General features: G+C 37.3%; 3 protein-coding genes across 3 annotated transcripts; all 3 read right to left on the minus strand.

The window, feature by feature from the left end:
* Positions 1–10533: 10533 nt before the first annotated feature.
* LOC132621820 (ATP-dependent Clp protease proteolytic subunit 2, mitochondrial-like) lies at positions 10534–25190 on the minus strand. The gene is made up of 3 exons (XM_060336266.1): positions 24764–25190; positions 22360–22786; positions 10534–10928 (listed from the first exon to the last, which is right to left on the minus strand). The coding sequence occupies exons 1-2, from the start codon at positions 25050–25052 to the stop codon at positions 22368–22370; spliced, it is 708 nt and encodes a 235-aa protein (XP_060192249.1). The 5' UTR covers positions 25053–25190; the 3' UTR covers positions 10534–10928; positions 22360–22367.
* A 6719-nt stretch (positions 25191–31909) lies between these two features.
* Positions 31910–42540, minus strand: LOC132624104 (uncharacterized). The gene is made up of 4 exons (XM_060338930.1): positions 42050–42540; positions 39644–39734; positions 32738–33844; positions 31910–32650 (listed from the first exon to the last, which is right to left on the minus strand). Exons 1-3 carry the CDS (start codon positions 42538–42540, stop codon positions 32813–32815), a joined length of 1614 nt encoding a protein of 537 aa, XP_060194913.1. The 3' UTR covers positions 31910–32650; positions 32738–32812.
* A 2134-nt stretch (positions 42541–44674) lies between these two features.
* On the minus strand, positions 44675–48992 carry LOC132624106 (uncharacterized). Its single transcript, XM_060338931.1, has 3 exons — positions 47288–48992; positions 45589–47200; positions 44675–45404 (listed from the first exon to the last, which is right to left on the minus strand). The coding sequence occupies exons 1-3, from the start codon at positions 48990–48992 to the stop codon at positions 44675–44677; spliced, it is 4047 nt and encodes a 1348-aa protein (XP_060194914.1).
* Between the last annotated feature and the right edge of the window lie 23097 nt (positions 48993–72089).

Genomic DNA, 72089 nt, shown 5'->3' on the forward strand with positions numbered 1-72089 from the left:
CGGGTCAAAGTTCGAGGGTCTCAGGTCCTCAGTAAGGAGGTGATTCTTGTCACACCCCAACCTTAGTAAGGCGTGACTGGCACTCGGCACCATACGGGAACCGAGCGAACCATACTGTAACTCACGTTTTCTGTATCTCGAAAGGAAACATAAGACCAAGGTACTATAAGCCATAGGGGCACAAGCCCAAAAGATAACATTCTTACGTCTTCAAACTAATCTCGAGTGCATGTGCCGGTAAGGCTATCCATAATAATGATACAACATAGTATAAGTCGAGATGATTATAGGATATCTAACTGTGTAAATCTGTCTACGAGCCTCTACAGGAGTACATGACATAAAGTGGCCAGAACAGGGCCCCACCATACCCATGCCAATGCATATACAACCATGCTGACTCACAGGGCAACTCCGAAGCAAGAGGAGTGCCACGACTCTGCCTGCTGAGCTGGTATCCTTACTGAAAGATCCGTCAAGCTGTATCTCAAGACCTGCGGGCATGAAACGCAGCGTCCACAAGAAGGGACGTCAGTACAAGCAATGTACTGAGTATGCAAGGCGGAAAGTGCAACAAAATAGCCATATACTAAAGATGAGAAAAATAAGAATCAAACTAGCATTTCTGAACTACCGATGGAAATCTAGCATATGTATACATACCTCTTCCTCTTATTTCAATCTTTACTAGGTCTGTATACCCTCCCATAGTCCTGGTTACCTTATCATCAAATGCTATCTGAACATGTGTTGCGACGTGCAACCCGATCTATATATGATACATGTTTCTCTATACTCTCGCATGCTTAACTATATCTAGGTATAGTGTTGTGTCTCTATCTTACTAATCATCCTGTACTAACTGCCCAACTGATCAGTGGTAACTGCCCGACCGGCTGCAGTCCGGTGGTAATAACTGCCCGTCTGATTATCGCTCGACGGTTGAGCGCAACTGCCCGACTGATCAGCAGTAACTGCCCGACTGGCTGCAGTCCAGTGGTAAATATATATACATCTGCCCAATTGGTCGTAGACCAACGGTAATTATAATCAACATCATAACTAAACTTCTACAAGAAATCTCTATGTAGTTCTCGTGGTCATCACTTAACCCGTAGGGTCTACATAATCACATAAGACTTATAAGCACAGCTCAGGCCATTAGTACTTCTTCCCGCTTGACTAAACATTAACCAAGTCCTAAGATACAACACAAACCTCTCTTCGAACACTATATACCTCATTAGGGATCCTCTACTAGCACTCTACTCATGTCCTATAAAACATTCCTTAAGAACCTATTCCTATACTCGTTGATTATTATTATGGAACCGTCATCATGGACACGTCTCACCTTGAAGGAACAAAGTCATAAGAAGAGATCAACATCAATGAATAACAACAATAGTCATACAAGCTCAAGGATATCACAAGAACATCGGGAACTGTAAGCTTTAGTACTTTTAGAAACAAGGTTATTGAAGATGTCATATATAGGTTCGCAACAAAGGAATCATACCTTAAGAAAGAAAGGTTTAGCCTTAACATACCTGGTTGATCTCCTACGAATTAACGCTTATTTTCCCGAACTTGCAAATCTACACTCAAGAGAAATTATACTACCGTTAGACTTATTGTCATATGCCTATCTCAAGTCCTTAAACCAAACTCCTTTAGAATCTGCCAAAATTCGAGCAGCATCTCCCCTATTTATATGCCTAGCCCAATATCTCAATTCAGCAACCAACAATAACAACAACAACAATACCAACATCAACAATAATATTATCAATACCAAAATATTCCATAAACATCTCACACGATGTTTTATCCAATTTCTCGACCCATAAATTCATTATATGCTCATTTAGTAACTTTTCCTCCGTAGATAAGCTTAAATCAATACTAATAAGGAAAGATTCATACCTTTCAACCGCTAGAATTTCAATATCTTCGATTATCACCTTGAATCCAAGCCAAGTTTCGCCACAATTCGATATTATAATCGCAGCTCTGTGTTTTTCGAAGTTAAATTCGGGGATTTCACTTAATTTGCGTTAAAATCTAATGGACTGAAGTTGGGAGAATTTTCTATAAGATTTGGGAAATGTTTGGAGTGTTCTTGGCTGAAAAAGTAAGTTTAGGATCATCCTTAAATAGTGGTTCAAATTCCGGTCGGGGTCACTGTAGCAAGCCAGTACTGTAGCAGTGTTTCTGCTCTGCCAGCCTAACTTGCAACGTTCATAATTCTCTACTTCGATGTCGTATCGATGAGCGGTTTGTTGCGCTGGAAACTAAACACGACGAACTTTATTTTAGGATTTTACGTTGCTTCAAAACTCCTCATCTACTAAAAGATATTCTTTCTCCAAGTTGGGCCAAAATTGTCCCTCATATTTTTTTCCAAGTTCCAATAAATTTAATTTCCTTATTTCACTTGCCCTTCAATCCTTTCATAGTTTGCTATATGAACTTAAATCCTTATAACCATAAGTAAAACACATATAAGCTCACATACCTCCTGAAAGGTAGCTCGAATCTCAACATACGAAACTACGGGGTGTAACAATTCTAGTCAAAGGAGACCACCGATACCGCGATGCAGCCAGTGCGGTAGATTGCAGTTAGGTCAGTGTCGCCGAGGTTCGGATACTTGTTACCGCCGTGGTCAGGTTAGGCATACAATGCGTAATTGTCCATCGATGGGGGGCAGAGTTGGGGCCCATCCTACAGGATCAGCAGCCGGCTCTTCTTCGTCCATGCGCCCCGTGGGCAGACTTCCCAGGCTTCAGCAGGCTGTGGTAGGGGCAGAGGGGTGGCATCCAGTTCAGGTGGCCCCCAGCCCCGTATTTATGCTTTAGCTGGGCTACAGGATCTTGAGTCCTCCCCTGATGTGGTTACAAGTATACTATCTATATTCTCTCACGATGTTTATGCATTGATTGATCCGGGTTCTACGGGTGGAACCAGAGCCAATTAAACCTTTTGAGGTATCTACTCCGGTTGGTGCTCCAGTAATAGCTAGACAAGTATATAGAAATTGTGTGATTGAGGTATATGATCGCCAGACTACAGCTGATTTGATTGAACTATAAATGTTGGATTTTGATGTGATTATGGGTATGGATTTGTTGGCCTCTTGTTATGCTAATGTGGACTGTAGAACGAAAATAGTTCGATTCTAAATTCTGGGCGAACCAATACTTGAATGGAAGGGTAATACAGCATCCCCAAGAGGTAGGTTTATTTCTTACCTCAAAGCAAGAAAGATGATTGCAAAAGGCTATATTTACCATCTGATCCGAGTTCATGAAACCGAAGCAAAGCCGCCAACTTTTCAATCTATCCCGGTAGTAAATGAGTTTTCAGATGTATTTCCGGATGAACTTCCAAGTCTTCCACCGGAACGGGAAATTGATTTTACTATTGATGTGCTACCGGACACCGAGCCTATATCTATACCTCCTTACAGAATGGCTCCTGCAGAATTGAAAGAGCTAAAGGCACAATTGAAGGAATTGCTCGAGAAGGGATTTATTAGGCCTAGTTCATCGCCATGGGGAGCACTTGTCTTATTCGTAAGAAAGAAAGATGGTTCTCTACGAATGTGCATTGACTATAGGTAGTTGAACAAGGTGACGATAAAGAATAAATATCCACTTCTGAGAATTGATGATTTGTTTGATCAACTACAAGGTGCTAAGTGGTTTTCCAAGATTTATCTGAGGTCGGGGCATCATCAAGTGAGAGTTAGCGGCGGTTATTCATGCTTTGAAGATATGGAGACATTATTTTTATGGTGTTCATGTTGATATTTATATGGATCATAAGAGCCTCCAGTATATTTTCAAGCAAAATAATTTGAATCATCGGCAGAGGCGATGGTTGGAGTTATTGAAAGACTATGATATAAGTATACTATACCATCCGGGAAAAGCAAATGTGGTGGCTGATGCTCTTAGCCGCAAATCCATGGGCAGTTTATGTGACATTCAACCGGAGAAGAAAGAATTAGTTCGTGAGCTTCACCAGCTAGCTAACCTCGGAGTTTGTTTAATCGATTCAGGAAATGTGGGAGTTGATATTCACAACCCATCCGTTTCATTCCTGGACATGGAGGTGAAAAGGCGCCAATATGAAGATTCCCAGTTGAGTCACTATCGAGATACGCTTCCTCAGAAAGAGAATTCACCATTTGAGGTTTCTGTAAATGGAGTTCTCAGGTATTGAGGCAGGCTATGTGTCCCAGATATTGCAGGACTACGTCGTCGGATTATAGAAGAAGCTCATTACTCCCGTTATTCTATTCACCTAGGAGCAACCAAGATGTACCATGATCTTAAGTTAATGTATTGGTGGGACGGAATAAAGAAGGATATAGCAGAATTCGTAGCTCAGTGTTCAAATTGCCAACAAGTAAAAATCGAGCATCAAAAGACAGGAGGATTATTGCAAGCTATGGAAATTCCAACCTAGAAATGGAAAGTGATCAATATGGATTTCATTGTAGGTTTGCCTTGTTCCCGGTGCAAGTATGACTCCATATGGGTGATTGTTGACAGACCCACGAAATTAGCTCATTTTCTTCCAGTCAGAGCCATATATTCAGCAGAAGGTTATGCAAGGTCGTATCTTAAGGAGATAGTGCGACTTCATGGTGTTCCAGTATCTATTATCACAGATAGAGGAGCACAATTTACTTCTAAATTCTAGAAATCCTTTCAAGAAGGTTTGGGTGCTCAAGTGAGACTCAGCACAACATTTCACCCACAGACTGATGGACAAGCTGAGTGCACTATTCAAACTCTGGAAGATATTTTGCGGGCATGTGTATTAGATTTCGGAGGCAATCGGGATGATCATTTGCCACTTATTGAATTTGCCTATTACAACAGTTATCATTCCAGCATCCAGATGGCTCCGTATGAAGCTCTATATGGAAGGAAGTGTAGATCTCCAATTGGATGGTTTAAAGTCGGAGAGACACAACTAATAGGTCCAGAATTGGTTCAGCAAGCGATGGAAAGATCAAGCTTATCAGGGACCGATTATTGGCAGCTCAAAGTCACCAAAAGTCTTATGCGGACAATCACCGACAAGACCTGGAATTCCAAATCAATGATTGGGTGTTCTTAAAAGTATCACCGATGAATGGCGTAATGAGATTCGGCAAGAAGGGTAAGCTCAGTCCCAGTTATATTGGGCTATAAGATTATGCGCAAGGTGGGCCGAGTGGCTTATGAATTAGATTTACCTCCAGAACTTGAATCAGTCCATCCAGTTTTTCACGTGTCGATGCTCCGCAAGTGTGTTGGAGATCCTTCTAAAGTTGTGCCAGTAGATGATGTTCAAATTACCGAGAACTTGGCTTATAAAGAGGTACCTATTGCCATACTAGATAGGAAAGTGCGGAAACTTAGAAACAAAGAGGTAGCCTCGGTCAAGGTCTTGTGGAGAAACAATAATAGAGAAGAAATGACTTGGGAAGCGGAAGAAGATATGAAGTCCAAATATCCGCATTTGTTTCCACCCCCAGAAGAAGTTCAAGACGAGATGCTATTGACATAAGGTATGTAATGCTTTCTTATAATGCTTTTGGTCGTGTATGGCTATGTTTTCTTGCTGTTGTTATTATGGCCCTATGAGGCAATGTTATTTGGGATGTTGTGACAAGATGGTAGCGCCAAATTATAGGGGAAACTCTGGCAAAAGTTTTGTAGAATCCCTGAGAACTTAACATACAAGGACGAATGTTCTTAGGGGGGGGGGGGGGGGGGAGAATGTTACACCTCGAAATTTTGGGTTGTTGCGTGATAGACAGACTAACGCAAATTATGGGTTTTTATGGTGTCCCTACAAGTAAAAAGGGATACTTAATAATTCTAATTAAGATTCCAAAGACACTCGAGGAGAGAGAGGAGAGCTCGTTGTAGGAAGTTAAGGTAGAGAGTGTCTTACCCGTGTACGAGTGTACTGGCAGGTATTCTCGGTAATTTATAGGACTATAAGTTGAACGGATCAAATCGGCGAAATCTGAACTGCATCAGGAAAAGTCTGCAGGCACCAGTCACGGTGTCAACGGACTGTCGATGTGTACTGTCCCTGCGTTTCTGCGATCAGGTATTTGCAGGAGTGAGTCGACGGACAGTCGACAAGCGGTTCGTCGACCCGCTCGTCGAACCGCCTCTCTGGAATTTTCTAGTTTCAGCTATAAATAGACGAGCCATGCTCTTATTTTTCAGATTTCACTTTCCTCACAAGTCTTGAAGGCTCTAGAACATTCTCTACACTTCTCTAGTATAAATCCTAGGTAAATCAGATATCAAAAACCCAAAACTAGTAGAATCAAGTGCAAGGATGCCCTCTAGGGTTGTGGAAACCAAAAATCTCCTTAGTGTTGAAGTGGGGTTTTTCTCCAAGTAAAGTACCTTCATCCAATATCCATTCCTACATATTCAAAGGTGAGTTTTGCACTTATTTCATGTTATTGAGTGGTTGAAAGACTTGGATTATAGAAGGAAGAAGTATATGGAGTGCAAATATGGAAATAGTGATATTCTTGAATAATGACTTGACTTGAATTATAGTTCTTGACATGTTATGAGTACAATCTTGTGATGAATAATACAAATAATGCTGAAGGAGTATTATATAAGAATGAATAGGGTGTTGTATTATAGTTGTGGTTATGGATGATTTTGAAGGTGGATTTGAGAAGTAAACAATGTTTAACTTGAAGAATTTATTGATTATGTTATTATGGGTGTTCTTATTGATGTTTTGAAGTTGTCTTATTTTATGGAGGAAGTTGTCGAAACAAAGGAAATGTCACCAAATCTTCATTAGCCCTTAGTTGCTTTAGCTTAAGCTTAAGTATGTTTCCGGTTATCTAATCATGATACGACTTCTCTTGAATGTAGTGTTGTGAGCTTGGAAGGAGAACGTTCAGTCGTTAAGAAGACATAAAGGTATGTGAGGCTACTCCCCTTCTTTCAAAGGCATGACTCTCACATTGTGAATCCTTCCCTATATTCCCATGACCTTCTTACATCCCTAAAGATGAAAGTTAAAGATCCTTGAGAGCTTCTTACGAGCTATGTTCTATGATAGTGATGATGATAATGATGCCTTCATGAGCTTGAGAATCTTATGGTTACGATTCATTGATGTTATTCCTTGTTGTTGCCTCACCCCATGATACTAGTTCTTTCAAGGCGAGACATAGCGATGATGATGTTCCATAATGTAATCGGAGGTTCCCGACCTTACGTCACTCCGATAGATTGATAGCTTTTATTTGAGCTCCCATGCATGCTTTAGCTTATATATATGTAAGATTACACCGTGCCTAAATGGCCGGGCCGCACCACTACGGTGAGCGTAATGGGCGGCTTATGGATGATTACACCGTGTCTATATGGCACGGGCAGCACCACTAGTGGGCGGCATGAGACGATTACCCCGGACGCGGGAGACCCGTACGCGGGATAATGATGTTATTAATTCAGACAGATTATGTATGTATATGTTATATGTTTTAAAGGTAAAAGTGAGCATGCATGATTCTGCCTCAAGAGGCAAGCAGTTACAGTTATCTTTTCTTTTTATGCTTTCTATATTTTCCTTATTATGTTACCATATATGCCTTACATACTCAGTACATTGTTCGTACTGATGTCCTTTTTCTTGTGGACACTGTGTTCATGCCCACAAGTAGACAGGGAGACAGCGCAGACACTTAGGAGCTTACTCAGTGGGTTTACAGGAGCACTCCACTACTCCGAAGGTGCAACCTTTTGGTATATTCTTTTGTGTACCTATTTGGGGCATGGCGGGGTCCTGTCCCATCCTTATGACTTCAGTATTCCAGTTAGAGGCTCGTAAATACTTATGTGTGGGTTGTAGATGCTATGTGACCTTCTTCATTGCATATTATGTACATCATTTTTGTAGCCTCATGGGCCTATGTTATATACATGTTTTGGGAGATATTTGGAGGTTGTTTCATGGCTAGTCTTGTGTTGAGAATGATGTATGTCCAGGCTAAGTATGATAGATAGCATGATAAGCGGTGCTCGGTAGTCAGCTTCGGCTACCCGTCATGGCCCCCTAGTTGGGTCGTGACATATATAAACAACATGTTGGCATTTGTTTGACCTAGCACTTGAAATTATATTCTTCTCATTTTGTTGAAAAGAGGAGCCGCCACTGTTTTCTCAGAGCTTTCAAGATTAAGACTAAATAACTCCAAGGACCAGATCCTAAGACTGAAGATGTCTGAAGTCCTAGGTTGTTTTAGTCTTTGCCTTTTGGTCTAAATATTGTAAACCTACACTTCTTTTAAGAAGGGCTTTCGTAGGTGTTTGGTTTATTAAGCTTTTTGTGTAAACATCTAACTATAGTTAGTTATGGTGAGTTGAAGTTCAGCTAGAGGTAGTTGAACTAGTTGGTTCTTGGCTAGAGTTAGTCAAGAGAGTGCTTGCAATAGAGTTATTGTAAGGGAAGGGATTAGTGGGCTAATTCCTTGGTTGCAAAAAGGCTTGTAATCTGAAAACGTTGCTCAGTTATTGAAATTGAAAATCCTACTGGTGTAGGTCGTGGTTTTTAATCCCTTGAGCAAGGAATTTTCCTCGTAAACATTGTGTCTTGTTTACTTTCTGTTCTTTGCTTAACGGAACAGATAAGGTACCTGGTCCCTTATCTGTTTTGGTGGACTCTTAGTTTCTATCAGCTTTTAACCGAAATCATCCTTCTTGTTTCATCCCAACTTCCACTACATCCTTATAATATATTACTTAAACGAAAACAAGCTTTAAAGTTTCCTAAAGTTAACCAAAAACATCCCTCTGTTAATATCATCCGTATTAAATGGATTCTTTATTCTGCACCATAATTTGTTGCATTTTGTGCACATTTTTCCTGAACTATATTTTTCTTGATTCTACACTTAAATTTCTGCACACATTTTTCAATTCCTGAACTATATTTTTCTTGATTCTACACTTAAATTTCTGCACACATTTTTCAATTCCTGCACTATATTTTTCCTGATTCTGCACTTAAATTTCAGTTTTTACACATTTTTCAATTTCTGCATTATCTTTTTCTTGATTCTGAACTTAAATTTGATTTTGTGCACCACAGTATCTTGCGTTCGGCACATATTTTTTGCATTATGCAGACCAAAATCTACATATTTTTCAGTTTCGGCACATGATTTTCTACCCAAATACAGAAGAAGGCATCGAATTCAATTCAAAGATTCACATTCTGCAAAAAGAAAAATTGTAGGAAAAAGAAATGAGAAGTTTCGATTGATCAGTAATAGAAGATTTGAAACAGGAAAAGGATAGAGAAATGGTAAATTAGAGAAAAAACTATTTTTAATTGATTTCGTGAGAAAGACATAAGAAAATATCAAAGACGAAAAAAGATGCAACATTCTAGCATTAATAATGAAAGGCTCGCTGAAGTTGAAGGCTCTTCCTTCTGAAAAAAAAGAAAAAGAGCGCATGAGATGAATCCGTTAAATATGGATGACAATATTAACAGAGGGGTGTTTTTGGTTTACTATGAGAAACTTAAAGGATGTTTTCGGTTAAGTGATATATTATGAGGATGTATTGAAAATTGGGGTGAAATAAGAGGGATGATTTTGGTTAACAACTAGCAGGTATACGAGCTTGGATTTTTTGATGCATAAAATTAGGAACTCAAGAATGAGTTCCAAGTTACAGAAAGAGTAGGTGAGACGAGGAGAACAAAGATTAAAAAGAGGCAAATCAATTGTACTCCCTCCATTCCAGTTTATTTGGCATTCCTAAAAGAATGACCCATTTTTAAGTTTGGAAAATAATAAACTTTAAATTTCTCATTCCCCACTAATCAACATCTTCCCCTAGAGATCAAATGGAAACTTTTTGTTCACAACAATATTTTTGGAATCAGAAAGGAAGGCCTCAGAAATATTGTATTCTTCTCATTTGCAACCTCTGTTTTGACGATGCTAAGTAGCAAAGTGTAGATGAAACACATGAACATGGTTGTAACTTCAAACGCCCAATTTTCAAGTTCAAATCTAAAAGTCGACAATCCACGCTGCGAACTGAGTATCTCAAATCTTGTCCACAAATTGATTCCACCATAATACCCTGCTCCTGGCATTCCTTCAACATAATTTAGTAGCGAAACTTCTTTCGCTAAAAGTATACAAGGATATTCAAAGTTCAACGTACATGCATACAGCGTAACATTTGACTTATATATACAGTAGTAGCATCATTCTATTTGAGATGAGGGTAGACAACTTTTCCTATGAAACTTTGCTGACTAATTGAAGCTTAGTTTGAGCTCCATATTACCGCCCTCCGTTGATTAGCCCTTGCACTAGCACCCCTTGTAATTTAGGCTCTTTACCTAATAATCTAGTGATAACGGTGAGAGTCTTTCACTCAATAGGGGTGGGTTTCATTCACACTGTCCCCTTTTCCCGTTCTCATCAATTAATTTTAGAAAAAAAAAAATACATTCATAAGCAACAAGTTCTATTTTACAAACATAGCATATAAACTGCTGGGCAGTGAATCACGGCAGTAAAGCCTATAAATATGCCAAGCAGCTTTCCAGTGCACACAAATTCTTTTATCTAAAACAGCGTTAAATGACATATTGCCAAAACGGCCTAGTAGAAGAAAAAATTCTCAGGAGCAGCTGCAAATAACATCTTTGGCATTAAGCTCAAAATGAGAAACCTAAATCGGGAATTTTAGCGCAACAATTCTTCCTCGGTTCTACACGATAAAAATGAACAATGATTTACATTGCTGAAAATCATTCTTATTACTACTTCAAGGAAGTACTCATGTTAATCTCCATAAGCGAAATATATCCCTTGAAAGTTCTCAGATATCAACCCAGGTTCCAGATCCCTGCATCCAAATGAAACAGAATGTGAGTATCCTATTATTACAAATCGAATTCGAGTCTGACAGCTAGTGTACAAATCCTACTATTACAAATCAACCACAACGAAATCTAGTTCAATCTTTCCAAAGAAAAGTTTTCAATGTAAGATTTGAAAAGAATAACTCAAAATCAATCGACCACATAATTGTTATTTAATTGATCAAACAAAACCTCACAGAGTGCAACACAAGTCTTCAATAATTAAAGAAGACTTTTGTGGTCCCAAAGAATTTAAAAGACACAGGAAGCTGTTCAAGTCTATGAGATGACAAAAACAAAAACCTCGTAAGCTGGAGCCACCATTTGACATAAAGTGGACTTGATATATACTCAAGTTTCTTTATCCTAAAAGAACAAAAAGCGTAGGAAGCCACAATTCTCTAGAACTATTGACTATACTATGGCAAAAACATCAATTTTAACCTAAGATAGGTTTACAAAATCAACTCCGCCTGTGTGAGCTCGCTCACATTGCCGGTCCCAAGCCCGGATAAAGGAGGAGGGTTGCCGAGGGTCAATCGGAAACAGCCTCCCTACCCAGGTAGGGGTAAGGCTGCGTACTCTTACCCTCCCCAGACCCCACTATTGTGGGATTACACTGGGTAGTGACCAAGACCAAGACCAATAGGTTTACAAAATCACCGAGCAGACCCTCACGGCTGCTTCCTTGTCTTGTATATAGGGGATTCTTTGTTACCAACTGCAACTATTTAAGCAGGTTATAGGAAATTGGAGTTAGAAGATGCTTGTAATTTCATCAATTCCCAATGAAAGCTCCATTCTGCTCCATCTCATTGACAGCACATTTTCATAGACTCTTACAGGAAACTCAAAATTTTAAAGAATGTTTTACTATACTTTCTTTGATATGGCAAGAATGCACATATGACCGGATTAGAACCAAACAGGTTCCCTGAAGCTCGTTTTTCACACTTAAAGGATAACCTTAACTCAAAATTGAGCATCAACGACTCCATACTTGTGAATCCAAATATTCTGTCTCCTCTGAGATTCTGTTCTCAGAATATTCTACTTCAAAACCTAGTGCCACAAGGATGTCATACCTGAGATAAATTCCTAAGTCCATGATGAAAATCAAGAAGCTATATTGGGCTTTTGTTATTTAGGGTGTTAACAACAAGCTCTTGTAAACCCAAGCATTGGTATGTGGACTTGTCTTCAAATTCAAGAAGCCCAAGGATGATTTCAAGCCCAAGAAGCCAAGTTAAAATTATTTCCTTCTTAAATTAGGATTAGTTGTTTTCTTTTTTCTAGTAGGTTTTACTTTCCCCTTTCCTTGTAGAATAGGGATTTTACTTTCCTTGTTTTTAGTTGTTTCCTTTCTAGAGTAGAATAGGGAGTTGTAGTCATCAAAGAAGAAACCCTAGGCCTATATAAAGGGTTCTTATTCTTTGTTAAACACTATTCACGTTTTTAGCATAAACTTAAATTTTGCAATAGAGTTATTTTCTCTATTTCTTGTTCTTTATCCCTGTTTTTGGTTCCAAGCAAGGTGGTGACAGTCTTTATCTTGTTTTCAATAGCGTGTAGTATTTCTTTATCACGTAAGTTGATTTCAAGTGGTGACTTAGGAACTTTGTTGGTTCTTGATCATTCAAGAACGCGTTTCTTGATTAAAATTCGTTCTAGTTCATACCCATACCTTAATTTTCTTTCCATAGTTCTGCCCTCAATACTTACTTGATATAAAAGATTCAATAGTTATTTTTATAGTTCAAATCGTCATCTTTCACATAATTTTTGAATCACTTTAATCTGACGCCTATAACTTGAGATGCGTCCATTTCTTGAATTTTGCCCATCAATCGCTTCAAGAACAAGATCCTGGTCGATTGGTTCTTTGTTAACTCGAAGAATCACATCAATTTGGTATCAAAGCTCAGTTGAGGAGTACCATGGCTAATAATATGCAAGCAAGAAGAGGACGTTGGGTTCAAGAAGATGACGGAAGAGCAGCGGATCGTAACATGGAGATGGAAGAGATGAGAAGGACCATACAACAATTACAAACACAACTTCGACGTTACCAAAAGCAAGAACGGCGAAGGATTCTTAAGGATGATGACGAAGGGTCTGATATTAATCCCTTTCATGATGTTGATGAAGATGACTCTAGCAATAATTCTGATTTTACTAGGAGACGACAAGATGGTGATTTTGATCATCCACGAAGAAGGAGGAATCATATAAGGGAGAAAAGAGATTATGTGAAGGTTGATGTTTCTGATTTTGATGGAAAAGCCCAAGGGGATGCGTTTATGGATTGGTTACTCACTGTTGAACGAATCTTCGAGTTCAAGGACTATTCTGAGGAGAAAAAGGTTAAGATTGCTGCCATCAAGCTTAAAGGATATGCATCACTTTGGTGGGAGAATCTTAAACGAGAAAGAGAAAGAGAAGGTCGTGGAAAGATTTGAACGTGGGAGAAGATGAAAAGAGAACTACGTAGACGTTTTATGCCTGATACATACAAGCAAGAAAACTATCTGAAGTTTCATAATCTTCGTCAAGGAGACCTGATCGTGGAAAACTATACTCGGGAGTTTGAATATCTCATGATTAAGTGTGATACTCGAGAACATGAGGAGCAAACTATAGCAAGGTACATTGGTGGGTTGCAGCTTTTCATCGCAGATGCTATTTGACTGCAACCTTATTGGACATTCAATGATGTGCGGAAACTTGCTATCAATGTTGAACAGCAACAAAAGGAGCCGAAAAGATCTTACCCCAAGAAGAACTATTCTAACCAGGGGAGTAATAGTACTGGTGCTGGGAATTCCAAGGCAATTCATAAAGGTAATTCTGCTAATTCAACTAATGCTAGGATTGATGAGAAGAAACCTCAAAGGGATTCAACTAGGAGAAAGTGTTTTAAGTGCCACGGTTTTGGCCATTTACAAGCTGATTGTCCCGATCGAAAGCCTATAATGATGGTTGAGGAAGATGATGGGGCTGATCATGAAGACAACCAAGAATCTGATCAAGTTGATGAGGAACGTGAGGATGCCGAAATTGAAGCCGATGAAGGTGCTTGTTTAGTTATTCAGAGAAGCTTACATGCTGGACATAAAGATGAAGAGCCATGTCAAAGAGAAACACTTTTCCACACTAGGTGTACTTCATATGGCAAGGTATGTTCTGTGATTATTGATGGTGGAAGTTGCACTAATGCTGTTTCGGAAGAGATGGTGACTAAATTGGGTTTGAAGACCGAGAAACATCCCAAGCCTTGCAACATTAAGTGGTTACAAGATGTGGAGGTATGAAGGTCACAAAAAGATGTTTGGTCTCTTTTTCAATCGGTAAAATCTATAAAGACCAGATTTGGTGTGATGTAATGAGTATGGATGCTTGCCACTTATTACTTGGCAGACCATGGCAATATGATAGGCGTGCTTATCATGATGGACACCTTAACACCTATTCATTTATTGTTGATGGACGTAAGATGACTTTGAAGCTATTGCACCCAAGAGAGCTTAATAAGAAGACCAAACCCATAGGTGATGCCCTATTGACCAAATCACAAGTTGTTGGCCACATTAATAAAGAAGAGCCATTGTATATTGCAGTAGCTATAGAAGACTCACAAGAGGAGGAGAAAGAGTTAGATGCACAAGCCAAAAAGCTACTTACTAAGTTTGATGATGTGATCTCTGAGGATGTCCCATTAGAACTTCCACCTATGCGTGATATTCAACATCAAATTGACCTTGTACATGGGGCTTCTTTGCCGAACAAAGCTGCTTATAGGATGAATCTTACACAACAAGTTGAACTCCAAAGGCAAGTTGAAGAGTTACTAGAGAGGGGCTTAATAAGAGAGAGCCTTAGCCCTTGTGTTGTACTCGCTTTGCTTGTTCCTAAGAAAAATGGCACCTAGAGGATGTGTGTTGATAGCCGGGCAATCAACAAAATCACCATCAAGTATCGCTTTCCAATCCCTAAGTTAGACGATCTATTTGATCAATTGCATGGTGCTAAAATCTTTTCCAAAATTGATTTGAAGAGTGGATATCACCAGATTCGTATGAGAGAAGGTGATGAATGGAAGACTGCCTTCAAGACTACCCGAGGCTTGTACGAATGGTTGATAATGCCTTTTGGTTTGTCTAATGCTCCAAGCACATTCATGAGACTCATGACTCATGTGTTTAGGCCATACATGGGGAAGTTTGTTGTTGTTTACTTTGATGATATCTTAGTTTTCAGCAAGGAGGAAGTCGAACATGAGAAACATTTGGAGAAGGTTTTTGAAACCTTAAGGAGGGAGAAGTTATATGCACAACTCAAGAAGTGCATCTTTTATGCTGATAGCGTTTGCTTCCCCTTGGTTACATAGTAACTAGTGCTGGTATTCAAGCTGATCCAAGCAAGATAGAGGCAATCTTAAGTTAGCCAACTCTTAGGTCAATTTCAGACATAAGGAGCTTTCATGGAATGGTGTCCTTTTATAGACGATTTATTAAAGATTTCAGCACATTGGTTGCTCCTATAACTGAGTGTTTAAAAGGAGGCATATTCAAGTGGAATGAAGTTGCCCAAAAGAGTTTTGAATTGATCAAGAATAAGATGACACAAGCTCCTATCCTTCAGTTACCAAACTTTAATGATCTATTTGAAGTAGAATGTGATGCTTCAGGTGTTGGCATTGGAGGAGTCCTTAGTCAAAAAGGTAAACCCATTGCATACTTTAGTGAGAAGTTGGGTGGACCTCAGCTGAGGTATTCCACCTATGAGAAAGAGTTTTATGCTATTATTCGAGTTTTACAACATTGGAGTCATTACTTACTGCCCAGAGAGTTTGTTCTGTATTCTAATCACGAGGCACTAAAGTATCTTAATCATCAACAAAAACTCAACGCGAGGCATGCAAAATGGGTAGAGTTCCTTCAAAATTTTCAATTTGTGATCAAGCACAAGGCTGGAAAACTAAATCAAGTTGCTGATGCTCCTAGCAGAAGACCATATGTGTTTTCCATCATGCAAACTAATGTATTCGGATTCGACCATATTAAGGAACTTTATGAGGCTGATCCAGACTTTGGAGTCATTTGGACGAGATGCTTGGAAGGTCCACAAAGAATGTTCTTGATAAGAGATGGTTTTCTTTACTATGGCAAACAACTTTGCATACCACAAGGCTCTTTAAGAGAGTCCATTGTTAGAGAAGCACATGAGGGTGGATTAGCTGGTCACTTTGGCCATTCTAAGACATCAAAGATGATTAAAGAAAACTTCTATTGGCTCAAGTTGAATTGAGATGTTTTGAGGTTGATTGAACGTTGTGAAAGTTGTAAAAGGGCAAAGATGCATGGTAGCAATAAGGGGTTATACGAACCTTTGCCAATTCCTACAACACCTTAGGAACATATCAGCATGGATTTTGTGCTTGGATTACCAAGAACTCAAGAAAGTAAGGATTCTATCTTTGTCGTGGTAGATAGGTTCTCTAAGATGGCCCACTTTATCTCATGCAAAAAGACAAGTGATGCAACACATGTGGCTGTTTTGTTCTTTAACCATATTGTCAAGTTGCATGGTATTCCTAGAAGCATTGTTTCAGATCGTGACACTAAGTTTCTAAGTCACTTTTGGCGTACTTAATGGGCTAAGCTTGGTACAGAGTTGAAGTATAGTTCGTCTTATCACCCTCAGACGGATGGACAAATAGAGGTAGTCAATCGGAGTTTGGGTTCCCTATTAAGAAATCTGGTTAAGCAGAACATAAGAGAGTGGGAGTTGTTGCTGCCGCAGGCTGAAGCTTTCAACAAGTCCGTGAATCGAACAACCAGAAAGAGTCCTTTTGAAGTGGTATATGGTAAGGATCCTCTTGGTCCCTTAGAATTTTCTCCTCTCCTTCAAAATCCTTCTTTTAGTGGAGATGCTGATGAGAGAGTTACAGAGTTGAAGAAAATTCATGATAAAGTTTTACAAGAGATTGAGAGGCAAACAAAAACATACAAAAAACAAGCTGATAAGAAGAGAAAGAAACAACTCTTTAAAGTGGGAGACTTAGTGTGGGTATACTTGAGGAAGGAAAGGTTTCCTAAACAAAAGTATCCAAAGTTGCAAGCAAGAGCTGATGGTCCCTTTCGTGTTGTTCAAAAGTTGGATAATAATGCTTATAGAGTGGAGCTACCATGGGGTATCCCCGATATTTAATGTAGCTGATCTTGCACCATTTATTGAGCCTTTAGACTCGAGGACGAGTCTTTCTCAACCAGGGGAGAATGATGAAAATCAAGAAGCTATATTGGGCTTTTGTTATTTAGGGCGTCAACAACAAGCTCTTGTGAACCCAAGAATTGGTATGTGGACTTGTCTTCAAATTCAAGAAGCCCAAGAATGATTTCAAGCCCAAGAAGCCAAGTTAAAATTATTTTCTTCTTAAATTAGGATTAGTTTTCTTCCTTTTTCTAGTAGGTTTTACTTTCCCCTTTCATTGTAGAATAGGGATTTTACTTTCCTTGTTTTTAGCTATTTCCTTTATAGAGTAGAATAGGGAGTTGTAGTCATCAAAGAAGAAACCCTAGGCCGATATAAAGGGTTCTTATTCTTTGTTAAACACTATTCATGTTTTTAGCATAAACTTAAATTTTGCAATAGAGTTATTTTCTCTATTTCTTGTTCTTTATCCTTGTTTTTGGTTCCAAGCAAGTTGGTGACAGTTTTTATCTTGTTTTCAATAGCGTGTGGTCTTTCTTTATCACGTAAGTCGATTTCAAGTGGTGACTTAGGAACTTTGTTGATTCTTGATCATTCAAGAACGCGTTTCTTGATTAAAATTCGTTCTAGTTCATACCCAAACCTTAATTTTCTTTCCATCGTTCTGCCCTCAATACTTACTTGATTTAAACGATTCAATAGTTATTTTTATAGTTCAAATCGTCATCTTTCACATAGTTTTTTAATCACTTCAATCTGACGCCTATAACTTGAGATACGTCCGTTTCTTGAATTCTGCCCATCAATCGCTTCAAGAACAAGATCCTGGTCGATTGGTTCTTTGTTAACTCGAAGAATCACATCAGTCCATAAGTGGAGCAGTAGCTGTCTGAAAACCATAAAGATTGGACAAAATTAACCTTTGCTCCATGTAGCCATCAAACTCACACGAATAGGTTCAAGAGATGAGAGAATTAAGGATAGCCACCAGAAAGACTAAAATCCAAACCACGAGGATGTACCATAATTATTAACGAACACCTAAAGGGTGCCTCTTATTTCCATATATCATAACCCCATCTACCAGTCTGTGAATGTGCTAACAGAATAGAAACACACACAAAATTGACATCAAAGTGCTCAAATTTCATTAATTATCTACTGCCACTGGATTCTTTAACAGGCGACCGTCATCTCAATTTTTCTGTCAAATTACCAGTGCTAAAATTTAACCAATCCAAAGAGGACTAGGAATGGCAATATGTTCCATGAAAAAGGACTAATTTATTTGAATAAAAAAACAAAGAATAACATCTTCTATTGACAAATTAGAAATAAAACAAAAAGCGCTCTAAATGCCAGAAGCGGACACAGTTCCTGTGGCATCTGTTGATGCTATCCCAGCAAACTACTTTTCAGCTTTACAATGTCGGAATAGTAAGATATGACAATGGCTTTAATTACTCATCTCCTACTCCCCACGAAAAAGCAAAATGATTTTATCTTATTTGGAAGTTATACAAATCTTGGGACAGTAGATGCTTTTCAACCACTAGTCTCCTGTCAATATCCCTAGCAAAGTTTTCTAAAGCATTTTGAGAGCTGTGACAGCCCAGTGCATTTGAAACTGCCACTAGGACTGAAATGGTGAGGTATGTTACTCATTCTTTACTGGTAATGGTTAATAGCCTGTTTGGCCAAGCTTTTGGAAAGCTAAAAGCGCCTTTCAAAATAAAACACAAAAACAAAAGTGCTTATTTTAGAAAAAAGTGGTGTTTCGTCAAGCTTTTCGGAAAAATAAATGCTTTAGAGTAGTAGCAAAACCTGTTTTTTAGAAGCTGGAACAACAACAACAACAACATACCCAGTTGAATCCCACAGTGTGGGGTCTGGGGAGGGTTAAGTATATGCAGACCTTACCCCCACCTTGGAAGGTAGGGAGGCTATTTCCGAAAAACCCTCAGCTCAAAAGAAAACCAAAGAAAACAAAAGCAGTTTTAAGAACTTGGCCAAGCACAAATTCTGCTCTAATATTGACAAAAGTGCTTTTCAAAATTGATTAGCCAACCCAAACTGCTACTCTCCAAAACTACTTTTCGAAAAGCACTTCTGACAAAGAGCACATTTCAACATAAGTAGATCTTAGAAGCTTTTCAACCCTAAGTCTCCTGTCAATATCCCTAGCAAAGTTTTCTAAAGCATTAATTGGAAGTTGTGACAACCCAGTGCATTTGAAACTGCCACTAGCGCTGGAATGGTGAGGTATGCAACTCATTCTTTATTGGTAATGATTAATAGCCTTGGTCAAACTTTTGGAAAGCTAAAAATGCCTTTTAAAAAAAAGGGGGTGGTGTTTCGTCAAGCTTCAAGGAAAAACATAAGTGCTTTTGAATAGAGTAGCAGAAACTGTTTTTCAGTAGCTGAAAAATGTAGCTGTTCCCCAACAGCAGATTTAGGACCTTGGCCAAGCACAAATTCTGCTATAATATTAACAAATGTGCTTTCCAAATTGATTGGCGAAACACAAATTGTTACTCTCCAAAAGTACTTTTTCGAAAAGCACTTTTAACAAGGAGCACTCGTAAAAATAAGTAGATTTTGGAAGTTTGGCCAAAAAGGTTATAACAAGGAAAAAGAAGAGATATACTGATGTCTTCATATGATGAATACAAGGCATATAAATAAGTGTTAAATACAAAACACATTTGATAGTCGTCCAATGTGAAAAAATATCCAATTTAAGAATTAATACATCTACCCTCCTACTCTAATGAAGGTAAGGGTAAGGTCTGCGTACATCCTACTCTCCCAAGACCCCACTTGTGGGATTACACTAGGTATATGGTTGTTGTTGTTGATTGTTGTTAACACTAACAAAGCTGTGTCACAACAACAACTAACAAAGCTGTGTCACAGTCCCAAATAAATTGGGGCCTTCTAAACACTAGCACATCTTTTTCAAAAACACACTAGCACATCCCTAAAACTTAAAATGGGGACACCAACTTAATTTTGTTTTTCATATGCTTTTTTCCTTTTGATAAGCTAAGCTAAATTTCATTGATGGAGTACCAAGGAGGTACTGCACAAGAGGAAACAAACAAGCAGTTACAACATCGCTGTTCCAATTACATCCCCAAAAACGCCGAAAAATCAAAATATTAAGATAGATTTTCTATCATGCTACTACTACACCAAAAGCACGGATTCTGTAGGCATCCACCTTGTACAAAAGAGATATGATGCTTCTGATCTTAAAAGAATCTCTTATTCCTTTCTAAGCAAATAGTCCATATGAAGCAAAAAGGGATTGTTTTCCAGATCTGTTTCCAGTTTCTGATCACTTTCTAACACTCCAGCACTCCATTAAATCTCAATTTGTCGCAACCCCAAGTGCACCCAGCAAATGCTTAGGATAAAATCCCAAACCTGCTTTGTTTGTTCGCAACGTAAGAAAAGATGACTTGCAGAATCTTGTGTCTCTTCACAGAAAAAAGCATCCGCTGCAAAGGTAGAACCGTAGAAGCCTTTCCTTTGTGGCATATCTTTATAGTTACACAGGCATCCAAAACTAGAACTGTAATCCAACCAAAACAAGTCACCGTTAGAGATGCTCATGTTCTCCACAACATCTTCCAAGGACAAAACAAATTATAACTGAAAATTTTCAGTCATTTCCTGCTAACTAGATCTGAAAGTCCAACCAATTGATATCAAGGCCTGCAGGTTCCAAAGGATGCAATAATTGACTTAACTTCTTCTAATTCCCAATCTTCAAAATTTATGCTGAAATTGAACTGCCGTCAAGACCCCGTATGACATTCAGCCACTGTACATTGAAATGGGAAATTTATCCATAAGTCTTTCACCCTCAAGCCAAACATCTATCCAAAACCTCGTAATGCTCCCATTCCCAACCTCCAATTTTACATACTTTTGACATTCCGGCCATAACTTGCATATGTGTTTCCAAACCCCCTTTTTGTATGCATCATGATTGAACAGGGGCTCCAATATCATTCCTACCATATCTGGATGATTATTTCCTTGCAAGGCTAAACTCCATTCTCATTGAATCTCCACAGCCATTTAATGTACAATCACTTATTTTGAATTTTTAAGTTCCTCAAACCCGTACATTTACTGTCACTTGGCCCATAAACCCTTATGAAAATACAGTTGAATCCAGAGTTTAATTATTCCATATGAACAGTGACCGAATGCAAACCAGTAAGTTTCTCACTACATCTCTCATTTCTTTTGTCCCGATAAATGACTATATGCCCACTACTACCTTGAGCTTCCATCTCAGCCTATTCAACCCATTTAGAGCCCCCTATTTATCTCATGCCGTTGTTGCCTTTCATTTTGGTTTAAATTAAACAAACAAGGTCAGCACTCACTTTTTTAGCAGCAGCTTAACCATTTTTCTCGTCTTTGTCATTCAACTCTTATGCTCCAGCATATTGCATTTAGCTTCATTGGGAATATGTTAAAGCGTTCTTGCCTCTGCCAGACAATTCTTTTCCATAACAACGCTGAGCAAGGAAAAAGATTCTGATGTAAAGAAAAAGAATTCACTCAAGTAACTTGTTCAGAATTTTCTATAGGACATCCCCAAAGGGACATTGCTGAGAATTTTCAGAATTTTCTAAGACTTGTTCTCACAAGATTAGTCCAAATCTAACTGAAGGGCATAGGCAGAAAAGCACTAGCTCTCAGTTGCTGTTAGACTGAAACACAAACGTGGTTTTAGGCTTAAGGATGCACTTAAGTAAGAGAACATTTTGTGTCTATACATGTAATCATCATAAGTAGCATCTCTTGTCTTTTTGTTTTAAATATTAGATTGCTTTTATAAAAGTAGGAAAATTAAGAACTGAGACATCATTTCGTCCAACTTATTCATAAGTTCTTAACACCAGCAAGTAACCCAGAGAATTCCTAAGCATTACAAAGAAAAAGCTTTAACATTTTCTTACACATTAGTAATAAACATGGGATTAACCAGCAATGCAAAGAAAAATATGCATAAAAGTACATATCAGATGTTTTTTTCCTTTTCCACGGGTGATTTTCTACATCTTATATGTAAATAGTACCTAGAAAAACTATAAACCAATATTACAGTCTAGCTTTTTATTCCTTCTTTCTCTCTCTCTCTCTCTCTCTTAAAGTTTTGTGAAGAAGCTTTAGTCTTACCACATATTCTAAGTTGAACCTTTATCTTTGGCCTCATTAGCAATAGCATCAGTTACCAGAGCCATTGGTCTTTGATCGATAACGTCATCAATTATCCCAAATTCCTTGGCTTCTTCAGCTGTCATGAAATAATCCCTATCCATGTTCTTCTGAATTACATCTACTGGTTGTCCAGTATGCTTGGAGTATAGTTGGTTCAATACATCCCATACTCGAACAATCTGTTTCGTGTGAATTGTCATATCTTTAGCTTGCCCACTATATCCACCAGAAGGCTGATGAACCATGATTGTAGCATTAGGGAGAGACCGCCTCTCACCCTTGGCACCAGCAGCTAAGAGAAGGGATCCCATTGAAGCTGCTTGACCTAGACATATAGTATTGATTGGAGACCGGATGTACTGCATTGTATCATAGATAGCAAGACCTATATGCAAGAACAAGAGAATGTAACATCAGGGTTCCGATAATATAATGACACGGTTCTAAGTTTGCATTCAAACACAATCAACATCCTTCAAGAATGAGCTGCCAAATTTCATCATGACATACAAATACAACGGGTAACGAAAAGGATAAAAACTTAATCTTAACTTCCAGTTATAGATTCAACTGAGAGCACCACACACATTCATATGCGGACTGCCAAATCTATTTCTTCTTATGTAAAGGCATAGAGACAAACAGCTCAACCAAAATTAGAGTATTCGTCAAACTTCATTCATAGAAATAGAGAGCCTGTTACAAACCATCTTCGCCTTTGATAATCATATTAAAAATGTAAAATTGATGCAACTTTCTTTTTGAAAACTGAATTCTACTAAGAGCTAGTCCTTGGAATTCCAAATAGTCATTATATCTTGATCCAAGTGAATTCACTCTGGGCACAATGTGTTTCAGAGTGTTCAATCATGTCTGCACACAGAGGCGAAGCCAGCATTTGAAATTTAGGTTCTAAACTTGTCACCGGAACCATGTCTGTTGTAGTAATCGGGTTCCTAATTAAATATTTATACATGTGTAATGAATTCCCTAATACAAATAAAGGATCTAACCGAAAGCTATTGGTGCTTGTCCGAACCCGTAGGCAATACATTAGCTTTTCCCCTGTCTTCATGCTCTAAAATTAGAAGGCACATAACAAATCAATTTCATCTCGTATTCAAAGGACCATTTGAATTGCCGACTGAAATTTTGTAGTTACTTTAGTGCCAGCAGGCATGCCTTATTTCACTAAACAAGCAAATCAAAATTGCAAAAGAGTATGTCACTCCAAAATAACAGGAGCTAGTTTAGCAAAGTTTTCAAATATAATCAATTAAAAAAAGGAAATAGCAATTTTTGGTCTTTCAATTATTGATAAATTCTAATTTTAGTCCTTATGATATCTGACTAAGCACTTTCGATCCCATTGCTTGTAAATATTCATAAATTAGTCATAATTATTGGTCGTTGCATTACTTAATTACCCATTTGTTAGCTTATTGAGGACATGACCCTAGATAGGAAAGTGTGGAGTTCGGCGATTAGGGTAGAAGAATAGTAGCCCAGTGTTGTCAAAGGCGCGCTTAAGCCCTGAAGCGAGGCTCAAAACATGTTGAGCGCTTCGCCTCGCTTTATGTGCGCTTCAGTGTCATCATCAAGGCTCTAAGACATACTTTACCTTGCCAATGAGTCTCTCTTGAAGGGGCGACACTAGATAATTCATATTTCACTTTATCATAATGTTTTTACAATTCCTTTGTCCATATATTTTATATTCATGCTCATTATTATTAGTCTTGGACTAAATTTGTCCATATATTTGTTATTAATGCTCATTATTATTAGTCTTGGACTAAACATACATAGATTTGTATTTTTTGCACCATTGCGACTTTTTTCATTAAAGCCCACACTTTATTTGCGCTTAAAGCCCTTGCTGACCGTAGAGATTTTTTGCGCTTTTCGCTTTTGATAACACTGTAGTAGCCTAGTAGGTAGTCGATTGATGTCGCACTGTAGGTGGTAGAGGTGGGGGCTAGCCCCCTCTACACGTATCCTTAGTAGTAGTGGTATTTAGTAATCGTGTAGTTGTCTATTGTTCGAAGTGTATTACTATCTAGCGCTTTTGCTGTCATTTTCTTTGTGTCTGCGTCGAATTCCTTTTCCTTTATTTTCTTTTTCTTTTCTTTTCTTTTTTCTTTCCTTTCCTTTTGAGGAGGGTCTTTCGGAAACAACCTCTCTGCCCCCACAAAGGTAGAGGGGTAAGGTATGCATACACACCACACTCCTCAGAACCCACTTGTGAGATTACACTGTGTATGTTGTTGATTAATTGAAGGTTAAACGTGCTTAGTTAGATATAACAAGGACCAAAATCATAATTTATCAATAACTGAAGGACCAAAATCGAGTGAGTTACCTGCGGTAACGGCGCCACCGGGAGAGTTGAGGTACATATGAATAGGCTTTGAAGGGTTTTCAGACTCAAGGAAGAGAAGCTGGGCAACAACAACATGGGAAGTGTCATCATTAATGGGTCCATTGATGCAAATGATGCGCTCTTTGAGGAGCCTTGAGAATATGTCGTAAGCTCTCTCCCCACGGGAAGAGTGCTCTATCACCATAGGGATTAGACCGTAACATCTCCGACTATTTCGATTCAAACTGCCGATTCCACTCAACAGTTTGTGACCAATTAGGCTGCGCATCGCGAATTTAGATGATACCTTACTGGATTTTGGAGTGCCTGATTTACTCCATTTGTTAATTATTTAGGGTTTATATACGAGGAAAATTGGTACTGCTAATAATAATAAGTTTAAATTGGCACTCTCTCCCGTTCAAATAAGAGTCACTTAGCTTTTTTTACAGCCCCTCCGGAAATCGAATAGAAGAGTACTAATTGGAATTGGTTACACATTAGTGTAATTACAAGAACATATTTGTTTGTCATAACGTAATTATGATGTAATTACAAGCGTGTTGTTTGGTTGCACAAATGTAATTACACAATTAGTTTAATTTAAAAATAAAATTTAGTTATAAAAAAATCAAAATTAATATTTAAAAACATTTGCCTTTTAAATGATATTAAATTAGTTATTTAATACAGAAAAGGGCTTAAAATATCCTTGAACTATTGAAAATGGTGCAAAATACCCTACATCCACCTTTCAGCCTCTAAATACCCTTACCATCCACCTATTGGGTCTAAAATACCCTTATTGCTAACAGAACTTTTCATTAAATGCGTGGCAATTTTTTATTGGTTGGCTTATAAAATTAACTAAACTAACTACCTTTTACTAATGTTGACCGGATAACCCAAGTGCCCCCCCCCCAACCCCCAACCCGACCCGCCCCCTTTCCATTTAATAGAAAACGAAAACCCTTCAACCCATTTCATTAAAAGAACAACCGCCACCTTTTTCCTTGTGTTCTTATTAGGGTTTTTAGAATTATTCAATTTTCTTGTTAGTTTCTACAGACTTTTGGTGTTTTAAATTTCCATTCACTGTGAAGATTGCAAAAGGAAAGTCAAGAAAATTCTACAAGTTCCAGGTATTTATTTATAGCCCTTCTCAAATATATAGCCTCTTCTTTCATTTAATTTCTGGCCGTGAGCTTCATGACGTGGTGTAGTTAATTTGTGTGATGAAAAAAAAATTATTATCTTTTGAAATTTCTGTATTTGGTTAAAAGTTTTAAATTTTCATGTTAAATGTGAGTCTTGAAAATTTAATTTTGTTTCCTTTTTTAGGAGTGTATGCCATAGAAGCAGTTCAATCTTTACTCACAAGACTACACAAGTCCAGTCTCGAACAAGTTCTCTCTATTAAAATGTCAAGCACATCCTCGTCTGTTTCTTCTCCTCAATAAGTTCAGTCTCGAACTTGTAAGTGTGGATTGATTGCAAGATATTTTACTGCTACGACTCCTGAGAATGGTGGACGTCGATTCTATAAATGTCGTCTTCCTGCGTCAAACTCTTGCGGTAATTGGGATTGGATTGATGATAAACTGCAACCTCATGTGTCTACGATGATCCATAACCAAAAATTTGAATTGGATTTAATTCGGAAGGAAAGAAATCATTTAAAGAAGATCGTGGAGGGTATGGGTGGTATTGAAAGCCAAGAACCCAACAAAGTATCCAACGTCGATTCAGAGTTGAAGAATATGGATGCTACTGAAATTTCCGATTTGAAGAAAGTTTCTACGTTGGAGGATAAAGTGTCAATGTTGGAGTTGAAGAGTGGTCTCGAAAGTTCAAATTTGAAGAAATTGGAAACCTTGGAGTTGAAAGTTCACAAATTGATAAGCTTGCTTCTAATGTCTTAGGCTGTTATTGTTGGTTTTGTAATTGCCAAGATAATGTAGTGTAATTGTATGTTGTTGTAACTGCCAACAAAATGCAGAATTATAGTGTCTTTCTTTGTTTTTGTTTTGGGTTGGTTAGGTTAGTTTTTGTGAGTTGGTGTTGATGTCCACTAAATTTGTTGTGGACATCAATTGTTGTTGTGTTGGTATTTTGGTGACTAATGAAGAATTTCTGTATTTGCTCATAACTTGTCCTTAACTTAATTTCTTTCCACTTTTTTAAGTTGCTTAAGTAATTCATTTTCTCTAGTTTGGAAACGTTAACTACTAGACGTTGTAATGCCTGGGTGATGACTAAATTTGCATTCCCAAGTTGCATTCTACTTTCATCATGCAAGAATGTATCGGACAGTAGAGAATTGAACCCATTTTAGCTGCCCTTTTCCCATATAATTGCCACTGATCAGTAACTAGCAATTTTAGCTGCCATATGCACTATAATTTACACTGATCAGTAACTAACAATGACAGGAACAACTATAATTTCCACTGATCAGTAACTAACCATGGCAGTAACAACTATAATTTCCACTGATCAGTAACAAACTGAATAATGGCAATGCAAACTGAATACAGTAAACACATGACCAGTTTTGAAGAATGGCAAACTGAAAAAAAAAAAAAAAAAAAACACACACACACAGCAGGTATCAATAAGTAACAATGGCAAACGTATTCAACAACAAGGTTTAAACAACATTTCCATTCTAGAAGACAAACCAAATAACTAATAATGGCATTGTCATATATTTTGCAAAATGTTCAACAAGACTACTACATTGACATACATGGAAACCCACAAAAACTAAGCACCCAAAAACTTTTGAAGTGAATCAATACAGCCACTTCTAAGACTGATTCACAACAAAAAATAGCAAAATATGACGTTTAATTGTGCCATTACATACCATTGAAAAACTTAAAAACAAACAACTACTTGAACCAAGTCACTTATGCCCTAATGCTTGCCCCTCTTTGCCTTCAACTTCCCAATTTTCTTCTCCTTTGCTACGTCCAACTGATTTGATGTCACACATGGTTCACCTCTCCAACCCAACTTTCTTGGTGAGTATGGCAGATTAGTAGGCCTACTCACACCATTCTCATCTCCCCTGAAGCCAATTTTCCTTGAACCAGTTGGTGGCTGATGCATCTTTTTGCGTTGAAGCCTAGTTTTAGCTTCAGATATCACCTTATGCCTAAGAATTGGTTGCTCATCTCATCATCAATTTCGGCATCATCATCTTCATCAACAAGTGCTCTTAAAGGTGCGTTGTTTGAAGTTGAAGGTGCATCATTGTTTTTGGCAGACCTCTTTGAAGGCGCAGTAGCTTTGGCTTTGGATTTTCTCTTTGATTTTAAAGGTCTAACACCTTCAAAGATTGGTTGGTTGTTATGTTGACCGGAAGAGACATTAAAGCCAGAGTTGGGCATAAAACTGATTTTAGAATCTTGACTGGCTTGGGGTGCTGACAAGGGCACATCTTGGACTGTTTGTGCACCTCTTTGAAGCTACAAATATTGTCAAGTTAGACATTTAAATAGGATAGTGTAAACATTGAATAATTAAGGGAATTTTTTTTTTTACCAGAGGGCATCTTCTTTTGTTGTGGTTTGTTGCACCACAATGCCCGCATGTCATTTTCAGACCTTTTCTTGAATCTTCCACAGCCCCTCCCTCATCCTTGCCTCATTTTTTCCCCTTGCTCTCTTAATCTTTGGTCTGCCAACCATTTTACGTATTTGTGGTGGCTCCATAGCATGAGATGGATCAACTTTCCAGAATTTTTCACCTCTAACAGGTTGTATCTTATGCATATACACCAACATGTAAGCCTCTTTTTAATACCACCAATGCATCTCATTAAGTGGTTCTTGTTTGTCATGAAGTAAAGCTTTAATGGCATGAGGACATGGAATTCCTGTCAAGTCCCATGTCCTACATGTACACTTCTTCCTAAGTAGACCCACAACATGCTTATCAGAACCCTCAATCACCTCATACCCTAAGTCTCCATTACCTTGAACTGGACAGCCTTGTGCAATGATTCTGAAATCATTATACAAATCCATGGCATATGGGCTGAAATCTCCAGTGCAAGTTCTTGCCTCATCTTCAAGATCTTTCAATATAGTCATCACCTATTTATAACATTCAAAATAAATGAGACACATTGACCAAAAGCAGTAACTAACCAGTAACATGTCCAGCAACTATGCAGCAACAGTAGTAATTAAAAGGAAAGCAGTAACTAAGCAGTTTCAACTTGATATGTCGTAAATTGGTTTGTCTACTTACATTTAACTTACATGTTTAAAGCAGTTCTTCCCATAATATTGCTGTTATGTCCCGTGCTTTCGTATAATTGGAAATCGAGAAATAAACAAGACTTGTGTGTTATAAAGAAATATTTTTGATTTTGGTGAATATGACTATGTTGGTTGTGGAATCATTAATGTTAAGACATCGGGGAAGGCCGAGGGTAAATTTGGAATTTCGGAAATTAGTTTCGGGAATTACAAAACGGGACTTTTATGAATTGGGCCAAGAATTGGACAACATAAAATTGAGGCCCAAAGTGTGAAGTGGCCGGCCAAGTTGAGGTCCAAGCCCATTCTTTGCAAGTCATGTGCTATGCACATGACTTTAAGTGGATATATATCAAAGCATACTTTGGAAATTATCAAGAAATCATTCAAAACAAAAATAAAATAAAATTGGAGAACACTCCATTGGAGCTCTCGGCCGAACAAGGAAAAGGAAAAATAAATAAATTCCATAGCCTTTGTTATTAATCCAAAAATCTTACTTTCTACATAGTTGTGAAGTGCTCAAGACCCTCTTCAACGGGGTATAATTAGTTTGGCACAAGAACTACGTTTACGACAAGTCGGGTTTTCAAGAAAAGGTAAGAATTTTGCCCCTTTAATGTTAGAGGATTGATATGAATATGTTAAGGATTGAGAATAGACGAGAATCCCGTAACTTTGATGCTTATAGAAAACCGTGGGTGTGTGTGTGTTGGTGTTGTAGCCGTGAGTTTCATGAAGTGCAAAGGCATAGGAATTTTATCTTGTTTAGTTGGTTTGTGGCGTCGTTATAACATTTAGGACGTAAATGATTGATTAATGAATTAGATTGGCGTTGGAAAATGATTTCGGACATTATCAGAAAGTGTATGCCTTTTGTATATTTACGTATATCATTGTATATCTTTGATGCAAAGGACTTTAAATATGATTTATGGTTGATGTTAATGAATTCGGAATGAAACGACGCAAGTTAGAACGTTCGTTGTAAGTTTTGGTGTTTTGGGAGAATTATGGAAAGTAAGGGATTTTGGGCAATTTCGTGTATGGCTTGGAATGCATTTGGAATGTGATGGAATAATCTTGAATGAGTAAATGAATATAGTGATGTGGATATAGATTTGGAGTTTTGGAAGTTTAAATGAAAAGTTGCCAACTTAGGTAATAAGGTAGAACTTTGAAGCTAGAGTGGTTTGATTATGATTTGTGTTGTTTGTTGATGTGTGGGCTGTTGTTGTTGATGTATTTTGAGCCGAGCTAAGTCTCGGGGATGTTAGATTTATAGGGGAAATGCTGTCGAAATTTCGGTAGGCAAAAATGAAGTTAAAGGCATTTTTAAGCCTAAGAATCTCAATTGGTAACTTTGACCATTTGCATATTTCGGACGAAACGGGAGTTGACTTTTGGGAGAGCATACGACGTCTGTAAGGTATGTAAAGCTTCCCACTCCTTCGTTTGGCATATCTTAGTATGATAGGCGAATATGAGAACTTCCGGAGCATTTCTGCTCCTCGAAACCCGATCCACAGAAAAGTTACTATTCATTCAATTCAATTGAAGCCTAAGGGCTCTATTTTGGCTAGAATGCCACCACTCGTCTGAAACCTATCGAAATGTGGTCGGGTAACTTAGAAATGATTATGTATGACCTTTGGCCTATAAACGTTCGATAAATATGTTCGTCACCTCAATTTGACTCGGGGTGGGCCCGCTACCCCGAAACGCCCTATTTGTCTTATTGGGCTATCTTTGTAAATAAAGTTTGACATGCTACTTTCGATTTTGGAACTTCCTCCTACGGGATATGTTTTGAATATTACGATGCGCTAAGTTACGTTTTGAGCTATACGTACTATTTTGGAAACGTCTTGTGAAATGAAACCTTATATCGACTAAGTATTCGATTATTTTGTATTATGAGATGACTTATGGGATTACTCTGTTTTGAAAGACTATTTTGAAGAATGATTTGCATTTGTTTGCTCACGACTCCGCTCGTGCCTTATTATGACTTCGTTCACCGGTTCCCGGGCCGGTTTTGATTCGTGCGCTTTATGATAATTCGGCCGTATGCTGTGTTACGGTTCCCGAGGCTTCGCCATAGGGCCGGGTTCCGTTTGGAGTTATGCTGTGATATGGCTCGTGATGCGATACGCTCACCTATGATTATGTTTGTGTTCGGGGATGTACGGAGATTTGAAACCTTCTGGTGTTATGCTGTGTGTGGCGCCAGCGTCGGAGTGGCGACCGCGTTCCTAAGCGTTTGCATGATTTCGTTTGCATTATGTATACATATATGATTTTGATACGGATTTTGACATACTGATTTGTACTCCACTTTGTCATCTGATTTGCTTTCGGTTTTGGCCCATATTTCTGTACTCCGTGCTTTACATACTCAGTACATATTTCGTACTGACCCCCTTTCTTCGGGGGCTGCGTTTCATGCCCGCAGGTGCAGATATTGGTGATCCTCCACTGTAGGCTTCACTCTTTGCTACTTCGGAGTACTCCTTCTTGACTCGGAGTCCCCTTTTGGTACAGACTCCCTTTTGCTATGTATATTCGGTACATTTGACTATTTGGGTACGGCGGGGCCCTGTCTCGCCATATGTCTTTGTTTTGAGTTCGTAGAGGCCTGTAGTCATATATGTGGGGCGAGGGTCCTATATATGTTTGTTTGATTTTGTTTTCTGGTCTTAAAGCGGTCCGTTTGTTATGATGGCCCTAAATGTCCCTTATGCTTATATTTGCACTCCTGACCGGCGATGTCTATTCCGCCGCTCCGTTTGGATTTGATGTGACATTTTGATTTGTGCGACCGCTTAAGACGTATTTTGATATAAACTATGTTTGATATGACCTGTATGAAATTCTGAAATAAGTTTGGATTTGGCAATGAATATGCAAATTGGTCTGGGTACCCAAGTAGGGTGCCAGTCGCGGCCCACGGGGCTGGGTCGTGACAATTGCATAACTGCTACTGTGATATCTATAGTTCTCTAATGTACTAATAGTTCTCTGCAAACATGGCAAAATCCAAACCTAAGGACAACTAGAGCAACTGCAGCAAGCCATTGAAACTAAGCACAATTGAAGCAAGCACCCAAAAAAAAAAAAAAACAGAAAGAAACAACCAGATGCTTAGAAGCTGACCAGTGACTGAACTATTACAATGATACCTTTCGTAGAACTATCTAGAATCAGGAAATAGCATAAAGATTAACAAAGCCTTTATATTCAAAGAGATATACCTTTATTCTAATATCTTCCAACATCTTGATTATTGGTTTGTTCCTTGCTTCTAGAATCCATTTGTTGAAAGACTCAGTAAAATTGTTTTCAACTGAGAAGTTCTTGCAGACCGTGTCAAATAGGCCCTGCACCAGTGATCTGCTGGGTACCACAACAGATCTTTGACAGCTTGTTCGGACACAACACCCATGGAATTCAATTGATCATGGAATTCTTCTTCATATGTGCTCCAAGCAGACCACCACATTAACTTCTTCATTTCTATACCCCTCCACATCTTGCTCCAATTGGCTTCAATGTGCCTTACACACCATCTGTGGTGTGCTTTGGGAAGCACATGAATAACAACATCAATCAATCCCTGGAAGAATCATTAGCGCAACAAGTTAAAGTACATCATCTATACAAAATAGAAAAACAAAAAATAATAATACAAGAAAACAAATACCTTTTGCATATCAGACATTAGTGTCAATCCTTCACCATCTGCCAGCTCTAAAGAATTTCTCAACAACTGAATGAACTATTTCCAAGTTCTGGATGTTTCTCTATCCACTACTGCCCAAGCTAGAGGATAAAAGTGCTTTTGTGAATCTTGACCAAGGGCAACCAATAAAATTCCCCTACATTTCCCTTTCAAAAATATGCCATCCAGCCCTATAAATGGCCTCAAACCTCCTCTCCAACTACTTTTCAAAGCTTGGAAGCACACATACATTCTCAGAAATCTTCTTTTACCTTGTTCAAGAGCCTCTTTAGATACATTTATCACCACATCAGTACCAGGATTGCTATCCCTCAATTCTTGAGCATAAGCCTCCAACCTATTGAAATCATCAAGGTAGCTACCCTCCAATTTCTCTAAAATAAGCCTCTTAACCCTTTTCATCTTTGAAGCACTAATATTACGTGAAAATTGATCATCCAAATCCTGCCTCATATCTTTCACCTTGTACTTAGGATTATTCTGCACTTTGTTCTTGAAGTAATGTGCTAAAGCTTGTTGAGTAGCTCTTCTATTCTTAAATGCTGGCTGACAATTATGTTCTAAATGCATGGTCTTAATCTTAAATCTCTGATTTTTGTTATCTTCAGAAATCAAACACACAAAAGGACAGCCACTATCACACTTATATCTAACTCTATGACTGTCACTATGATCAACTTTAAGTCCTTTCTTATTAGAAACTGCGTAATAGCTCACAACTCTTTTAGCTTCATCAAGATCCTTAAAGCTCATACCCTTTTCCAATACTAAAAACCTGTCTAGTTTCTCATTCACTTCCCTATTCTTTTCCTTTCTAAAAAGTTCCAATTCTTCACTGTCACAGTCACTAGGAACTGATTCATTATCATCATCCTCTTCCTCACCCGACTCACAATCAGTTCCTACATCTACTGATACAAAACATGGTTCTTTATGATAAATGATGTTGGGAGCTGAAACATTATCTTCACTTTCATCTACAGCAAAGAATTGCAGCACACAAAACTCACTAGACAGAGAAGATTGAAGTGTTCTAATGCCTGCATCACTCTCAACCAAAAATATCTCCTAGAGGGCCCTGTGACCAGCAACTGTTTTACCACTCTAAAACCTAATTTTTCAGTGTATTCATTACATATACCTATGTAAGACAACAAGTCTGGGTCATATCCCTCCCACACATGGTTCTGTGTTTTTTTATGTAGACAACTTGAGGATGCAGGACCCACTTGCCTCCATAATTAAATACTAAATCAACCTTGTCAAACATCCTTCAAGAAAAGCACATAGCAAACATAAAATAAAGGGAAAGGGACCCATTAGAAACATTAAAGAAAGGGAAATAGAAAGCTGAATAGGAAATAGGAAATCTACCAATATTTATGTGAAGACAAGGATAACGGAAGAGGGACCACATGCTTTAAAAAACAGCATACACAGACAAAAGCATTGAATAAAGTAGCAAAAACAAACAAATATTGAGTTGTGCATTAAAAAAAAAAAACTACACCTAACATTCATAAATACACCCAACAGATACACATATACACAATACAAAACAGAAAAAAAAAAAAAAAAAAAAAAGGAATGAAGAGGAAAAAGCATATAAAGTGGTTTGACCAACAAAAGATTCCAACTTGACACAACAATCAACAAAATATTCCAACTTGAAACAATAATTAAAAAAACTTTAACTTGTGACACTTCATATAGTGTAATGGAGTAACAACAAAAAAAAAATTGACTAAAAAAAGCATATAACACATGGAAGCTCAGCAAAAATGACAACATACATCAAATCTCGCACAAAATAATTTTTTTTTAAACTTAACTGAAAATAAATAAGTAATAAGCAACAAAATCTTACTTTAAAAGGCGGAACAGAACTTGTACAATCCAAATCTTCACCCAACGAACTTATTCACGCAGAAAATAGGGACAGTTTGACCAGAAATTGGTTTAAATTTTCTAGGGTTTTCGAAGTAGCGGCGCTGAATTTTTTTCTTTTAATGAAATGGGTCCAATTCATTTTCTATTAAATGGAAAGGGTCGTTTTCTATTCAATGGAAAGGGGTCGGGTCGGGTTGGGGGTTGGGGAGGGGGGGCACTTGGGTTATCCGGTCAACATTAGTAAAAGGTAATTAGTTTAGTTAATTTTATAAGCCAACTAATAAAAAATTGTCACGTGTTTAATGAAAAGCTTTTGTTAGCAATAAAGGTATTTTAGACCCAATAGGTGGATGGTAAGGGTATTTGGAGGCTGAAAGGTGGATGGAGGGTATTTTTGCACCATTTTCAATAGTTCGAGGGTATTTTAGGCCCTTTTCCGTATTTAATAACACATTGTTTCTTGAAAATATATTGATTAATAATCATATATTTGTAACTAATAATGTAAAAAATAATTGATATATATTTTTCAAATTAATAATATTTAATTTTAATTAATTATAAAACTTAAAAGAAGTCTTTTTTTGTGAGAACGTCATGGATTGGGTGTTTGACAAAAAATAGTAATATTTATAAATATAATACCATAACATTATTCAAATGTTTGACACAAAAAATCCATCAAATGTACGTAAAAAAAAAAACAACATGCACTGTGAAAGTAAATAACTAAAAACTCAAAATATAAACTAAATTCAAAATCCAAAAGAAAAAGTTTAACATAATACTCTTATGTCAAATTCTAACAGTACATAAGAAAGTTCCAACGTAACTTAAGTAAATAATTCAAAAGAAAGGGAAAATATAAGTCTATAACCTCATTCACAACGAAATTCTACTTTAATAACGTCACTTGTCACACCCCCTTTTTTTTCTTAATAAAAGTAAATTTGATTTGTTTTTAGATAAAAGGGTTTTTCCAATTAAAGTGACATTTTGAGAAGGGATTATTTATTTATTACAGAGTCGCCACTTGAAATTGAGTTTTGGTGTTCCAAGTCACCTTATTGAACCCCTAATCAAAAGGAAAGTTGACTCTTTATTTATTGGTCTGCAAAACAAAAGATCGGGTAAGGAATTCTGTTGACCGGGGAGAAGGTATTAGGCATTCCCCAAGTCCCGTGGTTCTAGCACGGTCGCTTTATCGACCTATATCTGACTAAAATAAATTCTTGGATAAAATGTATTTATTAGCTATGCCTATGATTTGCTTAATATTGTTTACCTGTTACTAGTTTTGACTAAAACGCGTAGTTGCTACCTCAATCTCGATACACAGAAAATTTATAGCTAAAAGTATTTCTCCACTAATTAAGTAAAATAAAATCCATTAAATAGTTGAAATATTGTGATTAATTGATTCAACTTGTAAAATCATCTAGTGCCAAAGTGTAGCCGGCATGAGCATCTTTAATTTATTATTTATAAAATAGCTTTGTCTTGGGGCATCAGCAAACTCTTTGTCCATTTCTTCTTTAAAATAAAATCAAGTATATATGATGGATATATTTCTTACAATGTCTTCTTTGTCCTCTTCCTGCCCCAAATTTAAATATCTCAAACTTGGTATTGGAAAAACACTACAAAGCTTCCACTCTCCAATATTAAATACCAAGGAATTAAGCTTGCAAATCTATTCCTCCTACACACATGAAGTAAGTATCCATACAAACAGTATCATTTCTAACTTATTTAATTGGGTCTTAAAATGGACCGTTAACATAATTACCACTTAAATTATTTAACTATAAACTTTTATACCTTAGCAGGAATGGGCTGTCGACTACATCTTGCATTTTTCTTAAAAAATAAAATCACTTGTATGCCTTCAACTCAGAATAAAACCGTTCACGTGCAAAACTTGAATAATGAACATATTTACGAATAACTTGGGAATATCAAAACAAGATAGAACTATAAGTGTAAATCCATATCAAATATGGTACTAACAATCATTGGATACTTATTGCTAATACGTACATCTTTCATCATAAAAATGAAACACATATATAACACATTCACACAAGGACATGATTTCCATCAAAATGTACGGCTCAAAGCGAAGATACCGATTTAAAATTATTTGTATCAGTATACGACTGAATCAAAGGACTGTAAATCAAGATGAACATTTTAATGGCATGCTTATCTAACATCAAAAGAAAAACTATCTAAGACAACCAAATACCTCCAAGAATCAATTTTTGAATCATTTAAAAAAAAAATAGCAAAACGTCATCAGCATTATAGCATGAGCTAAAATACTACACCATTTAATTTATAAATAAAATTATCCATATACACAAATTTACTTCAATCAAAACAAAGAACATAAAGAAAAAAAAAACTTAAATGTGGATTCTTCGTTCATCTATTAAACTCCATTTATTCACATAAATACTTCAATATCTCATATTTTCATTATAAAGCATAAATTATAAGCATATACCATATATTTTCCTAGTATATTTTCTGTGTATATTGACATGTAGGATGTAATTTTTTTTTTTTTACTTATATAACATGTATTATACCATGTATATATCCACTATTATAGTATCATTTATATATTTATGCTACGCATATATTTGACTATAACGTGTATAATACTGTGTATATAGTTAATTTATTAACACTACAAGTTTGGAATTCTACCATTCTCATTCTAATTCATGGAAGAAATTAAATTTTAATACTAAACAAAGGGAACTGAGCATTCAAATGCTAACCATTGATGTTATCATAAACTTTTAAACTCAAAATGGAATAAACTATTAGTGATGTTAGAAGAAAGCTCTAACCTAACGTGTTACTAACAAATTTCAGAACCATTAAAACATGCACACAAAAATAAATAATTTTATACTTAACAATCTTTAAGAGCACTAACAAGACCATTGAATATATATATATATATATATATATATATATATATATATATTATACATGACTAAAATATGATAAAAAATGTACTATTTATCTAAAAATGTATCTCCGTACTTAAGCAAAGAAAATGGATTCGGGAGACTCCAGCATATTCTACTGCAATTTAAATTTGAACTCGAACATATATAAGTCCCAAACTATTAAACATCCAAAGATATTATCCCATGTCAAATGATTCTTCAACAGAACTTTGATTCATCTAATGTATCAAAATAGAAAAGTAATACCGAAAACGAACCTTCAAATTCTTTTCGATCAATGACAAAAGCAACGTACAATCTACAGAGTTCCAAGGCTAACAAAAGCTGACTTTCAAGTCCACGAACTCGAAACAACGAACAAAACCTCGAACTCAATTTCCAAACCAAACCTTTACGAAGCTGGTATTGTTTTTTTTCTCTTTTCTCTCAATGTATTTTTTTTTACTGTGTCTTTTGCTCTCTTTGCTTACTGTTTTTTTTTTTACTGCTTCTGATCCTTTATTTCTACTCTCTGTTCTCTTTTTTTTATGTACGTGTAGGTGTGTATTAAATAGATGTTTGTGGGTATGTTTGTTGCATGACATATGTGACGTGAGGGAGTGGGAGATTAGAGGATAATGTTTGGGGGGAGTTTAAAGGGGTGAGGGGTTATGGGTAGTTTAGGATTAGACGTGAGGTGAGAGGTTTAGGTTGTGGTAGTTTAGGATTTACTGTTTACTGTTTTTTTTTTCATTAAAATGGTTGTACGTTGAAAAGGGGGACATTAGTTAATTTTGTGGAAATAAAGAATAAAATAATGACTTGATGGATAGGTGCTAGGTGGCAGCACCTTTTACACGGGGCACAATTTTATTAAATGAGTAACATGACTCATACACTTGTATACGGATCTGGTGGCGTTCATAGAGGGAGTTTTAATTCATGAAATTTTCAAGTGGGTCCCACGAAGGAGTTATATCCTTTATAAGTAATTATGGATTGGGTATTCAAATGGATAGTAACCACGAGTAAAAGTAGCAAGTGATGAGTACAAAAGTAGCTAGTTAAACAAAGACAAAAGTATACAAAATAAGAAATTATCTAATTATTTATAGACCAATGAAATATAGCAAAAATTAAATAGCTAGTTCACAGTAAAAGAATAGTAAAATCACTAGCTTATTTATTAAACCCAAATTAGAAGAAAAATATATTATTATTATTATTATTATTTTTTTTTTTTTTGCAAATTTCTTTTCTCTTAAAAATAAAAATGAAAACAAGATTTATTCTAAAATGTGACTCTATTTTTAAAGTTTTCAATAAAACTAACTAAAATTGACATAAAAATCAAAATATCTAATCTAGACCCAAAAGAAATATTTAAAAGCTAAATAGGGTGTAAAACTTATGTTCGGTCAAAAATTCGGTGTTTACAGAATGTCCCTCTTTGCTTGGAAACATGAAGAGTTTTCAAGCAAAGAAGTGAACACTGTGACTAATTTTTGAAATGACCATTATTTGAAAGACGAAAAGAAATAAAAGAAAAGGATGTGACCGAGTCCTGGTTTTGGGCATCCTACATATCCCGGATTATAAGGGAATCAGGTCACGTGTAGTTCAAATGGGTAGAAGGATGGAAGGATGAGTTGGAGAGTCGAGTGAGGTCCTTTCGAGGTTTCGGTCTGTGGCTCCTGTTATAAAAAGAATAAAAAATACAATAAAAGACGAAATGAAATACAAGATCCTATCTATTCTACTTGTCTTGAGCCTTCCTTTAGGCCTTCACTTGGATCTTCAGTTATCACCTCGTCTTCTTTCAGTGGGTACCTTGATCTCAAAGTTTGATCTTGAAGTAGAATTTGAGACTTGAACCTGCGACTTGGAATGAGTTGTTGATGCTTTTCCAAATGACAGTTCGTAGAATATTCTTGGATGTTTTTTTTTTCTTGATTAGAAGCTGAGAAGATGTATCTTGAGACGTTGGGCCGCCTTATGTGTCAAAGCTGACGCTAGCTGCTTTCGAGATTGAACGTTCTTCTTTTCTCTGATCAGAGATGGAACTCCATTCTTGAATATCAATTTTGTGCTTGCGGGAGAACCTGCAAGCCATCAAAGACAAACAAAACGAACAAAAATTTTCTGTCCCAGTTTGTACCAGGAAAATTTTGTGAGTGTTAGCAAAATCATGAACCACTTGAGACTGTATTCTGAGGTAGTCAACCTGAAATTTAAATACGTGACTGTATTCTGAGGTAGTCAACCTGAAATTTAAATACGCGACTGTATTCTGAGGTAGTCAACCTGAAATTTAAATACGCGACTGTATTCTGAGGTAGTCAACCTGAAATTTAAATACGTGACTGTATTCTGAGGTAGTCAACCTGAAATTTAAATACGTGACTGTATTCTGAGGTAGTCAACCTGAAATTTAAATACGCGACTGTATTCTGAGGTAGTCAACCTGAAAATATGATTTTATTTGGAGGTAGTCAACCTAAAATTTAAAAACGTGACTGCATTCTGAGGTAGTCAACCTGAAATTTAAATACGCGACTGTATTCTGAGGTAGTCAACCTGAAATTTAAAAACATGACTGTATTCTGAGGTAGTCAACCTGAAATTTAAAAACGTGACTATATTCTGAGGTAGTCAACCTGAAATTTAAATACGTGACTGTATTCTGAGGTAGTCAACCTGAAAATATGAGAAAAGCAGGGATTTTTGTTCCCTAAAATGCAACCAGGAAATGTCGTACCCCGTGAAGGCATCATAAAAAGCAGGGGTTTTGTTCCCTAAAATGCAATCAATAATAACATGATTATATGCATATCAAAGGAAAAACAAACATTTGAGAACTTTACTTTATAGCGTTCATCAATTTTTAAGAACTGTTTTCCTAAATTTCTTCGCCCCCGTTTTCAACAAAGAAAAATTTGTTAGTCTTAAAATGGCGGCCAGTTTGTGGCCTTCACTCGCTGTGGAAATTGTCTTAGAGCCCATCCCACTTTACGAAAAACGAGGCTGACATGTGATCGACCAAATTGCTTAGAAACTATCTTTGCTTGCGAGAGACCATGATCTTTCAATGCCCACCTTGACTATTTTGTACCCCGTATCATTTTGCGTATGTGGTGTAACTGATCTTATTCTTAGAGCGAATTTTGTTGTGGTGATCCTTCCCCCTAGTACCTCGAAATAATGCTTTGCTTTTTCGGGCAATTCACTTTCCTGGATAGATCACAAATGGCTTTATGTCGTTGCCGATGCGGTGCGTGCCCAGTAGTCTTTGCTCTGTACCGCTAGGAAACTGTAGTCAATTTTGCAACCCTTTCTTTGCTCTTGAATTTGTCGCAAGATTATACCGAAAGGGACTCAAAGAACATACTAGAGATAAGGAGAAGAAAATGAAGAAATAAAAATAAAAAATAAAAAATAAAAATAAAAAATAAAAGGAGTTATGTTTAAACAAAAAGGTGTCCCTTTCGGGGAAAGAGGGAAGAGACTTGTCTGGGTATATGCCGACTTCAATGAATCATGACATGAATTTTGGGCTGGATTCTTGATCCGTCTGAGCTGTCTAAATCTCAAAATATAGTACCCTTCAATCCAAAACCGAGCTTTCTACCTGGATCGTGTTCATGTCGAAATAGAAGAAACTCATTCGATCAATGGTTCCCTTTGCGGGTCTTTACCAACTGCTTTCTCAACTTACAATCATCTTATAGTGCCCTTGAGGGTTTTCGCCGATAAGACTTTTTTTTTTTTTTTACTTACAATCGTCTTATAGTGCCCGTGAGGGTTTCACCAATAAGACTCTCTCATTTTTCTTTTCTCTTTTGCATTCAAATAAAGCGTTGTATACAGCACCAAAGTCGTGGCACGCTGATTTGGCATTCTCAAAGATCGATTAGAAGGTCTTAAAGGGGAAAGACAAAAAGAATCATAGATTGAATTACAACGTTGGAACCTTTTTATGAAATAAAAAAAAAAAATGCCCAGTTTCTTCGAATACTAGGGAAATATGATTTTTTTTCTTTTTTTTTTGTGGGACCGAACCCCGAAATAGGGCTGCCTACGTATCCTTTTAGGAATCAGGTCAAACGTAGTTCAATAAACACATTTGATTTTTTTTTATTTTTTGGGTTTATATTTTTTTTTTTTGCGCTACATTAGTTCCAAAGAGGGAAAAACAAAGAAAATGTAAATAAAGTGCAAAGGGGCTAGAAAAGGGTGACCGGTGTTTGGATAGTGAGAACGATAGCCTTTCATCATCCCAAATTGAAAATGCCAAGTACCATAGCGTCGAAGTGAAAACATATCAAACATAATATCTTTTGACTGAGTCTGTGTTAATGGCTATGTCAGTCACCTTTCCTTCTATATCGGACAACTGCAAAGCTCCCTTTGACAACACCTGTTTGATAACATAGGGGCCTGCCAATTTGGGGCGAATTTTCCCCTCGCTTCTTCTTGGTGCGGAAGGATGCGTTTCATAACAAGTTGGCCCACCTCAAAATGTCTTGGACGCACCTTCCTGTTGTAAGTGCGAGCCATCCTTTGCGGGTTTAACTGGCCAAAACAAACCGCCATTAACCGTTTTTCATCGATTAACGATAATTGTTCTAGTCTAGACTTGACCCATTCAGTGTCATCAATTTCTGCTTCAACAATGATTCGAAGAGAGGGGATCTCTACTTCTGCTGGTATGACCGCCTCAGTTCCATAAACCAATAAGTAAGGAGTTGCGCCAACAGACGTGCGGTACCCAAAAAGAGCAAAAGGCAATTTCTCTTGCCATTGCCTGGATCCTTGTACCATCTTCCTGAGGATCTTCTTGATGTTTTTGTTTGCAGCTTCAACAGCTCCATTGGCTTTAGGTCGATAAGGGGTAGAGTTGTGATGCATAATTTTAAATTGCTCACATACCTCCTTCATGAGATGACTATTAAGATTGGCCGCATTGTCCGTGATAATGGTCTTTTGGTATACCAAAATGACATATGATGTTAGAGTGAACAAAGTATACCACTGCTTTCTTGGTGACTGATTTGAACGTAACAGCTTCTACCCATTTGGTGAAGTAGTCAATGGCAACTAGAATGAATCTGTGGCCATTAGAAGCTTTTGGCTCAATTGGTCCAATAACATCTATCCCCCAAGCTACGAAAGGCCAAGGAGCAGACATAGGGTGCAACTCCGACGGGGGCGAATGAATTCGGTCACTGTGAATTTGGCATTGATGACACTTGCGAACAAAGCGAAAACAATCTCTCTCCATGGTAAGCCAATAGTATCCTGCTCGAAGAATCTTCTTTGCTAGAACATAGCCGTTCATGTGCGGACCACATACTCCGGAATGCACTTCATTCATGATCATTTCAGCTTCTTGGGCATTCACATATCTCAACATATTCAAATCCGGGGTCCTTTTGTATAAGATCTCCCCACTCAGAAAGAAACCATTGGAAAGTCGCCTGATAGTTCTTTTTTGATCTCCATCGGCATGTATTGGATATTGTTGTGTTTTTAAGAATCTTTTGATATCGTGATACCATGGCTCACCATCTGGCTCTACTTCAATTGTATTGCAATAACCATGTTGATCCCTAATCTGAATCTCCAACGGATTAATGTAAGCGTTGCCTGGGTATGGAAGCATTGAGGCTAAAGTGGCTAAAGCATCAGCCAACTCATTGTGAAATCTGGGAATATATCTGAACTCGATTGACTTAAACCTTTTGCTAAGGTCCTCCAAACATTGTTTGTACGGAATGAGCTTGATATCTCGAGTTTCCCATTCACCTTGAGCCTGCCGAATGAGTAAGTCAGAATCTCCCAAAACTATTAACTCGTGTGCATCCAGACGTATTGCCATGTTTAAACCCATTATGCAAGCTTCATTTTCCGTTGTATTATTGGTACAGAAGAAACGAAGTCGTGCCGTGGCGGGATAATGATGCCCCATTGGTGAAATGAGAATTGCCCCAATCCCGACACCTTTAATGTTGACTGCTCCATCAAAGTATAATTTCCAGACGTGACTTTCATCGCGAACTTCCTCCTCAACTGAATTAATCTCTTCGTCAGGAAAGTAAGTATTCAAAGGCTCATACTCATCGTGAACTGGGTTTTCTGCCAAATGATCGGCCAATGCTTGTGCTTTTATAGCGGTGCGAGTAACATAGACAATGTCGAACTCCGTAAGTAAAATCTGCCACTTTGCTAACCTTCCACTCGGCATAGGTTTCTGAAAGATATACTTCAAAGGATCCATTCGAGATTTGAGGTGAGTCGTATAGGATGAAAGATAGTGCTTCAGTTTCTGGGTGACCCAAGTCAAAGATCAACACGTTCTTTCTAAAAATGTGTATTTTACCTCATAGCTTGTGAACTTCTTGCTCAAATAATAGATCGCTTGTTCCTTCTTGCCTGTGGCATCATGTTGTCCTAGAACGCAACCAAAGGAATTATCCATCACTGATAGATACAAAAACAAAGGCCTACCCGGTTCTGGCGAGACAAGCACTGGAGGGTTAGATAAATATTCATTAATCTTATCAAAAGCCTCTTGACACTCGTCTGTCCACTTGACAGCGACATCCTTCTTCAACAGCTTGAATATGGGCTCACATGTAGTGGTGAGCTGAGCGATGAACCTACTGATGTAGTTCAACCTACCAAGAAGATTCATGACTTCAGTTCTGTTCTTTGGGGGCGGTAATTCCCGAATGGCCTTTATCTTGGAGGGGTCTAATTCAATTCCTCGCCGACTAACTATAAACCCTAGAAGTTTCCCAGATGGAACTCCAAATGAACACTTGGCTGGATTGAGCTTGAGGTTGTACTTGCGCAATCTTTCAAAGAACTTTCTCAGATCACACACATGGTCAGCTTGAGTTTTGGACTTAATGATCACATCATCGACGTACACTTCGATTTCTTTATGCATCATGTCGTGCAAGATAGTAGTCATAGCTCTCATGTAAGTTGCCCCTGCGTTCTTCAAACCAAATGGCATAACCCTGTAACAGTAAGTACCCTATGGGGTGGTGAAGACGGTCTTTTCTGCATCCTCTTCATCTATCAAAATTTGGTGATGCCCAGCATAACAATCCACAAAAGATTGAATCTCGTGTTTGGCACAATTGTCAACAAGAATGTGGATGTTAGGCAAAGGAAAGTTGTCCTTTGGACTGGCTTTGTTCAAATCTCTATAGTCAACACAAACTCTGGTTTTCCCATCCTTCTTTGGTACGGGCACAACATTTGCTAGCCATGTAGTAAATCGGACGACCCTGATCACATTTGCACTCAATTGCTTCATGATTTCCTCTTTAATCTTATCACTCACCTCTTTCTTAAATTTTCTTTGCTTTTGTTGGACTGGTGGGAAATTAGGGTATGTAGGAAGTTTGTGCACTACCAGATCAACGCTCAAACCTGGCATGTCATCATAAGACCAAGCGAACACATCTTTATATTCAAATAAAACCTGGATTATGTCATCTCTGGTCTTTTGTTCGGCATGAATGCTTATCTTTGTTTCTCTAGTTTCTTCAGAAGTTCCCAAATTAATTGCCTCGGTTTCATTTAGATTAGGCTTAGGCTTATTCTCAAATTGATCCAGTTCCCTTTTTATTTCTTCAAAAGCCTCTTCTTCATCATATTTATCAACCTCTTGATTCATTGTTTCGAGATTAGACAGCTCTTTAAGATCTGGACGTGAATTCCGCATGCATGTCATGTTATTAAAGCCGGAGTTAATGAAACTGAAATGAAAATTAAATAACAAAATTAGGGAAAAAGAGAAGATAGAATTGACTAAGAAACTGAAACTTCATTTTATTGAATTGGAAAGGATAGAAGGGTTAACATTAGAGTATAGCAACTAAAATATTTGGATTAACACCCAGAGAATAATCCAAATATAGAAAAAACAGCAAAATAAACTACCAAGACTCCTTCTTTGTGGGGAGAGGAGTAGCTTCCCAGTTGGCGAGCTTGACTTCTGGGCCAATACGTTGCACATCTGCATGACTAGGGCCTTCACCAATATGAACCATGTTTACTCCATAGAACATTTCTTTGAGACCTTGACATATTTCGTCCACGTCATCTTGGACAGACATGTCCTTATCCTCTTCAAGACGTGACCTAGTAAAAGACTTGACAATGTGGGGAATGGGCTTTGGCAATTTCCAAACCTTATTTTTCTGCTCTTTTGCCCATTTCCTGTTAGCATTAGTTGGCCTAAAACCCAAACCAAAAGTATCTTGATTACCAAATGGAGAGATCGGGTCAACAATTCCTTGCAATGACACCCCCAGGCCCTTTCCTAGCTCATAACCATTTTGCAGCATTTGTGTAGCCACCATGACTGAAGTAGAGGATAGACGGGGCTCTAGGATAGGCTTCCCTTCCATAAACTGATCAGCTGCCACTATTTCAAAGGTCTGAAATATGAGGGATTCGCAACCTTCCTTGGCCTCGACACATGGGACAGAAGGGTCTCTATATATTGAAAGATCATCTTCACCGTGAACAATAATTTCTTGTTTCTCATATTCAAACTTGACCACTTGGTGTAACGTAGATGGCACCGCTCTGGCTGCATGGATCCATGGCCTTCCTAAAAGCAAGTTGTAGGAAGTGTCCATGTCTATAACTTGGAATGTGATCCCAAAATCAACAGGTCCAATTTTTAAAGTAAGATCAATCTCACCAACGGTGTCTCTTTTTGCGCCATCGAAAGCTCGAACACACACATTGTTAGTACGAATTCTATCTGTGCTGATTTTCAAACTTTGCAAAGTAGAGAGGGGGCAGATGTCCACACCCGAGCCTCCATCAATCATGACTCTTTTCACATAATGTTCTTCACATTTGACAGTTAAATGCAAAGCCTTATTATGTCCAGCTCCTTCCACAGGCAGCTCATCGTCGGTGCAAGTGATTCTATTCACCTCAAATATTCTATTGGCCATCTTTTCCAAGTGACTTACAGTTGTTTTGTCTGAAACATGTGCCTCATTCAGAATTCTAATCAATGCTTGACAATGCTCTTTAGAATGTATGAGCAAAGATAGCAATGAAATCTGAGCCGGAGTTTTTCTCAACTGATCAACAATAGAGTAATCCTGAACTTTCATCTTCTTCATGAACTCTTCAGCCTTTTCTTCAGTGATAGGTTTTTTCACCGGAAATTGGCTATCCCTATCTTGTTTGGCTCTCCTTAATTCTTCTGGAGCATAACACCTTCCAGAACGCGTTAAGCCACCGGTTTCGTCTATTTCTTCAACAATCTCCTTGCCCTTGTAAGTCACAATGGTTTTGTTGTAGTTCCATGGGACAGTTTTCATGTTTGTCACCGGAAGTTGTGTCGTGTGCTTTATCACAATTGGTTCTGTCATCTTTCCTAAACCATTCTGGTTTTGACCAAACCTGGGAAAACCACTAGGAACATATAATTTTGGTCCAGTTACTAATGTCTCTTTTTTCTTTGTGGCTCCAGGAACATACAATATCAACTTCCCCGAGCCTTTGAGATTCGCATTAGAACTTGCACCTTTTACAAACAACGGTGCTTCTTATGCAGACTTTTTCACCATACCCAACCTTTCTTTTAAGGTGTCGATTTCCATTATTGTTTTGCCTGTTTGCTTGTATTCCTTATCGTTACAGATCATTCCAACAACATGAGCATTGTTGTGAGCAGGAAGTGGGTTGTTGGTGACATTCGGAGCCTCTTCGTCATGTATCACAATTGCTTTGTCATCAATTAGCTTCTCAATGGCTCTTTTCAAAGTAAAACAATTTTCTGTGCTATGACCCTGAGCGTTAGAATGATACTCGCACCTGACAGTGGGGTCAAAACCTCTTGCATTTGGGTTGACATTATACGACATGATAGGTTCAATCAAACCCAATTGTATCAATTTCCGCAACAGGCTTGTGTATGATTCTCCAATTGGGGTGAAATTTTCCCTCTGTCTTTGTTCTCTTACATAATCAGTCTTAGGACGTGTATTATAAGGTGCTTGAAAATTTTGTTGTTGGGGACGAAAGCCTTGTGGAGCAGGCGCCCTCCATTGTTGGCGTTGAGAAGGTCGGGCATATGCCTGGGTGTTGAAAACCGTATATTGGGGTGGAGCAATTGAGTAGTGGGGATCCTGATGCGGATAAAAATGTTGAGGCGAGTTGGATTGTCCTCGTAAGATTTGGTGGTTTGTCCCCCTTTGAGCAGCACTGGACCCTGATGCCATCATGGATCCTTCCTCTTTCTTTTTTCGATTTCCAAAACCACCAGACCTATTTTGAATTGCTTGGGTGGTAGCCTTGAGTGCTACCTGACTCACAATTTTGCCGAACTTGATGCCATTTTCAACCATTTCCCCAACTTTAATTGCTTCTGCGAATGTCTTCCCCACTGTGGAAAGCAAGTAGTGGAAGTAATCAGGTTGTTGTGCCTGGAGGAAAACATCAATCATTTCTGACTCCTTCATCGGCGGTTTGACCCTGGCAGCTTGTTCTCTCCACTTGATAGCATATTCTCTAAAACTCTCGGTAGGATTTTTTTTCATACTGGCGAGAGAAGTGCGATCAGGCACGATATCAATGTTATACTGAAATTGTCGAACAAAATCTCCTGCCATGTCATCCCATGTAGGCCAATTAGAAATGTCTTGGTCGATGAACCATTCTGAGGCAATTCCCACTAGACTTTCTCCAAAATATGCCATGAGTAATTCTTCCTTACTCCTTGCCCCTCTTAATTGATTACAATACTTCTTCAAGTGTGCTACGGGGTCACCGTGACCATTGTACTTCTTAAACTTCGGAGTCTTAAAACCAAGGGGCAGATGAACATTGGGGAACATGCACAAATCTCTGAATGAGACGCTTTTTGGACCTCCTAATCCTTGCATATTCCTCACACTCTGCTCTAGACGCTTCATTTTTCTAGCCATTTCTTCTTGTCCCTCATTCTTAGCAGTTTTCTCGATCTCGACGGGGGAACTATACTGCTGAAAGGGGTTATACGAGTCTGGGACTTTAAAAGTCAATTCCGGAGAATAATATTGATCGTGGTGACCTTTAGATGGAGGCTCATTATTGGACTTCTGTACCAATGTTGGTTGAGGGATTGTAGTAGTTTGTACAGTGGGGATGAAAAATGGGTTATTTCTGAGGGGTGCATTTGGAGGGCGCACAGTGGAAGTTCCAGAAGTGTTGGATATGTTAACATGTGGACCAAATGCAGGAGGAAAAAGTGGATCACTGGTCGGGGTTTCAATGGGAATTGACATAGTCACATCCGGGAATCCAGGGATTGAAGATGGTGGAGCTTGCCCATTCATCCAAGCCTAGTACATGTCAGCCATTTGTTGTCTCAACATCCTTACTTCCTCTGCTGATGCTGATTCATGTTGAACCATCTGACCTCGAGATTCATCACCGTCTGACTCGTTTCCATCCTTATGGGCCATTATCCCCTTTCTTTTGGACCTTGTGTTATATTCGTGAGGAGCCAGTTCAACCACAAACCAACCACCTTATCTTTGAGACAAGAACAAACAAGTTAGGGTTTAGCATTTTGCAGATATTAATCACACGTTGTATGCCATGCACCTAAATTATTTCCCATCTAATATGAGCATCGTAAGGCTTTCATGTTTCATCCCGGATTTTAGGTGAATTCACTTCTCATTTTTTTTTCTTTCGGTGATTTTGAATTATTTTGATCGAACCCATTAAGGGATGCCTACGTATCATGTTAAATAGGAATCAGATCATTACGTAGTTCATGAAAAAGAACAAATTTGGATTTTTTGAATCAACTAAAAATATTTTTATTGACTTTCAAATTAGTATTTTTCAATACAAAGACGTAAAGGAAAATAACCAAAACGAAAGGCACCATAGACTGAAAAGACTAAATCGGGACTAGAATATCCAAAACAAACTAAAAATACAACTACTGAACTAGAACTCCTAATAATTATAACTAAACTTCAATCTTGCGAAATCCTCAATCTTGTATGTGAACTAATGCATATCTGCTCACGGTGCTTCTGGCCCAGGCTGACCCCCTAACATGCAATATATCTGCTTCAGTTCTGCTGTGAAGTGGTGTGCGAAGGTAGGAATCTCTCTAGCAAATGGCTCATAACCCATCCCCTGACAGTCCAGACAACTTTGAGCAACATGAACAGCTAAATTGTGGACATGTTCTCTAACATCTCGATAATTCCGCTCCAGGTCTTGGACTTGCTGCTGGAGAGTATTGTCTATCTCTCTTATACCTGCTTCACGGTGCAATGCCAATTCAAGCTGGTTTCGAATCCTTGCTCGGTCATTCATTAATTGGTTCCTTTTTACATCAAACCGAACTCTCTTTATCGAATTCAGCTTGTTGTCGAGTTTGCAGGGTCAAGAATTGAGCTTTCTCGTCTTCAAAACGCGCTTTCTCCGCATCAAAGAAGTCTCCCTTCTTATCGAGTTCCCTCTGTAACACATCAACGGCTTCTCTAACAATGCCCAAATCCTCGTATAAGGTCTGAATTGTAGAGCGATGTTTCCTCTCAGCCATTTTTTGGGCTGCCCTAACTCTAGCACCCATCTCTACCTCCATTTGGGCCAAATCCTCTCTGGCAGTTTTTAGTTCTTTATCGATAGCATGTAGAGTGGACTGATAGTTCTCTTCAACTTCAAACCGAGCTTGCTTGATTCTGACCTCAACCTCAACCTCTGCCTCCTTGTCTCTTGCTTCTTTTACAGACCCTTCAGGCCTAACCTTGAGGGGAGCTTGATCATGAAACCAGTGAAAGTACAAGAGATATACCTCTCCTTGATCACGATCCTCTATCATAGTACTCAAACCTAGGACCCAATGGCCGCCCTAAATTCTTTTAGCTTCTGATTCTCGACGCCGATCTTCAGATTTTACCTCCCATACAAAATTCTGCATGTTCTCAACAATAGGTACGATTTTCCTCCGACCTAGCTGGCGTAAAACTCGAAGTGGAGCATACGGCTGAAACCCTCTGAGGCCCATTAGAACAAAAAAGGGCCGATAAGAAGACATGTAGATCACCTCGGCCGAAGGAAACCAATGATAATTCCAAGTAATCTGAGAAGCTGTCAACTCACGAAGATACTCTGCCCAAGCCTTGACGCATTCTGGCAATTTTTTCCTTAATTCCTCCACCCTATCTAGATGATCTAAGATATTGCTCTTCCAATCAGATTTGAATTTTGACTGGTAATGATGGCGGTATAAGTGCTCTAGAAACCACACTTGTAATAAAGTGTTACAACCTTCAAAATATTTTTCACCCTCTTTGCATTCAGTCAAAGCACGATATATATCAGCTAGGATCATTGGTAAGATGGTGGAATCTTCTCTCTTCATCATAGCTGTGACTATCCCAGACAAACGAATGTCGATTTTTCTGTCTCGCCTAGGAAAAACCATGGTTCCCAGGAATGCTACCATGAATGCTTCTTGCCTATGCTTTTCCTATGTAAAGTAGTGATTCCCATTTTTTAGTTGCTTTCCATATTGTAGAAATCCTTCTTTGTTTCCATATCTCGCATATAAGAACTCCAAAGTAACCCATCCATTGTCCAAACAGGCCATACGAGGGTGGTTAAGGTTCATTTGCTCCAAAAATTTATTTCCACTAACATTTCTTGGAGCTAGAGGCGTTTTGTTACGAAGGTTCTTTCCTAACCCCGTGAAACCACCTAGTTCTTCCAGTGTAGGAGTCAACTCAAAATCTCTAAAGCGGAAGACGTTGTTTGCAGAGTCCCAGAGCGGAATTAAAGCCTCAATTAGGTCCCTGTCAGGGCTGATTCTCATAATATCTGTGAGGAATGCCAAATGTTTAAATATCGGGGTCTGTAGATAATGACCCATGTTGTTCCACCAAGCCAAGAATAGCAGTGGGGTTTTGTCTGCAATCATAAACTCTGGGGGTTCATTGACTTCTTCAACTGCTTCATCTCTTGGCCTCTTATCACATCTCATCGGTATCATTTTTGCCTATTTAGAAAAATAAAAAGGACTTCGAATTAAGACCTAAACACAAAATAAAAATAAAATAAAATAATAAGTTAAAAAAATGTAAAAAGTGGCTATTTTTCACAAAAACAACCTTTATATGCTTTTGTAGCAAGATTTTAGGGTTATCTTGGCAAAAACGGCCAGACGCGAAAACTAAAGTACTATAATGATTTTTTTTTTTTTAAAAATGGGCCAAACCTGCGGGAGGTTTCCTACAATAAAGGGTTTTTTTTTTTTTTTTTTAAATTTACTAAAAAAAAAAGACTTTTTTTTTTGAGAATTTTTGTGAAAAGACAAAAGACTAGATTCTTTCTGGTTGTTTATTAAAAAAATGGGTATATAATAGATCTCTTTCTTTGTTTTACTAATTACCCTAAAAGCCGATCAACAATGGACAACCATTCCGAATAATATTGCAAATAGCACATATGATGCAAATGTTGGTCAAGAGAAACAGGTGCCTGTCTTAGACGGACTCGGCCCCTGTGCCGAGCCCCAATAGGTCAAATGCAAGTGATGCAAACAGAGCGCGGCCTACTAGGGGTACCGTGTCTGTATTCCAGTTCTACTAAGCTTAAACCTAATGGAGAAAGGTATCTAGACTGGCCGTAAAATGAGCGGACAACTCGAGTCGGGCGAGAGACAACGTACCGGTAGCAGCGCTTTCCGGCTTTGTTGTGGGTCCTCCCCATCCTAAACATGTGTGACAATAAATCCTTCACCAGGGACCAAGGGCCCACTGGCTTTATCTCAGCAGAAGTGGGGTGCGTAGTCGCAATTCCCGTTTTTGTGGCAAAAATGTATTATTGAAGACCCAGAGGGGGTGCGCGAGAGAAGACAATTTATATATGCAGTCACATAATATCAAAGCGGTAAATAAGCAGCAAATAGCACATTAGGCCAACAAGCACACAATATATATCCAAGAAATAAAGAAAGCCAAATACAGGTAAATATATAAAGCTCGAATTCTGGTTATCCCCAGCAGAGTCGCCATCTGTCACACCCCCTTTTTTTCTTAATAAAAGTAAATTTGATTTGTTTTTAGATAAAAGGGTTTTTCCAATTAAAGTGACATTTTGAGAAGGGATTATTTATTTATTACAGAGTCGCCACTTGGAATTGAGTTTTGGTGTTCCAAGTCACCTTATTGAACCCCTAATCAAAAGGAAAGTTGACTCTTTATTTATTGGTCTGCGAAACAAAAGATCGGGTAAGGAATTTTGTTGACCGGGGAGAAGGTATTAGGCATTCCCCAAGTCCCGTGGTTCTAGCACGGTCGCTTTATCGACCTATATCTGGCTAAAATAAATTCTTGGATAAAATGTATTTATTAGCTATGACTATGATTTGCTTAATATTGTTTACCTGTTACTAGTTTTGACTAAAACGCGTAGTTGCTACCTCAATCTCGATACACAGAAAATTTATAGCTAAAAGTATTTCTCCACTAATTAAGTAAAATAAAATCCATTAAATAGTTGAAAATTGTGATTAATTGATTCAACTTGTAAAATCATCTAGAGCCAAAGTGTAGCCGGCATGAACATCTTTAATTTATTATTTATAAAATAGCTTTGTCTTGGGGCATCAGCAAACTCTTTGTCCATTTGTTCTTTAAAATAAAATCAAGTATATATGATGGATATATTTCTTACAATGTCTTCTTTGTCCTCTTCCTGCCCCAAATTTAAATATCTCAAATTTGGTATTGGAAAAACACTACAAAGCTTCCACTCTCCAATATTAAATACCAAGGAATTAAGCTTGCAAATCTATTCCTCCTACACACATGAAGTAAGTATCCATACAAACAGTATCATCTCTAACTTATTTAATTGGGTCTTAAAATGGACCGTTAACATAATTACCACTTAAATTATTTAACTATAAAATTTTATACCTTAGCAGGAATGGGCTGTCGACTACATCTTACATTTTTCTTAAAAAATAAAATCACTTGTATGCCTTCAACTCAGAATAAAATCGTTCACGTGCAAAACTTGAATAATGAACATATTTACGAATAACTTGGGAATATTAAAACAAGATAGAACTATGAGTGTAAATCCATATCAAATATGCTACTAACTATCATTGGATACTTATTGTTAATACGTACATCTTTCATCATAAAAATGAAACACATATATAACACATTCACACAAGGACATGATTTCCATCAAAATGTACGGCTCAAAGCAAAGATACCGATTTAAAATTATTTGTATCAGTATACGACTGAATCAAAGGACTGTAAATCAAGATGAACATTTTAATGGCATGCTTATCTAACATCAAAAGAAAAACTATCTAAGACAACCAAATACCTCCAAGAATCAATTTTTGAATCATTTAAAAAAAAATAGCAAAACGTCATCAACATTATTGCATGAGCTAAAATACTACACCATTTAATTTATAAATAAAATTATCCATATACACAAATTTACTTCAATCAAAACAAAGAACATAAAGAAAAAAAAAAACTTAAATGTGGATTCTTCGTTCATCTATTAAACTCCATTTATTCACATAAATACTTCAATATCTCATATTTGCATTATAAAGCATAAACCATATATTTTCCTAGTATATTTTCTGTGTATATTTACATGTAGGATGTAATTTGTTTTTTTACTTATATAACATGTATTATATACATTATTATACCATGTATATATCCACTATTATAGTATCATTTATATATTTATGCTACGCATATATTTGACTATAACGTGTATAATACTGTGTATATAGTTAATTTATTAACACTACAAGTTTGGAATTCTACCATTCTCATTCTAATTCATGGAAGAAATTAAATTTTAATACTAAACAAAGGGAACTGAGCATTCAAAGGCTAACCATTGATGTTATCATAAAATTTTAAACTCAAAATGGAATAAACTATTAGTGACGTTAGAAGAAAGCTCTAACCTAACGTGTTACTAACAAATTTCAGAACCATTAAAACATGCACACAAAAATAAATAATTTTATACTTAACAATCTTTAAGAGCACTAACAAGACCATTGAATATATATATATATATATACTATACATGACTAAAATATGATAAAAATGTACTATTTATCTAAAAATGTATCTCCGTACTTAAGCAAAGAAAATGGATTCGGGAGACTCCAGCATATTCTACTGCAATTTAAATTTGAACTCGAACATATATAAGCTCAAACTATTAAACATCCAAAGATATTATCCCATGTCAAATGATTCTTCAACAGAACTTTGATTCATCTAATGTATCAAAATAGAAAAGTAATACCGAAAACGAACCTTCAAATTCTTTTCGATCAATGACAAAAGCAACGTACAATCTACAGAGTTCCAAGGCTAACAAAAGCTGACTTTCAAGTCCACGAACTCGAAACAGCGAACAAAACCTCGAACTCAATTTCCAAACCAAACCTTTACGGAGCTGGTATTTTTTTTTCTCTTTTCTCTCAATGCATTTTTTTTTACTGTGTCTTTTGCTCTCTTTGCTTACTGTTTTTTTTTTACTGCTTCTGATCCTTTTTTTCTACTCTCTGTTCTCTTTTTTTTATGTACGTGTAGGTGTGTATTAAATAGATGTTTGTGGGTATGTTTGTTGCATGACATATGGGACGTGAGGGAGTGGGAGATTAGAGGATAATGTTTGGGGGGAGTTTAAAGGGGTGAGGGGTTATGGGTAGTTTACGATTAGACGTTAGGTGAGAGGTTTAGGTTGTGGTAGTTTAGGATTTACTGTTTACTGTTTTTTTTTCCATTAAAATGGTTGTACGTTGAAAAGGGGGACATTAGTTCATTTTGTGGAAATAAAGAATAAAATAATGACTTGTTGGATAGGTGCTAGGTGACAGCACCTTTTACATGGGGCACAATTTTATTAAATGAGTAACATGACTCATACACTTGTATACGGATCTGGTGGCGTTCATAGAGGGAGTTTTAATTCATGAAATTTTCAAGTGGGTTCCACGAAGGAGTTATATCCTTTATAAGTAATTATGGATTGGGTATTCAAATGGACAGTAACCGCGAGTAAAAGTAGCAAGGGATGAGTACAAAAGTAGCTAGTTAAACAAAGACAAAAGTATACAAAATAAGAAATTATCTAATTATTTATAGATCAATGAAATATAGCAAAAATTAAATAGCTAGTTCACAGGAAAAGAATAGTAAAATCACTAGCTTATTTATTAAACCCAAATTAGAAGAAAAATATATTATTATTATTACTATTTTTTTTTTTTTTGCAAATTTCTTTTCTCTTAAAAATAAAAATGAAAACAAGATTTATTCTAAAATGTGACTCTATTTTTAAAGTTTTCAATAAAACTAACTAAAATTGACATAAAAATAAAAATATCTAATCTAGACCCAAAAGAAATATTTAAAAGCTAAATAGGGTGTAAAACTTATGTTCGGTCAAAAATTAGGTGTTTACACACTCGTTATATGAAAAGTTTGTTAATGACTCATTCTTTCCAATATTAAGAGGAGTAGTTTCAAAAATTACAATAATAACATTGTTATTCTAAATGAATAAAATTAAAAAATTAAAAAAAATAGTAGCAATTACATGAAACCACAAGAAGTAAAGGTTGAGAATGAGAAAAAATGAAATGAAAATAAATAATATAAAAAGAAAATACATTTAAAAAAAAATAAAATTAAAAAGTAAAAATAAAAATAATAGAAATGAAAAATAAATTAAAAATCAGAATAAATTAAAATAAAAGAAATAAAAAAGAAATTAAAAATAAAAAGAAATTAAAATAAACAAAAAATAAACAAACTAAAAAGTAACCCTGTAATTACAGGGTGTAATTACACCCAATTCTCAACCCCCCCCCCCCCCCTTGAGAATTGAAGAGTGTAATTAATTTCACCCTCTCAATTACACCAAATTTCCACCTAATTGTGTCATTATTTAATCAAACAAACAAGCCAAACTATGTAATTACATCCAATTACATCCAATTCCATACTTGGGTGGCTTTCCTAGCAGGTCCTTATTCTTCTGAATCCTTTTCCTTTTTTTTTTTTTTTGGTTAAAATGTGTACTTTATTGATGAAACTAAAATATTTATTCTAATTATATTTTTTCTTTCGGGAAAATCTGTAAAAAAAAAAAAAACTAGTGCTTCCGTACTTTTAGCCAAATAATTTTTTAAAATAATGGAGTTTCCACCTATAAAGTTTTAATTATTATTTGAAGGCAACGATTATTTATTCCAGTTGTTTGCTTTTTCTTTCTAGTAAAATTCATAAATAAATTCCTATAACTCCATTATTTTTACACAAATAAATTTGTTGGCCAAAATAATGAATTTTCAGTTATAGAGTTCTTTTTATTTCATCTTGAGATGCAGTGATGACAACTGCATATTTCTTCTTGTCTAGCCAAATATATAAAAAGATTCTTGTCTAGCCAAATATATAAAAAGAACTTGGGAGAAACTCCATTGTATAAAGCCAAATAAAAGTTCTAACCAAAATAATGGAGTTCCAGATATGCTTTTACAAATTTGGCCTAAAATACGAGCCAAAATTAATGAACTTAAAAAAGTTAAAAATTACTCCTTCTGTCCCAATTTATGTGGCACTTTTCGCTTTTTGAGAGTCAATTTGACTAAACTTTGAAGTTAAATTAGATTATGTTAACTCGATATTTTAAAATTAAATTTATATATTTGAAACTACATGAAAAGTACTATAAATTGCAAAAAAAAATTCATATCAATTTTGATAGAAACTAAGAGTCCACCAAATAGTATAGAGAACTAGGTTCTCTATCTCTTGCCTCGAGTGAAAAACCGAAAGTAATAAGATAAGATGTTTACGTGAAAAACTCCTTGCTCAAGGGATTAAAAACCAAGTCTCACCAGAGTAGGATTTCAACTTCACTAAACTGATCAACTTTCAGATTACAATCTTTTGCAACCTAGGAATTAAACTCTTAATCCCTCACCCCTTACAATAACTCTGTTGTAATCTATAACCCTTGAATAACTCTAACCAAGCATCCAAGCTAACCTTGATTAACTCTAGCCAAGCACCCAAACACACCTTGACTAACTCTAGCCTCGAAACCAAAATAAACAAAGGTTGAAACCTTCCTACAATAACACTTCTTGAAAGTAGAGTAGGATTACAAGTGAAAAACAAAATGATAAAGACTTAAAAAACCTAGAACTTAAGACATCTTCAGTTGTTGAGATCTAGTCCTTGGATTTGTTGAAGCTTTGTTCTTGAGAGCACCTAGAGATTAATGGCGGCTACACTTGAGAGAATATGATTTTTTTGATTTTGCAAGTGTTACGTTAAGCATTGTAACATGTTGTGTATATATTGGGGTGCATGTGAGAAGCATATGACCATGGATATGAGGGACATTTAATCTTTTGATATTGTCCTTTAGCTGTAGGTTTGGCCTCTAGCAAACTGCAATTGTGCAGCTGTGGTTCTGCCAGTCGGCACAGTAACAATATCGCAGCTTTATAACTGTAGCGCGTTGATGTACGACACTCAGAAGATCTGATCGAGTACCTGGTCTCTCAAGTGTTTGTCAAATCATCAAAACACAAAATGGCATAACTTATCAATTTCCCCTTTTTCGATGATGACAAACCCATAAATGAAATTCCCCCTGAGAACCAGGTTCCCCACTTCTTCTCCCTGCGGATCAGACTTAAACAACTTGTTAACATCCATTTCATTTGAAATTTACCCCTTGAACTTTCAGCATCAACGTATCAATTTACCCCTAGAAAACTTCCCCCTTTTGGCATCATTGAAAAGAATTATAAAAGCGCCACAAGTGGAAAGAAGTTCAGTAACATTAACTCATGGCTACTGGAGCAACACAATATGAGCAAAAACAAGAACAACAGATAGAAAACATTGCATAAACTAGAGTAATTGCCCATGAAATATAGTAAACATGATAATATCCAAGACATAGTAGTCAAAATAGCACAAATTATGATAATTAAAATGTCAAAAGTACCAATGTCACCAAAAGGATAGGAATAAACAAAACAGGAGTTTAACTGGAGAGGAATGGGCTAAAGGGGCATGCAGATTGAGGACAAGCTGGGAAGGAACTAAGGAGTGAAAGCCTTGAGAATTGTATCACATCTCTCACTGGCAACCCTGATCCTGGACCATTTGGTCAGGGAGCACATCAAGCTTTTGCCTCAACTCAACATTTTCAGCCCTTAACGCAACATTAACAATTACCATTTCATTACTGAGGCCAGGTTCCTATGCCTTTGCAACTAGCTTTGCTTTTAGGATGGCATTCTCAGCTTGGAGCCTTTCGATTTCAGCAGTGGACTACTCTTGAGCCTCAATCAGGCCGGGAAATGGTTAAATTGCTGTCAATACCCCCTTTCTTTTCCAAACACTCACATTTCTCCAAAGTTCTTATGGTGAACATCGCTTTTTAGTCCCCATAGTGGCCTTTCCAGTCTTAACATGGAAGTGCTCAAAGACCTTAGTCAAGAAAAAGCCATATGGAAGACCATGCTTGCCCTCTCTGGCATTAACCACTTTGATCATATGCTCAATCATTGGAGCAGGCAGACTGATAGATTGAAAAGTTGATAGAGCTTCGAGAAGGATCAGGTCCGCAATAGAGGCAATACATCTTCTTTCAGACCTTGGAAGCAGCACTTGGTTGACAAGCTAAAAAACAAAAGCTGATACTCAGGCTTAAGCTACTTCTTATGAAACCTCTCACCAGTTGCAGATACTACCCTTTTGATAACTATATCTTTGAAAGCATGTGATGCCTTCCCTTCAATTGTTTTTAGTCAGTCAGTTGTGATAGGAAATGACATGTTTTGATGACATGACAAACCCTAAGGAACCAGAAACAATTAGGTGCACCTATATGAACTTGGTTAACCTTATGCTATCTTATATGCTGCTATTCTAACATGCTTCTTGAAGGATCAGATGCCTGCCGAATTTGCTCATATATGAGAGACTAGATATGTTTATTCAGAAGGACCAGATAGGATCAGGTCTCCAGCCTGCTCAGCCAACAACGCAACTGTAAAGCTACTGACAGTATAGCCAATACTTACAATTTGTTCAAAGAACAAATGAGGGACCAAGTTCCTCCAGATAAAGGTCCAGGTCACTGAAGCATTGAAAGTCCATCTACAACTGTAAAGTGTGCTGCTAAAAAGTACAATGCAGCTGTACAACAGCACCTCAGCAAGGCCGATTGATTAACGGTCCAGATTTCATGAGTCGTCACCTCTACTCTCCCCCCATGGATATAAAGACATCATCTTCCAAGAGAAGACTCATTCTTGAAAAATCCAAAAATTGCTCCATTTTAAGTGTAAGTCTCCACCTTTCAAGGTGTTCCTCAAGAACAGAGCCTCAGCAACCTGAAGGACCAGATTCAGAACTGAAGATGCTTTAGGTCCTTAGGTTGTTGAGTCTTTGTTCTTTTATGCTTAAAATGTAAACCTACTCTTCCATAGAAAAAGATGTTGATTGTAGGTGTCTTGAAGTCTCAAAGGTTGCTTGTTAGAAGTGTGTTTCCTCAAGCCTTTAAGTGGTATACTAGGCTAGAGTGCTTAGTTATATTAGTGTATGAGTGGCTAGTGTTAGTCACTGTGGTGAATTCTCAAAGGGTTCCTTTAAGTGGTACACTAGGCTAAAGTTAGTCTGGGTGTATTAGTTAAATTCTCAAAGGTTGCTTGTTGGAGAAGTATCTACACAAGAACTTTGAGTGGTACACTAGGCTAGAGTTAGTCTATGTGTATTAGTGTTGCTTGGCTAGGGGTAGTCAAGTATGAGGATTGCATAAGCGTTATTGTAAGGGTGAGGGATTATAGGAGTTAACTTCTAACTTGTAATAGAGTTGTAACTTGAGTTTGCTCGGTTAGTGGAGTTGAAATCCTACTAGGGTAGGTCGTGATTTTTAATCCCTTGAGCAAGGAGTTTTCACATAAGAATCTTGTGTTGATTCTTGTACTGCACTGCACAAGGGAACTGGTACACAACCAGGTCCCTCCATATACTGTTTGGTGGACGCATAGCCTTTAATAATTGGTATCAGAGCAGGTTTTTTCTAAAAGGTTAACACCTAGAAAGCATCTCCATTACGGTTATTTCACCAAATCTGGAGAAAAGAGGATCTATCATAAGACCAGCAAGATCCAACAGAGAATATCGTGGATGGTAGAAGGGGAGAAGGCATAAATTTTCATGGCAGAGGATCTAAGCTGTGGGACATCATTTGTGATGGACCTTATATTCCATGAAAAGTTGTGGGGCTGGATTTGGGACTGGTCAATAGATTGAGAAGAAGCCAAGAGTTGACTGACCCAGTTTTTTCAGAAAAGGAAGAAGGTGTTGCCTGCATGGACAAAAAGAATCTTAAACTCACTTGTTCTATCATTGTATGAGACTGAATATACCTTGGGTTCCTAGATCAAATGAGTGAATCTGGTTGCAGATTTGAGTAAGAAAAGGCAGTCAAAAAGTTACATGAAAGGATACTACCATATAACTGAGAGAATGAATGATTCCCCTTATTCAAAGACTTTCAAGTGGGAGTGTGTTCTTTTGAAATGACGCTGAATAGGAAGCATTTTGGAAGAAATCGATAGGAGATGGGTTTGATCAAACTCAACTTGTTGCCTTTCCTTAAATTTCCTCATGCTTGGCTATGTTAAGAGGAAAGGTAAAACGTTAAAAGGTGTTTTTCGGTGGCATCTAACTCACTCTTGTACCGTTACAGGTACATACGTGTGGCAGGGTCAGGACAACACAAGCATAAGTGACATTACACATCTCAGAGCGCTTGCCTCGTCTTCAAAATTGTCAAGGGTCCTGGTCCCTATGGACCAGGTTAGTAGTTTCTTCAGTGCTTAGTATGTCTCAAACTATTTAGAATGGCACGTCATTAAGACTCTTCTGCTTCCTATTCCAAATTAAGCCTTTAAATGCCTGTCCATCCTGAGCCTCTTCATACTTCAAAAGAAAACCTTTCTTTCTTCAGATCTTGCCAAAAAAATCACCATATTTAAATCTGAATCATCCTTCCTCACTCGCCTGAATCTAAACCCTACCAGATCGAAAATAGTCTGACTTTGGTAAGCCCCACTTCCATCGATCATTCTAGAACAAATAAAGGACTCTATGAGCCTTGTGTAGACCTTCTGCTTGATGACTCTAAATGAGGGGGAGAGAAACAGATCTAATATCATGGAAAGTAGAACTGAAATTGTTAAGGGGTTTGTAGAGGCCTTGAAGGCTAAAGAAAGTGGTGAAGGAACTCAGAAGGATCTGATGACTAAACTGATGAAGGGAGAAGAACCTATTAGGGAAGAAGTGGATGCAATCCACAAGTCATGCAATCCATTGGGAGAAAGGTATCTGTCACGAGTAACCCTTATGGTAGTGCAGAAGAGACATCATACACATCTACTCCCTGTAAATCACAATGATCATAACATGATAGATAAGGTTGGAAACACTGTGATAGATACCAAGATGTTCCACCTTATGGGGCTTGATGTTTACTGGTATAGCCACAATAATATCTGAGGTACCAGCCGTCTAGCTCATTACCATTTACTGGTTGATGAGAATGAATCTAACGCAGCTACAAACTGGTATGCTACATATGCAAGGTGCACACGTTCGGTCTCCATGGTTTCTCCAGCCTATTATACACATTTGGTTGCCCGTTGTGCATGATATTACATTGAGGATAATGTGGTAATCATGGAGAAATGAAAATGCTCAAGAAGGCAAGGGGACCAGGTCTCAATGGTTCTGCAAAGGAAGCCTTTGTCTAGCCCCACTCTTCGTTAGTTCTTGAGCCCCTCCTAGTCCCCTTGAATATCTCTCCCTATATATTCCATCGCTTAATGACTATGGCACTCATGGCAGTTTAAGTATCATATTTTATACTGAGTAAGACTACTGTGTTTTTTATATGCTTAATCTAATATGGGCAATTGCTCTGATTTGTGTAATGATCTTAAAACTTGTTGTTACTATTGTTGCTTATGTTGTGTTGCCCTAGTGGCCATGAGTTAATGCTACTGAACATTTTTTTGGCTTGTGCTACTTTTATTACTCTTTTCAATTATGCCAAAAGGGGGAAGAAAACAAAGGTGTGGGAAAGGGAGACTATAGAAAGGGAGGAAGAATGAGGGAGAACAGTAAATAAATAGAATATCTAAGTTTGTATAAATAGAGTCTCTAATTTTGTCATCATCAAAAAGGGGGAAAATGACTATATGTTTTGATGATTGTCAAACTTGGTAAAACCAGAGAGAGAAACCTGGTCCTCAATATGGCCTCTTCATACATCTCACAATCTCAAGAAACTAATAGATATATGTGGGAGAGACATATGCATTAGATAGGGGGAACGGTGAAAAAGGGAAAGAGGACTGCAAGTAGGGCAAGTGAAAATCTTATCCGCAGGGGGAACAGATGGGAATCTGGTTCTCAGGGGAAACTTTGTCTATCAGTTTATCATCATTAAAAGGGGGAAAATTGATATGTCATGACATGTTTGATGATTTGACAAACCTTACTCAAAGAACCCGAATACTACTATGTATCTCGAGGTCTGAGTCTCAGGGGGACCAAATGAGGTATCTAGTCCTTAGGGGGAGTACAAAGGATGTCACTTTGTCATCATCAGAAAGGGAGAAATTAATAAGAAATGGTATGTTTTGATGACATGACAAGCCCTAAGGAACCAGAAACAATTAGGTTCCACTATCTGAACTTAGTTAACCTTATGATATCTCATATGCTGCTACTTTAACATGCTCCTTGAAGGATCAGATGCCTGCAGGATTTTCTCATTTATGAGAGACCAAATATGTTGATTCAGAAGGACCAGATGGGATCATGTCTCTAACCTGCTCAGCCAACGGCGCTGCTGTAAAGCTACTGACAGTATAGCCAGTATTTACAACTTATTCGAAGAACAAATGAGGGACCAGGTTCCTCCAGATAAAGATCCTGGTCACTGAAGTGTTGAAATTCCAAATCTACAGCTGTAAAGTGTGCTGCTGAAAAGTACAATGCAGCTGTACAACAGCACCTCAGCAAGGTCGGTTGATTAACGGTCTAGATTTCATGAGTCGTCACCTCTACTCTCTCTCTCTTCTTGCATATAAAGACATCATCTTCCAAGAGAAGACTCATTCTTGCACAATCCGAAAATTTCTCCATCCTAAGTGCAAGGCTCCACTTTTCAAGGTGTTCCACAAGAACAGAGCCTCAACAACTTAAAGGACTAGATCCAGAACTGAAGATGCTTTAGGTCCTTAGATTGTTGAGTCTTTGTTCTTTTGTGCTTAAACTGTAAACCTACTCTTCCATAAAAAGGGATGTTGATAGTAAGTGTCTTAACGTCTCAAAGGTTGCTTGTTGGAAGTGTGTTTCCTCAAGCCTTTGAGCGATACACTAGGCTAGAGTTAGTTGAGTTATATTAGTGTATGGGTGGCTAGTGTTAGTCATTGTGGTGAATTCTCAAAGGGTGCCTTTGAGTGGTATGCTAGGCTAGAGTTAGTCTAGGCGTATTCGTTGAATTCTCAAAGTTTTCTTGTTTGAAGAGTGTCTTCACAAGAACTTTGAGTGGTACACTAGGCTAGAGTTAGTCTAGGTGTATTAGTGTGCTTGGATAGGGGTAGTCATGTGTGAGGGTTACATAAGCATTATTGAAAGGGTTAGGGGTTATGGGAGTTAACTTCTAGCTTGTAATAGAGTTGTAACCTAAATTTGATTGGTTAGTGAAGTTGAAATCCTACTGGGTAGGTCATGGTTTTTAATCCCTTGAACAAGGAGTTTTCCTCATAAAAATCTTGTGTTGATTCTCATGCTGTGCTGCATAAGGGAACTGGTACATAACCAGGTCCCTGTATATACTGTTTTGTGGACGCACAACATCTAACAAGTTGGGACACCAAGAATTTCAGCCAACTTTGTTTCGTCCATCTCGAACTTTAACTCATTTACTGTCATGACCAAGGTGGAGTCATCACTGTACATTTAGGAGGCATAAAACTTTGCCACCTCATCCTAATAAATACTAGAAGCAGGGGAGGCAAATAGATGCTGCCACTTCTGAAATTCAACAATCTCCAGTAGCTCCTTCATTCCATGTTTTTCAACAATTTCATAGTCAAACACTCTGCTGATATGCTGTGAAATTATGGCACATCTAATGCTTTTTAACTCTAAGTTTTACTTGGTTTTTAGTAAGATTGTGTTAGTTTGATGTGTTTTGTGTATTGTACAGGTATTTTTAAGTTAGAATGCAAGGCAAGTGAAAACAAGGGATTTTTGATGTTCAGTACTGGTTTTGCACAAAGTACGGACCATCTTCATGTTGATGGTCTATCTTCGTGGTCATCGATATGCATGGAAAGTCCTGCAGCTCAGGAAGGTTGACGATATGCACTGCTTGCAGATTGACGGATCGTCAATCTGTTCGACGGTCCGTTGATTCGCACCGTCGATATACGTTTTGCAACGTGATTTGTGTCATCAGATCGTTAATATGCACCGTCAACATGTCGATAGTATCATCAAAGTGCAGAGATGGTCCGCCGACTTGTAGGCCGACCTGGAACTAGATTGGGGTTAATTATTTCGAGTTTGACTTGTATAAATACTTGATAGGGTTTTATTTTTCAGACAGTTTATTTTTTTGAGACTTTTGTTGGGGCAATATTGTTCTTAGTATTTTTTAAGATTTTCTAGACAATCACATTCGTTTAACTTTCAGTTTTATTCATAAGTTTCAATAATAATTTCAATTATGCAATCTTCAATCTTTTATTGTTTATTCGTTGCCATGTGTTGCTAAACACCTTTACTAAGGCTGTGAACCCAAGGATGGGTGTTCTGCGATTGGGGATTATGATTGATATACAGATAATGGATTATTAGGGTTTATTTGTTCTTTGTTTTAATCATATAGTTAGAGGTTGCAAACATTAGCTAATGCCATGTCACAAACAAATAACTAGGGTTTGGTAAGAACAAATGTCACGACCCAAACTGCGGGTCATGCGGGCACCTACCATATTACTAACCTAGTAGGTGAACCCTTACCGATAAACCCAACCCTTAAAATATATGACAACCATCTTTAAAAATTACAGAATTCAAAATAGACACTTCTTACAGACTCGCTTCAAATACAACAAAATCCGAAAGAATCTCTCGGGATCTAGTCTAGACTGGTACAAGAGCTCTTAAAATACATGAAGACAAAATAAATGACACAGCCTCCGCCGGGAGTGAGATAGGCGAAACTGTAGGAGGGTATCCGATAGATCTACGCAACGAAACTTCAGCTAAAACCTGCAACATATCTACGCCCAAAAAGGGCATAGAAAGAGTAGTAGCAGTACACCACACGTACTGGTAAGCATCATAGGTCAACTAAGATTAGTTCACGCAATACATTATGAAGTCAAAAGGATAAACAGTTAATTCAACGAACTTCAAAGTTCTAAATAAAAATTACTACAACATTTACTCGCGTGCCTTGCTACCCTCGAAGCTCACTTATTTTATTACCAAAATGCAAGGTATTCTACTAAATCATAACCATTCCCTACCTTCGTCCAACCTAGTAACTCTCGTTCTCCCACTCACCGTATGCTCTACTTTTACCCCTGTTATTAAAAGAGTTCGCTACTCACATTACTACTATAATACAATGTATCCAAGGAAATAAATCACCATCTGACGACCAACACTATCCTTACCTTGTGTAACCCCCCGCTCTAGCAGGCTCTCACCAACATGCATGAAATGAACGAGCAATATTAACGACAGTAGTACCACATATATAACATAAAATCATGAGATGTAGTGTAATGCAAATGCGATGCAGGGCCCACACACACTGTACATACACGCTATCTGATGTCTTTGCTCAGTAGCCATGACTTGTAGGGGACCCATGGTGTCCATGTACCACTCGTTCCAGAATACTCCTCGGACCCGAGCACAAACCTCTTCCCCGGTAAGAACCTCGGTCGTGGATTCCAAATCATATACATATAAGTAATTCATGTACTTAACCCCACGACCACAAGGCCGGATAATACAATGCTCGTACTCAACTTTGCTCGTTACTTGTATCTCCGCATAAACCATGCAGTGCAATGCACGAAACTATATGACAATTCAATCATAATTCCAGCCCTTGATGAGCGTAAGGTCAACCCAACTCAATATATACTTCTTTTAATACGACTTCTTAATTTCGAGGAAATACCATTATAAATGTTCAACAAAATAGGACATACAGATGGAATTCATCCCCTTCTAAAGTTGCATAAAAGTAAACATGAGGTATCTCCCTAGTGACAACGTCACTTCTTATTAGCTAAATCATTGTTATTATAGCCCTATTTATGCCATACTTTAATCACATTAACAATCTGTCCAATCCAAAACTCCGTGTTCCAAGACCTAAGCATGCATTCTCCCGTCACTCTAAATGTATATACGATTCGCTAATCAAAGTCTAACTAAAGTAAATCATAACCTACCTTTTTGACGAACATATATTTGATTATCCGTGAATTTCTTATCTGCTTAGCTTTTATCCGATTCCATGTGTGATAATGTTCGTAGGGAAGGGTGGAAAAGAAATTAGAGGGGTTTTCTTCTTCTTGGGGTCTATGGTTTTTCTTTCATGAGGAACCCTAGAAGCAGCCCTTGAGAGTCTTTTGTTGAAAAGGGAGAGAAAAATAGACTAAGTACAGAAATTCGGGCTATTGTTCCGCGTGGACCGCTGCGGCGGTCGCTAAGCCGCTATAGCTGTACCGCTATGGAGGTCCACTGACCGCTATAGAGGTCCGCTTTATTTTCTGGCCCGAAATTTCCAAATCCTTCTGAAATTGATTTTTCCCACTCTTTAACTCTTAAAACACATCATGAAGCTTATTATTTATAATCCTTGACCTAGAGTGGGCATGGTTTTGTGAAATATTAAATAATGGTCGGACGGGTCGTTACAACAAATAACAAGAACTCAAAGCTTTAAACCTTGTTTAATAAGTTCAATTAGGAATAAGAGTAATTTACTTGGCATAATTAACCGTTCTTCATGCATACTTTTTTATGTTTGGGAAAAGCATAGAAAGAAATAATCTTGTCTTATTGAGAAATAGTCTAGATTCACATAGAGGTTAAATGCATTCATACAACGATCCATTAGAAGTATATCAAGATCAAGACCCATGATTATACACTTTATCTGACGGGGACACAACCTTGGTTTTTTTTACCCATATATTTACAACTCAATTACTAATCACTCTAAATTAGTCCACAAACCAAAACTCTTATAAAATCCTTTTTCTGGAATACACCAGGACTGCAAGATTAGTATAATACTCGTTTAGTCAACTTTTCACACCATATTACTTGTGGGATTCGACCCCAACCTAGTTGGGTTACTATATTTGACAGCGTCCATTTTATTCTATTAACTAGTGTAATTTGAGCGTGTTAAATTTTGGCGCTGTTGCTGGGGAATACAGTTTTGAAATTACCAAATAGTGTTACTCTTCTTAAAGTCTTTGTCCTATTCCAACACACCTAGTTTGCTACCTTGTAAACCAGGTGATCATGGCAGATGACACACTTCCAGTTGGAAACAATTTTAGTGATGAGTCAGATATGGAGGAAGACTTTTCATCTGCAATACTTCATCATAGGGTGACTGCTACTACTATTAGGTTTGAAACGTCCCTCTATCATATGCTCAAATAAGAAGGATACTTTCGGAATGCATTCGATTATGATCCTCACCAGCATATAACAAATGTTTTGGAGGTATGTTCTCATCACGTCCAAAAAGGTGTGCCTCAAGAAGCTGTTAATTAGTTCATAAAGCTGCCCGAAAATGTATTGCTATATGGGATGAGATGGTCAAAGTGTTTCTCAGGAAGTGGTATCCCCCGATTAAAAGAGCTGAGATTCGTGATCAGATTTACAAGTTCAAACAACGTCATGGGGAGCACCTTTTTGAAGCATGGAAGAGGTACAAAGAATATTTGGATAGGAGTACGAACCATGATTTCCTAGATCATATTCTGAAGGAGAAGTTCTACAGAGGGTTGGATCCTCTGACTCACGCAATAGCCAATAATACTGCTGGTGGGTGTTTCATTAATAAGTCCTATGCTAATATTACTGATATACTAGATCGATTGACTATACACAGTCAAGCATGGAATTCAAGTAATACTGATGGCTTATCACTTGGGACACTGTTGATCTAAAATATTGTGAAGGATAGCCAGGAGACACTGACACAACTGGCCACTAAAATCTATTTACTGACGAAGAGGTTTAATGATAGATGTTGACACCCAATTTTGTCCCGCCTCCCATCCGAAATACCTATTTGCGCGTGTGATATTTTTGGAGAATTTTAAAATATATATTTTGATTTTTTACTATAATTATTAGTCTCTTATCAATACCCACGTTTTATTATTCTATTGCAATTATCACTATTATCATTATTATTTTATTATTAATTATTATCATTATTATTATTATTATTATTATTATTACTAATTATTATCATTATTATTATTGTTATTTTTTGTTATTAATTATTATCATTGTTATTATCAATAATTGTTATTTATTATTATTATTATTATTATTATTATTATTATTATTATTTATTATCATTATTGTTATTACCATTACAATCATTATTATGAGTATCAGTATTATCATTATCATTTATCATTATCATTATTATTAATTATTAGTACTATTATTATTATTATTATAATTAATTATTGCTGCTACTATTGTCATTATTATTATTATTATTATTACCATTATCATTATTATTATTATTATTATTATTAGCAGTATTATTACCGCTAGTTATTCGTTACGGTTATTTAATATTATTGAAACTTGCATTTTCTAGCGTTTTTACCAACTTCCGCATACACATCGCATTTATCTCGCGCATTTAAATGACGACATTTATTTATTGTTAAAATGTTATTGCACGGCTATTGCAACATCATATAATTTTATTACCCGGGTCTTTAACAATTACACATTTTTCGTATTAGGTGATATTTTGTCACACTCAGTACATCGTTAATCAAAAATGTTTTTTTTATTTGAATTTAGAAGCCAAACTATTCCTTACACTCAGTCCGTATTTTGATTTATCGGACTCCAAATCAAAGTCCAATTAACTCCTAAATATTTTTGGACTAGCCCATATTTTTATCTCAATTTTTAGACCAGTCCATGTTTTAATTCACTGGTCCATTCTTTTAATACTCGGTCCAAAAATTGGCACAGTCCATAAATGGACCGGGTACGACCCGCACCACTTTCAAAATAAGGGAAACCCTAGCCTTCATTATCATTTCCGCCGCGCCTCCCCCATTCCTTATCCTCCCTCTTTCTCCTTCTCTCCTCGTTTCTCCCCTGCCCCTCCACCACTGCTCTGACACCCCACTACCTCCATCGCCATCCCACTTCGTCTGTTTCCCACCACGTTTTCATCTGTCTCCCCCCACTTCACTGTCCTCCACCATGTCTTGTCCCCCACCACGTTACACCCCACGCCTCCACTGCTCTGACACCCCACTACCTCCATCGCCACCCCACTTCATCTGTCCCCGTTCCTCTCTCTCCTCTTTTCGAACGAAAACCCTAGATCTCCTCTTTAAATATTGACTGCTATGATCGTTGAAGGGGAGATTCTTTTCGATCGGTAAAACCCCCATAGAATCTGGATTTTTTTTTTCACAAAAATTCTCCAAGTACTGAGGTTTTTTTTTTGGATTGAGAAAATTCCCCGAAAAAAAAGGTTCTTGAACCACCAAAACACCCTAAAATCAAGTCTTTCCAGTTGCTTCAAACCCTCTGGAAAGCTACCAAGTTTCGTCCGTTTTAATATTACTTGGATATTCATTTTGAAATAGAAGTTATTCTGATTCTTTTCGTTTTCCCGCGACTGTTTTGAGTCTGAAAAATTCTTCTTCGGAGTTTGTAGTGTTTGAAGGGATATCGAAAACCCCGCGTCTCACTTCGCTGCACCCGAAGAAGGTTAGTCAGCTTTCCCCCCTTTTTTTAGCGTATTTTAGCCTTTTGTTTGTATGTTGTTTATATGTGTTAAATTGATTAGCTATGACAATCGTTAGTACAAATTAGGAAGACATGTTTTAAGTGTTAGTCTTATTTGGTTATGCCGTCTTAACTGTTAAAGTTCAACCATGTTTTAAAAGCATTTGAATTTTTGGTTCATATATCATTATCAGTTTAGTTCTTTTTTTAATCGAGCATGCTAAATAATTAGTTTGATTATCGTTATGCCTGTTTTAGCTCCTGTTCAGTATGTTGATTAGTTTAATGTCTTGTTTAGCTTCACTTCGCTACTATTTCCTTAATGAATCCCCCTCTATTACACTAAGAACAGGATATCAGTAGCCCTTGGACCATGTTCAGATAGTATCTCTCCTGTATATCTCTATCTGCGCTATTAAACTCATTGATACAGAGTATGATGCATGTCTAATGGTCACTAGGAGTTTATACATTATTGGTAATTTATGTGAGTTGGATTAATGATAGTTAAAAGGGTTTTTGAGCCATCATGTGACTAGCATAAGATCTGTTTTTTGGGAAAGGGATTTGTTAGTTTAGATAAAATGTGATGTGTTCTTGCCTCATCGGTGTCAAAATGTGTTCTTGTGTTTTACATGCTCGTTAGTTAACTGCCAGATTAGTTTGGTAGCTGTTAGTGTTAATAGATATTATGATTGTTTCTGCTTCTATTAGTCTTAGAAGTTTTATCTATATTCAGCATATAAATTAGTTGGATGGTTAGCCTTAATGTGGTCTTCCTGAGTCAGTTTTGTTGTCGTGTTGCTTGTAAACTACCTGATTGGCATTTCATAGATAAAATGCTAAAATGACTGATTTAATTTTGCTTGCACTCATATGGAATAAGTAGTGGATAATTTAGTTCTATCACACCCTATCTTGCTTAGATTTCCTAAACTGCTGGCCTGCCTCCTGCCATCCTTTGTAGATTTACCTTGACTTAGGGTTGTCAATGTAGCATCACCTCTTTAAGAAATCTCTGAGTATGTTTCACTTGAGTCCTGTGTTGGCATTAAGGGTCTGCTGTCTTGCAGCAGCTGTAAAGTGTAATGTTTGTTCTTTGTTTTATTTCATTTGTGATATAAAAAATTGATCTTATAATAGTCTTTTGACCTTGATTCAGAATCTTCTCTTGATTATGCATAGGAAGGGTTCTAAAACCATGCTTAAATCAATTTAGGCTAGCCTATAATTATCTCT

Source organism: Lycium barbarum, chromosome 12, assembly GCF_019175385.1.
Source record: "Lycium barbarum isolate Lr01 chromosome 12, ASM1917538v2, whole genome shotgun sequence".
NCBI lineage: Eukaryota > Viridiplantae > Streptophyta > Magnoliopsida > Solanales > Solanaceae > Lycium > Lycium barbarum.

What these genes read in the sequence shown, in the direction of transcription:
- LOC132624104 (XM_060338930.1), bottom strand. Translation starts at nt 42,540, where the DNA reads ATGCATCACAACTCTACCCCTTATCGACCTAAAGCCAATGGAGCTGTT. An exon ending in GCCCCTATGTTATCAAACAG is followed by an intron (nt 39,735 to 42,049) that starts GTGTTGTCAAAG and finishes GATGGCTTGCAG; the next exon opens with GTTCTCCCGCAAGCACAAAA. An exon ending in CAATCTCGAAAGCAGCTAGC is followed by an intron (nt 33,845 to 39,643) that starts GTCAGCTTTGAC and finishes AGGGCCCTCTAG; the next exon opens with GAGATATTTTTGGTTGAGAG.
- LOC132621820 (XM_060336266.1), bottom strand. Translation starts at nt 25,052, where the DNA reads ATGCGCAGCCTAATTGGTCACAAACTGTTGAGTGGAATCGGCAGTTTG. An exon ending in CGGTGGCGCCGTTACCGCAG is followed by an intron (nt 22,787 to 24,763) that starts GTAACTCACTCG and finishes TCTTGCATATAG; the next exon opens with GTCTTGCTATCTATGATACA.
- LOC132624106 (XM_060338931.1), bottom strand. Translation starts at nt 48,992, where the DNA reads ATGAATGGGCAAGCTCCACCATCTTCAATCCCTGGATTCCCGGATGTG. An exon ending in TAAGGAATACAAGCAAACAG is followed by an intron (nt 47,201 to 47,287) that starts GCAAAACAATAA and finishes TGTTTGTAAAAG; the next exon opens with GTGCAAGTTCTAATGCGAAT. An exon ending in CCCACAAAGAAGGAGTCTTG is followed by an intron (nt 45,405 to 45,588) that starts GTAGTTTATTTT and finishes TTTTCATTTCAG; the next exon opens with TTTCATTAACTCCGGCTTTA.